This window comes from Cavia porcellus, unplaced genomic scaffold (assembly GCF_034190915.1).
Source record: "Cavia porcellus strain 051 isolate PalLab524CR breed Dunkin Hartley unplaced genomic scaffold, mCavPor4.1 scaffold_19, whole genome shotgun sequence".
Taxonomy (NCBI): domain Eukaryota; kingdom Metazoa; phylum Chordata; class Mammalia; order Rodentia; family Caviidae; genus Cavia; species Cavia porcellus.
The window spans coordinates 68,488,149-68,560,237 of NW_026947502.1; positions in this window are offsets into that span (position 1 = coordinate 68,488,149).

Below are 72,089 nucleotides of genomic sequence, written 5' to 3' on the forward strand. Positions count from 1 at the left end.
TTGGACGGCCTGAATTAGTATAGACAGTGAGTGGCAATGTACGAAGGAGAAAAGAAACACTGGTTTGTCACCATGGGGAAGTCGGAAACATGCAGTGGCAATGTAGGATAGGTTTCTGAAAAAAATTGCGTGGTAGTGCCCATTGTAAGGGTTTCTTACAGGCCATACTCTAGCAGGAGGGAGAAAAACATCACGGGATTGTGTGAATCAGAAAGCCTGAATTAGGATAGGCCGTTAGTGGGAATGTAGGATGGAGAAAAGCACCACGTGGTGGTCAGCATGAGGAGGTCAGGAAACATGCAGTGGCCAGGAAGGATAAGTTTCTGAAAAACATCACAGGATGGTGTGCATTGTAAGGGTTTCTAACAGAACATTCACTAGTAGGAGTGAGAAAAACATCACGGGGTGGTGTGATTCGGAGGGCCTGAATTAGAATAGGCAGTGAGTGGCAATGTAGGATGGAGAAAAGCACCATGGGGTGTCAGCATGGGTTGACAAGAAACATGCAGTGCCAATGTAGGATAGGTTTGTGAAAAACATCGCAGGGAGGTGCGCATTGTAAGGATTTCTAACAGGCCATTCCTTAGTAGGAGTGGGAAAAATATCACGGGTTGGTGTGAATCGGAGAGCATGAATTATAATAGGCAGTGAGTGGCAATGTAGAATGGACTAAAGCACAAAGGGGTGGTCAGCATGGGGAGGTCAGGAAACATGCAGTGGCAATGTAGGATATGTTTCTGAAAACCATCGCGGGGTAGTGTGCATTGTAAGGGTTTCTAAAAGGCCATTCACTAGTCGGAGTGAGAAAAACATCACTGGGTGGTGTGAATCGGACGGCCTGAATTAGGATAGGCAGTGAGTGGCAATGTAGGGTGGAGAAAAGCACCATGGGGTGGTCAGCATTTGGAGGTCAGGAAATATGCAGTGTCATTGTAGGATAGGTTTCTCATAAACATCACGTGGTGGCACGCATTGTAAGGGTTTCTAACAGGCCATTCACAAGTAGGAGTGAGAAAGCATCACGGGGTGGTGTGAATCAGAGGACCTGAATTAGGATCGGCAGTGAGTGGCAATGTAGGATGGAAAACAGCACCACGGTGTGGTCAGCATGGTGAAGTCAGGAAATATGCAGTGGCAATACAGGAAAGGTTTCTGAAATACATCAGGGAGTGGGGCGCATTGTAACGTTTTTCTAACAGGCCTTTCACTAGTGGGAGTGAGAAAAACATCACGGGGTGGTGTGAATCAGAGGGCCTGAATTAGGATAGGCAGTGAGTGGCAATGTAGGATGTAGAAAAGCACCAAGGTGTGGTCAGCATGGGGAGTTCAGGAAACATGCAGTGACAATGTAACATAGGTTTCTGAGAAACATCGCAGGGTGCTGCGCATTGTAACGGGTTCTAACAGACCATTCACTAGTAGGAGTGAGAAAAACATCACCGGGTGCTGTGAATCGGAAGGCCTGAATTAGGTTAGGCAACGAGTGGCAATGCAGGATGGAGAAAAGCACCACGGGGTGGTCAGCATGGCTAGTTCAGGAAACATGCAGTGGCAAGGTAGGATAGGATTCTGAAAAACCTCACGGGGTGGTGCGCATTGGAAAGGTTTCTAACAGGCAATTCAATAGTAGGAGTGAGAAAATCATCACAGGGTGGTGTTAATCATAGGGCCTGAATGAGGATAGGCGGTGAGAGGCAATGTAGGATGGAGAAAAGCACCACGGGGTGGTGAGCATGGGGAGGTCAGGAAAAATGCAATTGCAATGTAGGATAGGTTTCTGAAAAACATCGCGGGGTGGTGCGCATTGTAAGTGTTTCCAACAGGCCATTCTCTAGAGTGAGTGAGAAAAACACCATGGGGTGGTGTGAACCAGAGGGCCTGAATGAGGATAGGCAGTGAGTGGCAATGTAGGATGGAGAAAAGCACCATGGGGAGTCAGCATGGCGATGCCAAGAAACATGCAGTGCCAATGTAGGATAGGTTTGTGAAAAACATCGCAGGGTGGTGCGCATTTAATGATTTCTAACAGGCCATTCCCTAGTAGGAGTGAGAAAAATACCACAGGGTGGTATTAATCGGAGAGCCTGAATTAGGATAGGCAGTGAGTGGCAATGTAGGATGGACTAAAGCACAACAGGGTGGTCAGCATGGGGAGGTCAGGAAACATGCAGTGGCAATGTAGGATATGTTTCTGAAAACCATCGTGGGGTGTTGTGCATTGTAAGGGTTTCTAAAAGGCCATTCACTAGTAGGAGTGAGGAAAACATCACCAGGTGGTGTGAATCAGATGGCCTGAATTAGGATAGGCAGTGAGTGGCAATGTAAGAAGGAGAAAAGGAACACTGGTTTGTCACGATGGGGAGGTCGGAAACATGCAGTGGCAATATAGGATAGGTTTATGAAAAATATCGCGGGGTGGTGCGTACTGTAAGGATTTCTAACAGGCCATTCAATAGTAGGAGTGAAAAAATCATCACGGGGTTTTGTGAATCGTAGGGCCTGAATGAGGATAGGCAGTGAGAGGCAATGTAGGACTGAGAAAAGCACCACGGGGTGGTCAGCAGGGGGAGGTCAGGAAACATGCAGTGGCAATGTAGGATAGGTTTCTGAAAAACATCGTGGGGTGGTGCACATTGGAAAGTTTTCTAACAGGCCATTCAATAGTAGAAGTGAGAAAAACATCACTGGGTGATGTGAATCTTAGGGCCTGAATTAGCATAGGCAGTGAGGGGCTATTTAGAATGGAGAAAAGCACCACGGGGCGGTCAGCATGGGGACGTCAGGAAACATGCAGTGGCAATGTAGGATAGGTTACTGAAAAACATCACGGGGTCGTGCGTATTGTAAGGTTTTGTAACAGCCCCTTCACTAGTAGGAGTGAGAAAAACAACACGGGGTGGTGTGAATCAGAGGGCCTGAATTAGGGTAGGCAGTGGGTGGCAATGTAGGATGCAGAAAAGCACCACGGGGTGGACACCGTGGTCAGATCAAGCAACATGCATTGGCAATGTCGTTTAAGTTCCTGAAAAACATCGCGGTGTGGTGCGCATTGTAGTTTTCTAACAGGCCATTCACTAGTAGGAGTGATAAAAACATCACGGGGTCCTGTGAATTGGAGGGCCTGAATTAGGATAGGCAGTTAGTGGCAATGTAGTGTGGAGAAAATCACCATGGGGTGGTCAGCATTTGGAAGTCGGGAAATATGCAGTGGCATTGTAGGATAGGTTTCTCATGAATATCAAGGGGTGGTATGCATTGTAAGGTTTTCTAACAGGCCATTCACTAGTAGGAGGGAGGAAAACATCACGGGGTGGTGTGAATCAGAGAACCTGAATGAGAATAGGCAGTGAGTGGCAATGTAGGATGGAGAAAAGCACCACGGTGTGGTCAGCATGGTGAGGTCAGAAAATATGCAGTGGCAATACAGGATAGGTTTCTGAAAAACATCACGGGGTGGGGCGCATTGTAACGGTTTTCTAACAGGCCATTCACAAGTAGGAGTGAGAAAAACATCACGGGGTGGTGTGAATCGGAGGGCCTGATTTCGGTTAGGCAGTGAGTGGCAATGTAGGATGGAGAAAAGCACCAAGGTTTTGTCAGAATGTGGAGGTCACGAAACATGCAGTGGCAATGATGGATAGGTTTCTGAAAAACATTGCAGGGTGGTGCGCATTTTAAGCATTTCTAACAGGCCATTAACTAGTAGGAGCGAGAAAAACGTCACGGGGTTGTGTGAATCGGAGGGCCTGAATTAGGATAGGCAGTGAGTGGCAATGTAGGATGGAGAAAAGCACCACGGGGTGGTCAGCATTGGGAGGTCAGGAAACATGCAGTGGCAATGTAGGATAGGTTTCTGAAAAAGATCACGGGGTGGTGCGCATTGTATGGGTGTGTAACCTTACATACACCAGTATGAGTGAGAAAAACATCATGGGGTGGTGTGTCGCAGGGTCAGAATTAGGATAGGCAGTGAGTGGCAATGTAGGATGGAGTAAAGCACCACGGGGTGGTCAGCATTGTGAGGTCAGGAAACATGCAGTGGCAATGTAGGGTATGTCTCTGAAAAACATCGCGCGATGGTGCGCATTGTATGGATGTGTAACATTACATTCACTAGTAGGAGTGAGAAAAACATCACGGGGTGGTGTGAATCGTTGTGTCTGAATTAGGATAGGCAGTGAGTGGCAATGTAGGATGGAAAAAAGCACCACGGTGTTGTCAGCATGGGGAGGTCAGGAAACATGCAGTGGCAATGTAGGATAGGTTTCTGAAAAACATCGCGTGGTGTTGCGCATTGTATTGGTGTGTAACATTACATTCACTAGTAGGAGTGAGAAAAAATCACGGCGTGTTGTGAATCTGAGGGTCTGAATTAGGGTAGGCAGTGAGTGGCAATGTAGGATGGAGAAAACAACACGGGGTGGTCAGCATGGGGAGGTCAGGAAACATGCAGTGGCAATGTAGGATAGGTTTCTGAAAAACATCACGGGGTGGTGCGCATTGGAAGGGTTTCTAACAGGCCATTCACTAGTAGAAGTGAGAAAAACATCACTGGGTGATGTGAATCTTAGGGCCTGAATTAGTATAGGCAGTGAGGGGCTATTTAGAATGGAGAAAAGCACCACGGGGCGGTCAGCATGGGGATGTCAGGTAACATGCAGTGGCAATGTAGGATAGGTTACTGAAAAACATCACGGGGTCGTGCGTATTGTAAGGTTTTCTAACAGCCCCTTCACTAGTAGGAGTGAGGAAAACAACACGGGGTGGTGTGAATCAGAGGGCCTGAATTAGTGTAGGCAGTGGGTGGCAATGTAGGATGCAGAAAAGCACCACGGGGTGGACAGCATGGTGAGATCAAGCAACATGCATTGGCAATGTCGTTTACGTTCCTGAAAAACATCGCTGTGTGGTGCGCATTGTACAGTTTTCTAACAGGCCATTCACTAGTAGGAGTGATAAAAACATCACGGGGTCCTGTGAATCGGAGGGCCTGAATTAGGAGAGGCAGTTAGTGGCAATGTAGTGTGGAGAAAATCAACATGGGGTGCTCAGCATTTGGAAGTCGGGAAATATGCAGTGGCATTGTAGGATTGGTTTCTCATGAACATCAAGGGGTGGTACGCCTTGTAAGGGTTTCTAACAGGCCATTCACTAGTAGGAGTGAAGAAAACATCACGAGGTGGTGTGAATCAGTGAAGCTGAATTAGGATAGGCAGTGAGTGGTAATGTAGGATGGAGAAAAGCACCACGATGTGGTCAGCATGGTGAGGTCAGAAAATATGCAGTGGCAATACAGGATAGGTTTCTGAAAAACATCACGGTGTGGGGCGCATTGTAACGGTTTTCTAACAGGCCATTCACAAGTAGGAGTGAGAAAAACATCACGGGGTGGTGTGAATCGGAGGGCCCGATTTAGGTTTGGCAGTGAGTGGCAATGTAGGATGGAGAAAAGCACCAAGGGGTTGTCAGCATGTGGAGGTCACGAAACATGCAGTGGCAATGATGGATAGGTTTCTGAAAAACATGGCAGGGTGGTGCGCATTTTAAGCGTTTCTAACAGGCCATTCACTAGTAGGAGCGAGAAAAACGTCACGGGGTTGTGTGAATCGGAGGGCCTGAATTAGGATAGGCAGTGAGTGGCAATGTAGGATGGAGAAAAGCACCACGGGGTGGTCAGCATGGGTAGTTCAGGAAACATGCAGTGGCAATGTAGGATAGGTTTCTGAAAAACATCACGGGGTGGTGCGCATTGTATGGGTGTGTAACCTTACATTCACTAGTATGAGTGAGAAAAACATCACGGGGTGGTGTGTCGCAGGGTCAGAATTAGGATTGGCAGTGAGTTGCAATGTAAGATGGAGTAAATCACCACGGGGTGGTCAGCATTGGGAGGTCAGGAAACATGCAGTGGCAATGTAGTATAGGTCTCTGAAAAACATCGCGCGATGGTGCGCATTGTATGGGTGTGTAACATTACATTCACTAATAGGAGTGAGAAAAACATCACGGGGTGCTGTGAATCATTGTGTCTCAATTAGGATAGGCAGTGAGTGGCAATGTAGGATGGAGAAAAGCAACACGGAGTGGTCAGCATGGGGAGTTCAGGAAACATGCAGTGGCAATGTAGGATAGGTTTCTGAAAAACATCGCAGGGTGGTGCGCATTGTATGGGTGTGTAACATTACATTCACTAGTAGGAGTGAGAAAAACATCACGGGGTGGTGTGAAATGGAGGATGTGAATAAGAATAGGCAGTGAGTGGCAATGTAGGATGGAGAAAAGCAGCACGGTGTTGTCAGTATGGGGAGGTCAGGAAACATGCAGTGGCAATGTGGGATAGGTTTCTGAAAAATATCGCGGGGTGGTGCGCACTGTAAGGATTTCTAACAGGCCATTCAATAGTAGGAGTGAGAAAATCATCACGGGGTTTTGTGAATCGTAGGGCCTGAATGAGGATAGGCAGTGAGAGGCAATGTAGGACTGAGAAAAGCACCACGGGGTGGTCAGCAGGGGGAGGTCAGGAAACATGCAGTGGCAATGTAGGATAGGTTTCTGAAAAACATCGTGGGGTGGTGCGCATTGGAAAGTTTTCTAACAGGCCATTCAATAGTAGAAGTGAGAAAAACATCACTGGGTGATGTGAATCTTAGGGCCTGAATTAGCATAGGCAGTGAGGGGCTATTTAGAATGGAGAAAAGCACCACGGGTCGGTCAGCATGGGGACGTCAGGAAACATGCAGTGGCAATGTAGGATAGGTTACTGAAAAACATCACGGGGTCGTGCGTATTGTAAGGTTTTGTAACAGCCCCTTCACTAGTAGGAGTGAGAAAAACAACACGGGGTGGTGTGAATCAGAGGGCCTGAATTAGGGTAGGCAGTGGGTGGCAATGTAGGATGCAGAAAAGCACCACGGGGTGGACACCGTGGTCAGATCAAGCAACATGCATTGGCAATGTCGTTTAAGTTCCTGAAAAACATCGCGGTGTGGTGCGCATTGTAGTTTTCTAACAGGCCATTCACTAGTAGGAGTGATAAAAACATCACGGGGTCCTGTGAATTGGAGGGCCTGAATTAGGATAGGCAGTTAGTGGCAATGTAGTGTGGAGAAAATCACCATGGGGTGGTCAGCATTTGGAAGTCGGGAAATATGCAGTGGCATTGTAGGATAGGTTTCTCATGAATATCAAGGGGTGGTATGCATTGTAAGGTTTTCTAACAGGCCATTCACTAGTAGGAGTGAGGAAAACATCACGGGGTGGTGTGAATCAGAGAACCTGAATGAGAATAGGCAGTGAGTGGCAATGTAGGATGGAGAAAAGCACCACGGTGTGGTCAGCATGGTGAGGTCAGAAAATATGCAGTGGCAATACAGGATAGGTTTCTGAAAAACATCACGGGGTGGGGCGCATTGTAACGGTTTTCTAACAGGCCATTCACAAGTAGGAGTGAGAAAAACATCACGGGGTGGTGTGAATCGGAGGGCCTGATTTCGGTTAGGCAGTGAGTGGCAATGTAGGATGGAGAAAAGCACCAAGGTTTTGTCAGCATGTGGAGGTCACGAAACATGCAGTGGCAATGATGGATAGGTTTCTGAAAAACATTGCAGGGTGGTGCGCATTTTAAGCATTTCTAACAGGCCATTAACTAGTAGGAGCGAGAAAAACGTCACGGGGTTGTGTGAATCGGAGGGCCTGAATTAGGATAGGCAGTGAGTGGCAATGTAGGATGGAGAAAAGCACCACGGGGTGGTCAGCATGGGGAGGTCAGGAAACATGCAGTGGCAATGTAGGATAGGTTTCTGAAAAAGATCACGGGGTGGTGCGCATTGTATGGGTGTGTAACCTTACATACACCAGTATGAGTGATAAAAACATCATGGGGTGGTGTGTCGCAGGGTCAGAATTAGGATAGGCAGTGAGTGGCAATGTAGGATGGAGTAAAGCACCACGGGGTTGTCAGCACTGTGAGGTCAGGAAACATGCAGTGGCAATGTAGGGTATGTTTCTGAAAAACATCGCGCGATGGTGCGCATTGTATGGATGTGTAACATTACATTCACTAGTAGGAGTGAGAAAAACATCACGGGGTGGTGTGAATCGTTGTGTCTGAATTAGGATAGGCAGTGAGTGGCAATGTAGGATGGAGAAAAGCAACACGGGGTGGTCAGCACGGGAAGTTCAGGAAACATGCAGTGGAAATGTAGGATAGGTTTCTGAAAAACATCGCAGGGTGGTGCGCATTGTATGGGTGTGTAACATTACATTCACTAGTAGGAGTGAGAAAAACATCACGGGGTGGTGTGAATCGGAGGATCTGAATAAGAATAGGCAGTGAGTGGCAATGTAGGATGGAGAAACGCACCACGGTGTTGTCAGCATGGGGAGGTCAGGAAACATGCAGTGGCAATGTAGGATAGGTTTCTGAAAAACATCGCGTGGTGTTGCGCATTGTATTGGTGTGTAACATTACATTCACTAGTAGGAGTGAGAAAAAATCACGGCGTGGTGTGAATCTGAGGGTCTGAATTAGGGTAGGCAGTGAGTGGCAATGTAGGATGGAGAAAACAACACGGGGTGGTCAGCATGGGGAGGTCAGGAAACATGCAGTGGCAATGTAGGATAGGTTTCTGAAAAACATCACGGGGTGGTGCGCATTGGAAGGGTTTCTAACAGGCCATTCACTAGTAGAAGTGAGAAAAACATCACTGGGTGATGTGAATCTTAGGGCCTGAATTAGTATAGGCAGTGAGGGGCTATTTAGAATGGAGAAAAGCACCACGGGGCGGTCAGCATGGGGATGTCAGGTAACATGCAGTGGCAATGTAGGATAGGTTACTGAAAAACATCACGGGGTCGTGCGTATTGTAAGGTTTTCTAACAGCCCCTTCACTAGTAGGAGTGAGAAAAACAACACGGGGTAGTGTGAATCAGAGGGCCTGAATTAGTGTAGGCAGTGGGTGGCAATGTAGGATGCAGAAAAGCACCACGGGGTGGACAGCATGATGAGATCAAGCAACATGCATTGGCAATGTCGTTTACGTTCCTGAAAAACATCGCTGTGTGGTGCGCATTGTACAGTTTTCTAACAGGCCATTCACTAGTAGGAGTGATAAAAACATCACGGGGTCCTGTGAATCGGAGGGCCTGAATTAGGAGAGGCAGTTAGTGGCAATGTAGTGTGGAGAAAATCAACATGGGGTGCTCAGCATTTGGAAGTCGGGAAATATGCAGTGGCATTGTAGGATTGGTTTCTCATGAACATCAAGGGGTGGTACGCCTTGTAAGGTTTCTAACAGGCCATTCACTAGTAGGAGTGAAGAAAACATCACGGGGTGGTGTGAATCAGAGAAGCTGAATTAGGATAGGCAGTGAGTGGCAATGTAGGATGGAGAAAAGCACCACGATGTGGTCAGCATGGTGAGGTCAGAAAATATGCAGTGGCAATACAGGATAGGTTTCTGAAAAACATCACGGGGTGGGGCGCATTGTAACGGTTTTCTAACAGGCCATTCACAAGTAGGAGTGAGAAAAACATCACGGGGTGGTGTGAATCGGAGGGCCCGATTTAGGTTTGGCAGTGAGTGGCAATGTAGGATGGAGAAAAGCACCAAGGGGTTGTCAGCATGTGGAGGTCACGAAACATGCAGTGGCAATGATGGATAGGTTTCTGAAAAACATGGCAGGGTGGTGCGCATTTTAAGCGTTTCTAACAGGCCATTCACTAGTAGGAGCGAGAAAAACGTCACGGGGTTGTGTGAATCGGAGGGCCTGAATTAGGATAGGCAGTGAGTGGCAATGTAGGATGGAGAAAAGCACCACGGGGTGGTCAGCATGGGTAGTTCAGGAAACATGCAGTGGCAATGTAGGATAGGTTTCTGAAAAACATCACGGGGTGGTGCGCATTGTATGGGTGTGTAACCTTACATTCACTAGTATGAGTGAGAAAAACATCACGGGGTGGTGTGTCGCAGGGTCAGAATTAAGATAGGCAGTGAGTTGCAATGTAAGATGGAGTAAAGCACCACGGGGTGGTCAGCATTGGGAGGTCAGGAAACATGCAGTGGCAATGTAGTATAGGTCTCTGAAAAACATCGCGCGATGGTGCGCATTGTATGGGTGTGTAACATTACATTCACTAATAGGAGTGAGAAAAACATCACGGGGTGCTGTGAATCATTGTGTCTCAATTAGGATAGGAAGTGAGTGGCAATGTAGGATGGAGAAAAGCAACACGGAGTGGTCAGCATGGGGAGTTCAGGAAACATGCAGTGGCAATGTAGGATAGGTTTCTGAAAAACATCGCAGGGTGGTGCGCATTGTATGGGTGTGTAACATTACATTCACTAGTAGGAGTGAGAAAAACATCACGGGGTGGTGTGAAATGGAGGATGTGAATAAGAATAGGCAGTGAGTGGCAATGTAGGATGGAGAAAAGCAGCATGGTGTTGTCAGTATGGGGAGGTCAGGAAACATGCAGTGGCAATGTGGGATAGGTTTCTGAAAAATATCGCGGGGTGGTGCGCACTGTAAGGATTTCTAACAGGCCATTCAATAGTAGGAGTGAGAAAATCATCACGGGGTTTTGTGAATCGTAGGGCCTGAATGAGGATAGGCAGTGAGTGGCAATGTAGGATGGAGAAAAGCAACACGGAGTGGTCAGCATGGGGAGTTCAGGAAACATGCAGTGGCAATGTAGGATAGGTTTCTGAAAAACATCGCAGGGTGGTGCGCATTGTATGGGTGTGTAACATTACATTCACTAGTAGGAGTGAGAAAAACATCACGGGGTGGTGTGAAATGGAGGATGTGAATAAGAATAGGCAGTGAGTGGCAATGTAGGATGGAGAAAAGCACCACGGGGTGGTCAGCATGGGTAGTTCAGGAAACATACAGTGGCAATGTAGGATAGGTTTCTGAAAAACATCGCGTGGTGTTGCGCATTGTATTGGTGTGTAACATTACATTCACTAGTAGGAGTGAGAAAAACATCAGGGGGTAGTGTCAATCGGAGGGTCTGAATTAGGATAGGCAGTGAGTGGCAATGTAGGATGGAGAAAATTACCACAGGGTATTCAGAATGGGGAGGAGGGGAAACATGCAGTGGCAATGTAGGATAGGGTTTCTGAAAAACATCGCAAAGTGGTGCGCATTGTATGTGTGTGTACCATTACATTCACTAGTAGGAGTGAGAAAAACATCACAGGGTGGTATGAATCGGAAGGTCTGAATTAAGATAGGCAGTGAGTGGTAATGTAGGATGGAGAAAAGCACCACGGGGTGGTCAGCATGGGAAGGTCAGGAAACATGCAGTGGCAATTTGGGATAGGTTTCTGAAAAACATCGCGGTATGGTGCGCATTGTATGGGTGTGTAACATTACATTCACTAGTAGGAGTGAGAAAAAAATCACAGGGTGGTGTGAATCGCAGTGTCTCAATTAGTATAGGTAGTGAATGGCAATGTAGGATGGAGAAAAGCATCACGGGGTGGTCAGCATGGGAGGTCAGGAAACATGCAGTGGCAATGTAGGATAGGTTTCTGAAAAACATCGCAGGGTTGTGCGAATTGTAAGGGTTTCTAATGGGCCATTATCTAGTAGGAGAGAGAAAAACATCACGGGGTGTTGTGAATAGGAGGGTCACAATTAGGATAGGCTGTGAGTGGCAATGTAGGATGGAGAAAAGCACCACGGGTGGTCAGCATGGGTGGTTCCGGAAACATGCAGTCGCAATATAGGATACGTTTCTCAAAAACATCGCGGGGTGGTGCGCATAGTGTGGGTGTGTAACATTACATTCAGTAGTAGGAGTGAGAAAAACATCACGGGGTGGTGAGACTCATAGGATCTGCATTAGGATAGGCAGTGAGTGGCAATGTAGGATGGAGTAAAGCACCACGGGGTGGTCAACATGGGGAAGTCTGGAAACATGCATAGGCAATGTAGGATAGGTTTCTGAAAATCATCGTTGGGTGGTGCGCATTGCATGGTTTTCTAACAGACCATTCACTAGTAGGAGTGAAAAAACATCACGGGGTGGTGTGAATCTGAGGGTCTGAATAAGGATAGGCAGTGAGTGGCAATGTAGGATGGAGAAAACACCAACGGTGGTCAGCATGAGGTGGTCAGCAAACATGCAGTGGAAATGTAGGATAGGTTTCTGAAAAACATCTCGGAGTGGTGCGCATTGTATGTGTTTCTAACATTACATTCACTAGTAGGAGTGAGAAAAACATCACGGGGTGGTGTGAATCATAGGATCTGAATTAGGATAAACAGTGAGTGGCAATGTAGCATGGAGAAAAGCAGCACGGGTTGGTCAGCATGGGGAGGTCAAGAAACATGCAGTGGCGATGTAGGATAGGTTTCTGAAAAACATCGCGGGGTATTGCGCATTGTATTGGTGTGTAACATTACATTCACTAGTAGGAGTGAGAAAAACATCACGGGGTAGTGTGAATCGGAGGGTCTGAATTAGGATAGGCATTGGTTGGCAATGTAGGATGGATAAAATTACCACAGGGTATTCAGAATGGGGAGGAGAGGAAACATGCAGTGGCAATGTAGGATAGGGTTTCTGAAAAACATCGCAATGTGGTGCGCATTGTATGGCTGTGTACCATTACATTCACTAGTAGGAGTGAGAAAAACATCACGGGGTGGTGTGAATCTGAAGGTCTGAATTAAGATAGGCAGTGAGTGGTAATGTAGGATGGAGAAAAGCACCCCGGGTTGGTCAGCATGCGGAGGTCAGGAAACATGCAGTGGCAATGTAGAATAGGTTTCTGAAAACATCGTGCGGTGGTGCGCATTGTATGGGTGCGTAACATTACATTCACTAGTAGGAACGAGAAAAATATCACGGGGTGGTGTGAATCGGAAGGTCTGAATTAAGATAGGCAGTGAGTGGCAATATAGGATGGTGAAAAGCACCACGGGGTCTTCAGCAGGGGAAGGTCAGGAAACATGCAGTGGCAATTTGGGATAGATTTCTGAAAAACATCGCGGTGTGGTGCGCATTGTACGGGTGTGTAACATTACATTCACTAGTAGGAGTGAGAAAAAAATCACAGGGTGTTGTGAATCGGAGTGTCTCAATTAGTATAGGTGGTGAATGGCAATGTAGGATGGAGAAAAGCATCACGGGGTGGTCAGTATGGGGAGGTCAGGAAACATACAGTGGCAATGTAGGATAGGTTTCTGAAAAACATCACGGGGTGGTGCGCATTGTATGGGTGGGTAACCTTATATTCACTAGTAGGAGTGAGAAAAACATCATGGGGTGGTGTGAATCGGAGGGTCAGAATTAGGATAGGCAGTGAGTGGCAATGTAGGTTGCAGAACAGCTCCACGGGGTGGTCAGCATGTGGAGGTCATTAAACATGCAGTGGCAATGTATGATAGGTTTCTGAAAAATATCGCAGGGTAGTGCGTATTGTAAGCGTTTCTAATGGGCCATTCTCTAGCAGGAGTGAGAAAAACATCACGGGGTGGTGTGAATCGGAGGGTCTGAATAAATATAGGCAGTGCGTGGCAAGGTAGGATGTAGAAAAGCACCACGGCGTGGTCACCATGGGGAGATCAGGAAACATGCAGTGGCAATGTATGATAGGTTTCTGAAAAACATCGCGGGGTGTTGCGCATTGTATGTGTGTGTAACATAACATTCACTAGTAGGAATGAGAAAAACATCACGGGGTAGTGTGAATCATAGGATCTGAATTAGGATATGCAGTGAGTGGCAAGGTAGGATGGAGCAAAGCACCACGGGGTGGTCAGCATGGGGAGGTCAGGAAACATGCAGTGGCAATGTAGGATAGGTTTTTGAAAAATATTGCAGAGTGGTGCGTATTGTATGGGTGTGTAACATTACATTCACTAGTAGGAGTGAGAAAAACATCACGGGGTATTGTGAATCATAGGATCTGAATTAGGATATGCAGTGAGTGGCAATGTATGATGGAGAAAAGCACCACGGCGTGGTCAGCATGGGGAGTTCAGGAAACATGCAGTGGCAATGTAGGATAGGTTTATGAAAAACATCGCATGGTAGTGCGCATTGTATGGGTGTGTAACATTACATTCACTACTAGGAGTGAGAAAAACATCACTGGGTGGTGTGAATCGGGGGGTCTGAATTAGGAGAGGCAGTGAGTCGCAATGTAGGATGGAGAAAAGCACCACGGCGTGGTCAGCATGGAGAGATCAGGAAACATGCAGTGGCAATTTAGGATAGGTTTCTGAAAAACATCGCGGGGTGGTGCTCATTGTATGGGAGTGTAACATTACATTCACTAGTAGGAGTGAGAAAAACAACACGGGGTGGCATGAATCATAGGATCTGAATTAGAATAGGCAATGAGTGGCAATGTAGGATGGAGAAAAGCACCACGGGGAGGTCAGCATGGTGAGGTCAGAAAATATGCAGTGGCAATACAGGATAGGTTTCTGAAAAACATCACGGGGTGGGGCGCATTGTAACGGTTTTCTAACAGGCCATTCACAAGTAGGAGTGAGAAAAACATCACGGGGTGGTGTGAATCGGAGGGCCTGATTTCGGTTAGGCAGTGAGTGGCAATGTAGGATGGAGAAAAGCACCAAGGTTTTGTCAGCATGTGGAGGTCACGAAACATGCAGTGGCAATGATGGATAGGTTTCTGAAAAACATTGCAGGGTGGTGCGCATTTTAAGCATTTCTAACAGGCCATTAACTAGTAGGAGCGAGAAAAACGTCACGGGGTTGTGTGAATCGGAGGGCCTGAATTAGGATAGGCAGTGAGTGGCAATGTAGGATGGAGAAAAGCACCACGGGGTGGTCAGCATGGGGAGGTCAGGAAACATGCAGTGGCAATGTAGGATAGGTTTCTGAAAAAGATCACGGGGTGGTGCGCATTGTATGGGTGTGTAACCTTACATACACCAGTATGAGTGATAAAAACATCATGGGGTGGTGTGTCGCAGGGTCAGAATTAGGATAGGCAGTGAGTGGCAATGTAGGATGGAGTAAAGCACCACGGGGTTGTCAGCACTGTGAGGTCAGGAAACATGCAGTGGCAATGTAGGGTATGTTTCTGAAAAACATCGCGCGATGGTGCGCATTGTATGGATGTGTAACATTACATTCACTAGTAGGAGTGAGAAAAACATCACGGGGTGGTGTGAATCGTTGTGTCTGAATTAGGATAGGCAGTGAGTGGCAATGTAGGATGGAGAAAAGCAACACGGGGTGGTCAGCACGGGAAGTTCAGGAAACATGCAGTGGAAATGTAGGATAGGTTTCTGAAAAACATCGCAGGGTGGTGCGCATTGTATGGGTGTGTAACATTACATTCACTAGTAGGAGTGAGAAAAACATCACGGGGTGGTGTGAATCGGAGGATCTGAATAAGAATAGGCAGTGAGTGGCAATGTAGGATGGAGAAACGCACCACGGTGTTGTCAGCATGGGGAGGTCAGGAAACATGCAGTGGCAATGTAGGATAGGTTTCTGAAAAACATCGCGTGGTGTTGCGCATTGTATTGGTGTGTAACATTACATTCACTAGTAGGAGTGAGAAAAAATCACGGCGTGGTGTGAATCTGAGGGTCTGAATTAGGGTAGGCAGTGAGTGGCAATGTAGGATGGAGAAAACAACACGGGGTGGTCAGCATGGGGAGGTCAGGAAACATGCAGTGGCAATGTAGGATAGGTTTCTGAAAAACATCACGGGGTGGTGCGCATTGGAAGGGTTTCTAACAGGCCATTCACTAGTAGAAGTGAGAAAAACATCACTGGGTGATGTGAATCTTAGGGCCTGAATTAGTATAGGCAGTGAGGGGCTATTTAGAATGGAGAAAAGCACCACGGGGCGGTCAGCATGGGGATGTCAGGTAACATGCAGTGGCAATGTAGGATAGGTTACTGAAAAACATCACGGGGTCGTGCGTATTGTAAGGTTTTCTAACAGCCCCTTCACTAGTAGGAGTGAGAAAAACAACACGGGGTAGTGTGAATCAGAGGGCCTGAATTAGTGTAGGCAGTGGGTGGCAATGTAGGATGCAGAAAAGCACCACGGGGTGGACAGCATGATGAGATCAAGCAACATGCATTGGCAATGTCGTTTACGTTCCTGAAAAACATCGCTGTGTGGTGCGCATTGTACAGTTTTCTAACAGGCCATTCACTAGTAGGAGTGATAAAAACATCACGGGGTCCTGTGAATCGGAGGGCCTGAATTAGGAGAGGCAGTTAGTGGCAATGTAGTGTGGAGAAAATCAACATGGGGTGCTCAGCATTTGGAAGTCGGGAAATATGCAGTGGCATTGTAGGATTGGTTTCTCATGAACATCAAGGGGTGGTACGCCTTGTAAGGTTTCTAACAGGCCATTCACTAGTAGGAGTGAAGAAAACATCACGGGGTGGTGTGAATCAGAGAAGCTGAATTAGGATAGGCAGTGAGTGGCAATGTAGGATGGAGAAAAGCACCACGATGTGGTCAGCATGGTGAGGTCAGAAAATATGCAGTGGCAATACAGGATAGGTTTCTGAAAAACATCACGGGGTGGGGCGCATTGTAACGGTTTTCTAACAGGCCATTCACAAGTAGGAGTGAGAAAAACATCACGGGGTGGTGTGAATCGGAGGGCCCGATTTAGGTTTGGCAGTGAGTGGCAATGTAGGATGGAGAAAAGCACCAAGGGGTTGTCAGCATGTGGAGGTCACGAAACATGCAGTGGCAATGATGGATAGGTTTCTGAAAAACATGGCAGGGTGGTGCGCATTTTAAGCGTTTCTAACAGGCCATTCACTAGTAGGAGCGAGAAAAACGTCACGGGGTTGTGTGAATCGGAGGGCCTGAATTAGGATAGGCAGTGAGTGGCAATGTAGGATGGAGAAAAGCACCACGGGGTGGTCAGCATGGGTAGTTCAGGAAACATGCAGTGGCAATGTAGGATAGGTTTCTGAAAAACATCACGGGGTGGTGCGCATTGTATGGGTGTGTAACCTTACATTCACTAGTATGAGTGAGAAAAACATCACGGGGTGGTGTGTCGCAGGGTCAGAATTAAGATAGGCAGTGAGTTGCAATGTAAGATGGAGTAAAGCACCACGGGGTGGTCAGCATTGGGAGGTCAGGAAACATGCAGTGGCAATGTAGTATAGGTCTCTGAAAAACATCGCGCGATGGTGCGCATTGTATGGGTGTGTAACATTACATTCACTAATAGGAGTGAGAAAAACATCACGGGGTGCTGTGAATCATTGTGTCTCAATTAGGATAGGAAGTGAGTGGCAATGTAGGATGGAGAAAAGCAACACGGAGTGGTCAGCATGGGGAGTTCAGGAAACATGCAGTGGCAATGTAGGATAGGTTTCTGAAAAACATCGCAGGGTGGTGCGCATTGTATGGGTGTGTAACATTACATTCACTAGTAGGAGTGAGAAAAACATCACGGGGTGGTGTGAAATGGAGGATGTGAATAAGAATAGGCAGTGAGTGGCAATGTAGGATGGAGAAAAGCAGCATGGTGTTGTCAGTATGGGGAGGTCAGGAAACATGCAGTGGCAATGTGGGATAGGTTTCTGAAAAATATCGCGGGGTGGTGCGCACTGTAAGGATTTCTAACAGGCCATTCAATAGTAGGAGTGAGAAAATCATCACGGGGTTTTGTGAATCGTAGGGCCTGAATGAGGATAGGCAGTGAGTGGCAATGTAGGATGGAGAAAAGCAACACGGAGTGGTCAGCATGGGGAGTTCAGGAAACATGCAGTGGCAATGTAGGATAGGTTTCTGAAAAACATCGCAGGGTGGTGCGCATTGTATGGGTGTGTAACATTACATTCACTAGTAGGAGTGAGAAAAACATCACGGGGTGGTGTGAAATGGAGGATGTGAATAAGAATAGGCAGTGAGTGGCAATGTAGGATGGAGAAAAGCACCACGGGGTGGTCAGCATGGGTAGTTCAGGAAACATACAGTGGCAATGTAGGATAGGTTTCTGAAAAACATCGCGTGGTGTTGCGCATTGTATTGGTGTGTAACATTACATTCACTAGTAGGAGTGAGAAAAACATCAGGGGGTAGTGTCAATCGGAGGGTCTGAATTAGGATAGGCAGTGAGTGGCAATGTAGGATGGAGAAAATTACCACAGGGTATTCAGAATGGGGAGGAGGGGAAACATGCAGTGGCAATGTAGGATAGGGTTTCTGAAAAACATCGCAAAGTGGTGCGCATTGTATGTGTGTGTACCATTACATTCACTAGTAGGAGTGAGAAAAACATCACAGGGTGGTATGAATCGGAAGGTCTGAATTAAGATAGGCAGTGAGTGGTAATGTAGGATGGAGAAAAGCACCACGGGGTGGTCAGCATGGGAAGGTCAGGAAACATGCAGTGGCAATTTGGGATAGGTTTCTGAAAAACATCGCGGTATGGTGCACATTGTATGGGTGTGTAACATTACATTCACTAGTAGGAGTGAGAAAAAAATCACAGGGTGGTGTGAATCGCAGTGTCTCAATTAGTATAGGTAGTGAATGGCAATGTAGGATGGAGAAAAGCATCACGGGGTGGTCAGCATGGGAGGTCAGGAAACATGCAGTGGCAATGTAGGATAGGTTTCTGAAAAACATCGCAGGGTTGTGCGAATTGTAAGGGTTTCTAATGGGCCATTATCTAGTAGGAGAGAGAAAAACATCACGGGGTGTTGTGAATAGGAGGGTCACAATTAGGATAGGCTGTGAGTGGCAATGTAGGATGGAGAAAAGCACCACGGGTGGTCAGCATGGGTGGTTCCGGAAACATGCAGTCGCAATATAGGATACGTTTCTGAAAAACATCGCGGGGTGGTGCGCATAGTGTGGGTGTGTAACATTACATTCAGTAGTAGGAGTGAGAAAAACATCACGGGGTGGTGAGACTCATAGGATCTGCATTAGGATAGGCAGTGAGTGGCAATGTAGGATGGAGTAAAGCACCACGGGGTGGTCAACATGGGGAAGTCTGGAAACATGCATAGGCAATGTAGGATAGGTTTCTGAAAATCATCGTTGGGTGGTGCGCATTGCATGGTTTTCTAACAGACCATTCACTAGTAGGAGTGAGAAAAACATCACGGGGTAGTGTGAATCGGAGGGTCTGAATTAGGATAGGCATTGGTTGGCAATGTAGGATGGATAAAATTACCACAGGGTATTCAGAATGGGGAGGAGAGGAAACATGCAGTGGCAATGTAGGATAGGGTTTCTGAAAAACATCGCAATGTGGTGCGCATTGTATGGCTGTGTACCATTACATTCACTAGTAGGAGTGAGAAAAACATCACGGGGTGGTGTGAATCTGAAGGTCTGAATTAAGATAGGCAGTGAGTGGTAATGTAGGATGGAGAAAAGCACCCTGGGTTGGTCAGCATGCGGAGGTCAGGAAACATGCAGTGGCAATGTAGAATAGGTTTCTGAAAACATCGTGCGGTGGTGCGCATTGTATGGGTGCGTAACATTACATTCACTAGTAGGAACGAGAAAAATATCACGGGGTGGTGTGAATCGGAAGGTCTGAATTAAGATAGGCAGTGAGTGGCAATATAGGATGGTGAAAAGCACCACGGGGTGGTCAGCAGGGGAAGGTCAGGAAACATGCAGTGGCAATTTGGGATAGATTTCTGAAAAACATCGCGGTGTGGTGCGCATTGTACGGGTGTGTAACATTACATTCACTAGTAGGAGTGAGAAAAAAATCACAGGGTGTTGTGAATCGGAGTGTCTCAATTAGTATAGGTGGTGAATGGCAATGTAGGATGGAGAAAAGCATCACGGGGTGGTCAGTATGGGGAGGTCAGGAAACATACAGTGGCAATGTAGGATAGGTTTCTGAAAAACATCACGGGGTGGTGCGCATTGTATGGGTGGGTAACCTTATATTCACTAGTAGGAGTGAGAAAAACATCATGGGGTGGTGTGAATCGGAGGGTCAGAATTAGGATAGGCAGTGAGTGGCAATGTAGGTTGCAGAACAGCTCCACGGGGTGGTCAGCATGTGGAGGTCATTAAACATGCAGTGGCAATGTATGATAGGTTTCTGAAAAATATCGCAGGGTAGTGCGTATTGTAAGCGTTTCTAATGGGCCATTCTCTAGCAGGAGTGAGAAAAACATCACGGGGTGGTGTGAATCGGAGGGTCTGAATAAATATAGGCAGTGCGTGGCAAGGTAGGATGTAGAAAAGCACCACGGCGTGGTCACCATGGGGAGATCAGGAAACATGCAGTGGCAATGTATGATAGGTTTCTGAAAAACATCGCGGGGTGTTGCGCATTGTATGTGTGTGTAACATAACATTCACTAGTAGGAATGAGAAAAACATCACGGGGTAGTGTGAATCATAGGATCTGAATTAGGATATGCAGTGAGTGGCAAGGTAGGATGGAGCAAAGCACCACGGGGTGGTCAGCATGGGGAGGTCAGGAAACATGCAGTGGCAATGTAGGATAGGTTTTTGAAAAATATTGCAGAGTGGTGCGTATTGTATGGGTGTGTAACATTACATTCACTAGTAGGAGTGAGAAAAACATCACGGGGTATTGTGAATCATAGGATCTGAATTAGGATATGCAGTGAGTGGCAATGTATGATGGAGAAAAGCACCACGGCGTGGTCAGCATGGGGAGTTCAGGAAACATGCAGTGGCAATGTAGGATAGGTTTATGAAAAACATCGCATGGTAGTGCGCATTGTATGGGTGTGTAACATTACATTCACTACTAGGAGTGAGAAAAACATCACTGGGTGGTGTGAATCGGGGGGTCTGAATTAGGAGAGGCAGTGAGTCGCAATGTAGGATGGAGAAAAGCACCACGGCGTGGTCAGCATGGAGAGATCAGGAAACATGCAGTGGCAATTTAGGATAGGTTTCTGAAAAACATCGCGGGGTGGTGCTCATTGTATGGGAGTGTAACATTACATTCACTAGTAGGAGTGAGAAAAACAACACGGGGTGGCATGAATCATAGGATCTGAATTAGAATAGGCAATGAGTGGCAATGTAGGATGGAGAAAAGCACCACGGGGAGGTCAGCATGGGGAGGTCAGGAAACATGCAGTGGCAATGTAGGATAGGTTTCTGAAAAACATCGCGGGGTGGTGCGCATTGTATTGTTGTGTAACATTACATTCACTAGTAGGAGTGAGAAAAACATCACGGGGTGGTGGGAATCATCGAATGTGATTTGGGATAGGCAGTGAGTGGCAATGTAGGATGGAGAAATGCACCACGGGGTGGTCTGCATGGGGAGGTCAGGAAACATGCAGTGGCAATGTAAGATCGGTTTCTGAAAATCATCGTCGGGTGGTGCACATTGTATGGGTGTGTAACATTACTTTCCGTAGTAGGAGTGAGAAAAACATCATGGGGTGGTGGGAATCAGAGTGTCTGATTTAGGATAGGCAGTGAGAGGCAATGTAGGATGGAGAAAAGCACCACAGGGTGGTCAGCATGGGGAGGTCAGGACACATGCATTGGCAATGTAGGGTATTTTTCTGAAAAACATCGTGGCGTGGTGCGCATTGTAAGTGTTTCTAACATTACATTCACTAGTAGGACTTTGAAAAACATCACGGGTGGTGTGAATCATAGGATCTGAATAAGGATAGGCAGTGAGTTGCAATGTAGGTTGGAGAAAAGAACCACGATGTGGTCAGCATGGGGAGGGCAGGAAACATGCAGTGGAAATGTAGGATAGTTTTCTGAAAAACATCGCGGTGTGGTGCGCATTGTAAGGGTTTCTAACAGGCCATTAACTAGCAGGAGTGAGAAAACATCATGGGGTGGTATGAATCGGAGGGTCTGAATAAGTATAGGCAGAGAGTGGCCATGTAGGATGGAGAAAAGCACTACAGGGTGGTCAGCATGGGGAGGTCAGGAAACATGCAGTGGCAATGTAGGATAGGTTTCTGAAAAGCATTGCGTGGTAGTGCGAATTGTAAGGGTTTCTAACAGGCCATTCACTAGTAGGAGTGAGGAATACATCACGGGGTGGTGTGAATCGGAGGGTCTGAATAAGGATAGGCAGTGAGGGGCAATGTAGGATGGAGAAATTCACCACGGGGTGGTCAGCATGGGGAGGTCAGCAAACATGCAGTGGCAATGTAGGATAGCTTTCGGAAAAACATCGCGGAGTGGTGCACATTGTATGGGTGTGTAACATTACATTCACTAGTAGGAGTGATAAAAACAACACGAGGTGGTGTGAATCTGAGGGTCTGAATTAGGATAGGCAGTGAGTGGCAATGTAGGATGGAGAAAAGCACCACGGGGTTGTCAGCATGGGGAGGTCAGGAAACATGCAGTGGAAATGTAGGATATGTTTCTGTAAAACTTCACGGGGTGGTGCGCATTGTATGGGTGTGTAACATTACATTCACTAGTAGGAGTGATAAAAACATCACAGGGTGGTGTGATTCGCAGGTTCTGAATTAGAATAGGCAGTGAGTGGCAACGTAGGATTGAGAAAAGCACCACAGGGTTGTCAGCAGGGGAGGTCAGGAAACATGCATTGGCAATGCAGGATAGGTTTCTGAAAAAGATCGCGGGGTGGTGTGCATTGTATGGGTTTCTAACAGGCCATTCAATAGTAGGAGTGAGAAAAACATCACGGGATGCTGTGAATCGGAGGGCCTCAATAAGGGTATTCAGTCAGTAGCAATGTAGGATGGAGAAAAGCACCACGGGGTGGCCAGGAGGGGGAGGTCAGGAAACATGCTGTGGCAATGTAGGATTGGTTTCTGAAAAACATCACGGGGTTGTGCGAATTGTAAGGGTTTCTAACTGGCCATTCACTAGTCGAATGAGAAAAACATCACGGGGTGGTGTGAATCGGAGGGTTTGAATAAGTATAGGCAGTGAGTGGCAAGGTAGGATGTAGAAAACCACCACGGCGTGGTCACCATGTGGAGATCAGGAAACATGCAGTGGCAATGTATGATAGGTTTCTGAAAAACATCGCGGGGTGTTGCGCATTGTATGTGTGTGTAACATTACATTCACTAGTAGGAGCGAGAAAAACATCATGGGATGCTGTGAATCGGAGGGTCTGAATTAGGATAGGCAGTGAGTGGCAATGTAGGATGGAGAAAAGCACCATGGGGTGGTCAGCATAGGGAGGTCAGGAAACATGCAGTGGCAATGTAGGATAGGTTTTTGAAAAACATCGCGGGGTGGTGAGCATTGTATGGGTGTGTAATAGTGCATTCACTAGTAGGAGTGAGAAAAACATCAGGTGGTGGTGTTAATCATTGGGTCTGAATTAGGATAGGCAGTGAGTGGCAATGTAGGATGGAGAAAAGCTCCACGGGGTGGTCAGCATGGGGAGTTCAGGAAACATGCAGTGGCAATGTAGGATAGGTTTCTGAAAAACATCGCGGGGTGCTGCACATTGTATGGGTGTGTAACATAACATTCACTGGTAGGAATGAGAAAAACATCATGGGGAGCTGTGAATCGGAGGGTCTGAATAAGAATAGGCAGTGAGTGGCAATATAGGATTTAGTAAAGCACCAAAGGGTGGTCAGCATGGGGAGGTCAGGAAACATGCAGTGGCAATGTAGGATAGGTTTCTGAAAAACATTGCGGGGTTCTACGTATTGTAAGGGTTTCCAACAGGCAATTCACTAGTAGGATTGAGAAAAACATCCCGGGGTGGTGTGAATCAGAGGGTCTAGATAAGTATAGGCAGGGAGTGGCAAGGTAGAATGGAGAAAAGAACCACGGCGTGGTCACCATGGGGAGGTCAGGAAACATCCAGTGGCAATGTAGGATAGGTTTCTGAAAAACATTGCAGTGTGGTGCGTATTGTATGGGTGTGTAACATTACATTCACTAGTAGGAGTGAGAAAAATATCACGGAGTGTTGTGAATCGGAGGGTCTGAATTAAGATAGGTATTGAGTAGCAATGTAGGGTGGAGAAAAGCACGACGGGGTGGTCAGCACTGGGAGGTAAGAAAACATGCAGTAGCAATGTAGGATAGGTTTCTGAAAAACATCGCGTGATGGTGCGCATTGTATTGTTGTTTAACATTACATTCACTAGTAGAAGTGAGAAAAACATCACGGGGTGGTGTGAATCATTGGGTCTGAATTAGGATAGGCAGTGAGTGGCAATGTAGGATGGAGAAAAACACCACGGGGTGGTCAGCATGGGGAGGTCAGGAAACATGCCGTGGCAATGTAGGATAACTTTCTGAAAAACATCGCGGGGTAGTGCGCATTGTATGGGTGTGTAACAATACATTCACTAGGAGGAGTGAGAAAAACGTCAGGTGGTAGTGTGAATCATTGGGTCTGAATTAGGATAGGCAGTGAATGGCAATGTAGGATGGAGAAAGGCACCACCGGGTGGTCAGTATGTGGAGGTCAGGAAACATGCAGTGGCAATGTAGGAGAGGTTTCTGAAAAACATCGCGGGGTGGTGCGCATTGTATGGGTGTGTAACATTACATTCACTAGTAGGAGTGAGAAAAACATCACTGGGTGGTGTGAATCGGGGGGTCTGAATTAGGAGAGGCCGTGAGTCCCAATGTAGGATGGAGAAAAGCACCACGGCGTGGTCAGCATGGAGAGGTCAGGAAACATGCAGTGGCAATTTGGGATAGGTTTCTGAAAAACATCACGGGGTGGTGCTCATTGTATGGGAGTGTAACATTACATTCACTAGTAGGAGTGAGAAAAACAACACGGGGTGGTGTGAATCGGAGGGTCAGAATTAGGATAGGCAGTGAGTGGCAATGTAGGATGCAGAAAAGCACCACGGGGTGGTCAGCATGTGGAGGTCAGGAAACATGCAGTGGCAATGTGTGATAGGTTTCTGAAAAACATCGCAGGGTTGTGCGAATTGTAAGGGTTTCTAATGGGCCATTATCTAGTAGGAGAGAGAAAAACATCACGGGGTGTTGTGAATAGGAGGGTCACAATTAGGATAGGCTGTGAGTGGCAATGTAGGATGGAGAAAAGCACCACGGGTGGTCAGCATGGGTGGTTCCGGAAACATGCAGTCGCAATATAGGATACGTTTCTGAAAAACATCGCGGTGTGGTGCGCATAGTGTGGGTGTGTAACATTACATTCAGTAGTAGGAGTGAGAAAAACATCACGGGGTGGTGAGAATCATAGGATCTGCATTAGGATAGGCAGTGAGTGGCAATGTAGGATGGAGTAAAGCACCACGGGGTGGTCAACATGGGGAAGTCTGGAAACATGCATAGGCAATGTAGGATAGGTTTCTGAAAATCATCGTTGGGTGGTGCGCATTGCATGGTTTTCTAACAGACCATTCACTAGTAGGAGTGAAAAAACATCACGGGGTGGTGTGAATCTGAGGGTCTGAATAAGGATAGGCAGTGAGTGGCAATGTAGGATGGAGAAAACACCAACGGTGGTCAGCATGAGGTGGTCAGCAAACATGCAGTGGAAATGTAGGATAGGTTTCTGAAAAACATCTCGGAGTGGTGCGCATTGTATGTGTTTCTAACATTACATTCACTAGTAGGAGTGAGAAAAACATCACGGGGTGGTGTGAATCATAGGATCTGAATTAGGATAAACAGTGAGTGGCAATGTAGCATGGAGAAAAGCAGCACGGGTTGGTCAGCATGGGGAGGTCAAGAAACATGCAGTGGCGATGTAGGATAGGTTTCTGAAAAACATCGCGGGGTGTTGCGCATTGTATTGGTGTGTAACATTACATTCACTAGTAGGAGTGAGAAAATCATCACGGGGTAGTGTGAATCGGAGGGTCTGAATTAGGATAGGCATTGGTTGGCAATGTAGGATGGTTAAAATTACCACAGGGTATTCAGAATGGGGAGGAGAGGAAACATGCAGTGGCAATGTAGGATAGGGTTTCTGAAAAACATCGCAATGTGGTGCGCATTGTATGGCTGTGTACCATTACATTCACAAGTAGGAGTGAGAAAAACATCACAGGGTGGTGTGAATCAGAAGGTCTGAATTAAGATAGGCAGTGAGTGGTAATGTAGGATGGAGAAAAGCACCCCGGGTTGGTCAGCATGCGGAGGTCAGGAAACATGCAGTGGCAATGTAGGATAGGTTTCTGAAAACATCGTGCGGTGGTGCGCATTGTATGGGTGCGTAACATTACATTCACTAGTAGGAACGAGAAAAATATCATGGGGTGGTGTGAATCGGAAGGTCTGAATTAAGATAGGCAGTGAGTGGCAATATAGGATGGTGAAAAGCACCACGGGGTGGTCAGCAGGGGAAGGTCAGGAAACATGCAGTGGCAATTTGGGATAGATTTCTGAAAAACATCGCGGTGTGGTGCGCATTGTATGGGTGTGTAACATTACATTCACTAGTAGGAGTGAGAAAAAAATTACAGGGTGTTGTGAATCGGAGTGTCTCAAGTAGTATAGGTGGTGAATGGCAATGTAGGATGGAGAAAAGCATCACGGGGTGGTCAGCATGGGGAGGTCAGGAAACATACAGTGGCAATGTAGGATAGGTTTCTGAAAAACATCACGGGGTGGTGCGCATTGTATGGGTGGGTAACCTTACATTCACTAGTAGGAGTGAGAAAAACATCATGGGGTGGTGTGAATCGGAGGGTCAGAATTAGGATAGGCAGTGAGTGGCAATGTAGGTTGCAGAACAGCTCCACGGGGTGGTCAGCATGTGGAAGTCATTAAACATGCAGTGGCAATGTATGATAGGTTTCTGAAAAATATCGCAGGGTAGTGCGTATTGTAAGCGTTTCTAATGGGCCATTCTCTAGCAGGAGTGAGAAAAACATCACGGGGTGGTGTGAATCGGAGGGTCTGAATAAATATAGGCAGTGCGTGGCAAGGTAGGATGTAGAAAAGCACCACGGCGTGGTCACCATGGGGAGATCAGGAAACATGCAGTGGCAATGTATGATAGGTTTCTGAAAAACATCGCGGGGTGTTGCGCATTGTATGTGTGTGTAACATAACATTCACTAGTAGGAATGAGAAAAACATCACGGGGTAGTGTGAATCATAGGATCTGAATTAGGATATGCAGTGAGTGGCAAGGTAGGATGGAGAAAAGCACCACGGGGTGGTCAGCATGGGGAGGTCAGGAAACATGCAGTGGCAATGTAGGATAGGTTTTTGAAAAATATTGCAGAGTGGTGCGTATTGTATGGGTGTGTAACATTACATTCACTAGTAGGAGTGAGAAAAACATCACGGGGTATTGTGAATCATAGGATCTGAATTAGGATATGCAGTGAGTGGCAATGTATGATGGAGAAAAGCACCACGGCGTGGTCAGCATGGGGAGTTCAGGAAACATGCAGTGGCAATGTAGGATAGGTTTATGAAAAACATCGCATGGTAGTGCGCATTGTATGGGTGTGTAACATTACATTCACTACTAGGAGTGAGAAAAACATCACTGGGTGGTGTGAATCGGGGGGTCTGAATTAGGAGAGGCAGTGAGTCGCAATGTAGGATGGAGAAAAGCACCACGGCGTGGTCAGCATGGAGAGATCAGGAAACATGCAGTGGCAATTTAGGATAGGTTTCTGAAAAACATCGCGGGGTGGTGCTCATTGTATGGGAGTGTAACATTACATTCACTAGTAGGAGTGAGAAAAACAACACGGGGTGGCATGAATCATAGGATCTGAATTAGAATAGGCAATGAGTGGCAATGTAGGATGGAGAAAAGCACCACGGGGAGGTCAGCATGGGGAGGTCAGGAAACATGCAGTGGCAATGTAGGATAGGTTTCTGAAAAACATCGCGGGGTGGTGCGCATTGTATTGTTGTGTAACATTACATTCACTAGTAGGAGTGAGAAAAACATCACGGGGTGGTGGGAATCATCGAATGTGATTTGGGATAGGCAGTGAGTGGCAATGTAGGATGGAGAAATGCACCACGGGGTGGTCTGCATGGGGAGGTCAGGAAACATGCATTGGCAATGTAAGATCGGTTTCTGAAAATCATCGTCGGGTGGTGCACATTGTATGGGTGTGTAACATTACTTTCCGTAGTAGGAGTGAGAAAAACATCATGGGGTGGTGGGAATCAGAGTGTCTGATTTAGGATAGGCAGTGAGAGGCAATGTAGGATGGAGAAAAGCACCACAGGGTGGTCAGCATGGGGAGGTCAGGACACATGCATTGGCAATGTAGGGTAGGTTTCTGAAAAACATCGTGGCGTGGTGCGCATTGTAAGTGTTTCTAACATTACATTCACTAGTAGGACTTTGAAAAACATCACGGGTGGTGTGAATCATAGGATCTGAATAAGGATAGGCAGTGAGTTGCAATGTAGGTTGGAGAAAAGAACCACGATGTGGTCAGCATGGGGAGGGCAGGAAACATGCAGTGGAAATGTAGGATAGTTTTCTGAAAAACATCGCGGTGTGGTGCGCATTGTAAGGGTATCTAACAGGCCATTAACTAGCAGGAGTGAGAAAACATCATGGGGTGGTATGAATCAGAGGGTCTGAATAAGTATAGGCAGAGAGTGGCCATGTAGGATGGAGAAAAGCACTACAGGGTGGTCAGCATGGGGAGGTCAGGAAACATGCAGTGGCAATGTAGGATAGGTTTCTGAAAAGCATCGCGTGGTAGTGCGAATTGTAAGGGTTTCTAACAGGCCATTCACTAGTAGGAGTGAGGAATACATCACGGGGTGGTGTGAATCGGAGGGTCTGAATAAGGATAGGCAGTGAGGGGCAATGTAGGATGGAGAAATTCACCACGGGGTGGTCAGCATGGGGAGGTCAGCAAACATGCAGTGGCAATGTAGGATAGCTTTCGGAAAAACATCGCGGAGTGGTGCACATTGTATGGGTGTGTAACATTACATTCACTAGTAGGAGTGATAAAAACAACACGAGGTGGTGTGAATCTGAGGGTCTGAATTAGGATAGGCAGTGAGTGGCAATGTAGGATGGAGAAAAGCACCACGGGGTTGTCAGCATGGGGAGGTCAGGAAACATGCAGTGGAAATGTAGGATATGTTTCTGTAAAACTTCACGGGGTGGTGCGCATTGTATGGGTGTGTAACATTACATTCACTAGTAGGAGTGATAAAAACATCACAGGGTGGTGTGATTCGCAGGTTCTGAATTAGAATAGGCAGTGAGTGGCAACGTAGGATGGAGAAAAGCACCACAGGGTTGTCAGCAGGGGAGGTCAGGAAACATGCATTGGCAATGCAGGATAGGTTTCTGAAAAAGATCGCGGGGTGGTGTGCATTGTATGGGTTTCTAACAGGCCATTCAATAGTAGGAGTGAGAAAAACATCACGGGATGCTGTGAATCGGAGGGCCTCAATAAGGGTATTCAGTCAGTAGCAATGTAGGATGGAGAAAAGCACCACGGGGTGGCCAGGAGGGGGAGGTCAGGAAACATGCTGTGGCAATGTAGGATTGGTTTCTGAAAAACATCACGGAGTTGTGCGAATTGTAAGGGTTTCTAACTGGCCATTCACTAGTCGAATGAGAAAAACATCACGGGGTGGTGTGAATCGGAGGGTTTGAATAAGTATAGGCAGTGAGTGGCAAGGTAGGATGTAGAAAACCACCACGGCGTGGTCACCATGTGGAGATCAGGAAACATGCAGTGGCAATGTATGATAGGTTTCTGAAAAACATCGCGGGGTGTTGCGCATTGTATGTGTGTGTAACATTACATTCACTAGTAGGAGCGAGAAAAACATCATGGGATGCTGTGAATCGGAGGGTCTGAATTAGGATAGGCAGTGAGTGGCAATGTAGGATGGAGAAAAGCACCATGGGGTGGTCAGCATAGGGAGGTCAGGAAACATGCAGTGGCAATGTAGGATAGGTTTTTGAAAAACATCGCGGGGTGGTGAGCATTGTATGGGTGTGTAATAGTGCATTCATTAGTAGGAGTGAGAAAAACATCAGGTGGTGGTGTTAATCATTGGGTCTGAATTAGGATAGGCAGTGAGTGGCAATGTAGGATGGAGAAAAGCTCCACGGGGTGGTCAGCATGGGGAGTTCAGGAAACATGCAGTGGCAATGTAGGATAGGTTTCTGAAAAACATCGCGGGGTGCTGCGCATTGTATGGGTGTGTAACATAACATTCACAAGTAGGAAAGAGAAAAACATCATGGGGAGCTGTGAATCGAAGGGTCTGAATAAGGATAGGCAGTGAGTGGCAATGTAGGATGGAGTAAAGCACCAAGGGGTGGTCAGCATGGGGAGGTCAGGAAACATGCATTGGCAATGTAAGATCGGTTTCTGAAAATCATCGTCGGGTGGTGCACATTGTATGGGTGTGTAACATTACTTTCCGTAGTAGGAGTGAGAAAAACATCATGGGGTGGTGGGAATCAGAGTGTCTGATTTAGGATAGGCAGTGAGAGGCAATGTAGGATGGAGAAAAGCACCACAGGGTGGTCAGCATGGGGAGGTCAGGACACATGCATTGGCAATGTAGGGTAGGTTTCTGAAAAACATCGTGGCGTGGTGCGCATTGTAAGTGTTTCTAACATTACATTCACTAGTAGGACTTTGAAAAACATCACGGGTGGTGTGAATCATAGGATCTGAATAAGGATAGGCAGTGAGTTGCAATGTAGGTTGGAGAAAAGAACCACGATGTGGTCAGCATGGGGAGGGCAGGAAACATGCAGTGGAAATGTAGGATAGTTTTCTGAAAAACATCGCGGTGTGGTGCGCATTGTAAGGGTATCTAACAGGCCATTAACTAGCAGGAGTGAGAAAACATCATGGGGTGGTATGAATCAGAGGGTCTGAATAAGTATAGGCAGAGAGTGGCCATGTAGGATGGAGAAAAGCACTACAGGGTGGTCAGCATGGGGAGGTCAGGAAACATGCAGTGGCAATGTAGGATAGGTTTCTGAAAAGCATCGCGTGGTAGTGCGAATTGTAAGGGTTTCTAACAGGCCATTCACTAGTAGGAGTGAGGAATACATCACGGGGTGGTGTGAATCGGAGGGTCTGAATAAGGATAGGCAGTGAGGGGCAATGTAGGATGGAGAAATTCACCACGGGGTGGTCAGCATGGGGAGGTCAGCAAACATGCAGTGGCAATGTAGGATAGCTTTCGGAAAAACATCGCGGAGTGGTGCACATTGTATGGGTGTGTAACATTACATTCACTAGTAGGAGTGATAAAAACAACACGAGGTGGTGTGAATCTGAGGGTCTGAATTAGGATAGGCAGTGAGTGGCAATGTAGGATGGAGAAAAGCACCACGGGGTTGTCAGCATGGGGAGGTCAGGAAACATGCAGTGGAAATGTAGGATATGTTTCTGTAAAACTTCACGGGGTGGTGCGCATTGTATGGGTGTGTAACATTACATTCACTAGTAGGAGTGATAAAAACATCACAGGGTGGTGTGATTCGCAGGTTCTGAATTAGAATAGGCAGTGAGTGGCAACGTAGGATGGAGAAAAGCACCACAGGGTTGTCAGCAGGGGAGGTCAGGAAACATGCATTGGCAATGCAGGATAGGTTTCTGAAAAAGATCGCGGGGTGGTGTGCATTGTATGGGTTTCTAACAGGCCATTCAATAGTAGGAGTGAGAAAAACATCACGGGATGCTGTGAATCGGAGGGCCTCAATAAGGGTATTCAGTCAGTAGCAATGTAGGATGGAGAAAAGCACCACGGGGTGGCCAGGAAGGGGAGGTCAGGAAACATGCTGTGGCAATGTAGGATTGGTTTCTGAAAAACATCACGGGGTTGTGCGAATTGTAAGGGTTTCTAACTGGCCATTCACTAGTCGAATGAGAAAAACATCACGGGGTGGTGTGAATCGGAGGGTTTGAATAAGTATAGGCAGTGAGTGGCAAGGTAGGATGTAGAAAACCACCACGGCGTGGTCACCATGTGGAGATCAGGAAACATGCAGTGGCAATGTATGATAGGTTTCTGAAAAACATCGCGGGGTGTTGCGCATTGTATGTGTGTGTAACATTACATTCACTAGTAGGAGCGAGAAAAACATCATGGGATGCTGTGAATCGGAGGGTCTGAATTAGGATAGGCAGTGAGTGGCAATGTAGGATGGAGAAAAGCACCATGGGGTGGTCAGCATAGGGAGGTCAGGAAACATGCAGTGGCAATGTAGGATAGGTTTTTGAAAAACATCGCGGGGTGGTGAGCATTGTATGGGTGTGTAATAGTGCATTCATTAGTAGGAGTGAGAAAAACATCAGGTGGTGGTGTTAATCATTGGGTCTGAATTAGGATAGGCAGTGAGTGGCAATGTAGGATGGAGAAAAGCTCCACGGGGTGGTCAGCATGGGGAGTTCAGGAAACATGCAGTGGCAATGTAGGATAGGTTTCTGAAAAACATCGCGGGGTGCTGCGCATTGTATGGGTGTGTAACATAACATTCACAAGTAGGAAAGAGAAAAACATCATGGGGAGCTGTGAATCGAAGGGTCTGAATAAGGATAGGCAGTGAGTGGCAATGTAGGATGGAGTAAAGCACCAAGGGGTGGTCAGCATGGGGAGGTCAGGAAACATGCATTGGCAATGTAAGATCGGTTTCTGAAAATCATCGTCGGGTGGTGCACATTGTATGGGTGTGTAACATTACTTTCCGTAATAGGAGTGAGAAAAACATCATGGGGTGGTGGGAATCAGAGTGTCTGATTTAGGATAGGCAGTGAGAGGCAATGTAGGATGGAGAAAAGCACCACAGGGTGGTCAGCATGGGGAGGTCAGGACACATGCATTGGCAATGTAGGGTAGGTTTCTGAAAAACATCGTGGCGTGGTGCGCATTGTAAGTGTTTCTAACATTACATTCACTAGTAGGACTTTGAAAAACATCACGGGTGGTGTGAATCATAGGATCTGAATAAGGATAGGCAGTGAGTTGCAATGTAGGTTGGAGAAAAGAACCACGATGTGGTCAGCATGGGGAGGGCAGGAAACATGCAGTGGAAATGTAGGATAGTTTTCTGAAAAACATCGCGGTGTGGTGCGCATTGTAAGGGTATCTAACAGGCCATTAACTAGCAGGAGTGAGAAAACATCATGGGGTGGTATGAATCAGAGGGTCTGAATAAGTATAGGCAGAGAGTGGCCATGTAGGATGGAGAAAAGCACTACAGGGTGGTCAGCATGGGGAGGTCAGGAAACATGCAGTGGCAATGTAGGATAGGTTTCTGAAAAGCATCGCGTGGTAGTGCGAATTGTAAGGGTTTCTAACAGGCCATTCACTAGTAGGAGTGAGGAATACATCACGGGGTGGTGTGAATCGGAGGGTCTGAATAAGGATAGGCAGTGAGGGGCAATGTAGGATGGAGAAATTCACCACGGGGTGGTCAGCATGGGGAGGTCAGCAAACATGCAGTGGCAATGTAGGATAGCTTTCGGAAAAACATCGCGGAGTGGTGCACATTGTATGGGTGTGTAACATTACATTCACTAGTAGGAGTGATAAAAACAACACGAGGTGGTGTGAATCTGAGGGTCTGAATTAGGATAGGCAGTGAGTGGCAATGTAGGATGGAGAAAAGCACCACGGGGTTGTCAGCATGGGGAGGTCAGGAAACATGCAGTGGAAATGTAGGATATGTTTCTGTAAAACTTCACGGGGTGGTGCGCATTGTATGGGTGTGTAACATTACATTCACTAGTAGGAGTGATAAAAACATCACAGGGTGGTGTGATTCGCAGGTTCTGAATTAGAATAGGCAGTGAGTGGCAACGTAGGATGGAGAAAAGCACCACAGGGTTGTCAGCAGGGGAGGTCAGGAAACATGCATTGGCAATGCAGGATAGGTTTCTGAAAAAGATCGCGGGGTGGTGTGCATTGTATGGGTTTCTAACAGGCCATTCAATAGTAGGAGTGAGAAAAACATCACGGGATGCTGTGAATCGGAGGGCCTCAATAAGGGTATTCAGTCAGTAGCAATGTAGGATGGAGAAAAGCACCACGGGGTGGCCAGGAGGGGGAGGTCAGGAAACATGCTGTGGCAATGTAGGATTGGTTTCTGAAAAACATCACGGGGTTGTGCGAATTGTAAGGGTTTCTAACTGGCCATTCACTAGTCGAATGAGAAAAACATCACGGGGTGGTGTGAATCGGAGGGTTTGAATAAGTATAGGCAGTGAGTGGCAAGGTAGGATGTAGAAAACCACCACGGCGTGGTCACCATGTGGAGATCAGGAAACATGCAGTGGCAATGTATGATAGGTTTCTGAAAAACATCGCGGGGTGTTGCGCATTGTATGTGTGTGTAACATTACATTCACTAGTAGGAGCGAGAAAAACATCATGGGATGCTGTGAATCGGAGGGTCTGAATTAGGATAGGCAGTGAGTGGCAATGTAGGATGGAGAAAAGCACCATGGGGTGGTCAGCTTAGGGAGGTCAGGAAACATGCAGTGGCAATGTAGGATAGGTTTTTGAAAAACATCGCGGGGTGGTGAGCATTGTATGGGTGTGTAATAGTGCATTCATTAGTAGGAGTGAGAAAAACATCAGGTGGTGGTGTTAATCATTGGGTCTGAATTAGGATAGGCAGTGAGTGGCAATGTAGGATGGAGAAAAGCTCCACGGGGTGGTCAGCATGGGGAGTTCAGGAAACATGCAGTGGCAATGTAGGATAGGTTTCTGAAAATAATCGCGGGGTGCTGCACATTGTATGGGTGTGTAACATAACATTCACTGGTAGGAATGAGAAAAACATCATGGGGAGCTGTGAATCGGAGGGTCTGAATAAGAATAGGCAGTGAGTGGCAATATAGGATTTAGTAAAGCACCAAAGGGTGGTCAGCATGGGGAGGTCAGGAAACATGCAGTGGCAATGTAGGATAGGTTTCTGAAAAACATTGCGGGGTTCTACGTATTGTAAGGGTTTCCAACAGGCAATTCACTAGTAGGATTGAGAAAAACATCCCGGGGTGGTGTGAATCAGAGGGTCTAGATAAGTATAGGCAGGGAGTGGCAAGGTAGAATGGAGAAAAGAACCACGGCGTGGTCACCATGGGGAGGTCAGGAAACATCCAGTGGCAATGTAGGATAGGTTTCTGAAAAACATTGCAGTGTGGTGCGTATTGTATGGGTGTGTAACATTACATTCACTAGTAGGAGTGAGAAAAATATCACGGAGTGTTGTGAATCGGAGGGTCTGAATTAAGATAGGTATTGAGTAGCAATGTAGGGTGGAGAAAAGCACGACGGGGTGGTCAGCACTGGGAGGTAAGAAAACATGCAGTGGCAATGTAGGATAGGTTTCTGAAAAACATCGCGTGATGGTGCGCATTGTATTGTTGTTTAACATTACATTCACTAGTAGAATTGAGAAAAACATCACGGGGTGGTGTGAATCATTGGGTCTGAATTAGGATAGGCAGTGAGTGGCAATGTAGGATGGAGAAAAACACCACGGGGTGGTCAGCATGGGGAGGTCAGGAAACATGCCGTGGCAATGTAGGATAAGTTTCTGAAAAACATCGCGGGGTAGTGCGCATTGTATGGGTGTGTAACAATACATTCACTAGTAGGAGTGAGAAAAACGTCAGGTGGTAGTGTGAATCATTGGGTCTGAATTAGGATAGGCAGTGAATGGCAATGTAGGATGGAGAAAGGCACCACCGGGTGGTCAGTATGTGGAGGTCAGGAAACATGCAGTGGCAATGTAGGAGAGGTTTCTGAAAAACATCGCGGGGTGGTGCGCATTGTATGGGTGTGTAACATTACATTCACTAGTAGGAGTGAGAAAAACATCACTGCGTGGTGTGAATCGGGGGGTCTGAATTAGGAGAGGCCGTGAGTCGCAATGTAGGATGGAGAAAAGCACCACGGCGTGGTCAGCATGGAGAGGTCAGGAAACATGCAGTGGCAATTTAGGATAGGTTTCTGAAAAACATCACGGGGTGGTGCTCATTGTATGGGAGTGTAACATTACATTCACTAGTAGGAGTGAGAAAAACAACACGGGGTGGCATGAATCATAGGATCTGAATTAGAATAGGCAATGAGTGGCAATGTAGGATGGAGAAAAGCACCACGGGGAGGTCAGCATGGGGAGGTCAGGAAACATGCAGTGGCAATGTAGGATAGGTTTCTGAAAAACATTGCGGGGTTCTACGTATTGTAAGGGTTTCCAACAGGCAATTCACTAGTAGGATTGAGAAAAACATCCCGGGGTGGTGTGAATCAGAGGGTCTAGATAAGTATAGGCAGGGAGTGGCAAGGTAGAATGGAGAAAAGAACCACGGCGTGGTCACCATGGGGAGGTCAGGAAACATCCAGTGGCAATGTAGGATAGGTTTCTGAAAAACATTGCAGTGTGGTGCGTATTGTATGGGTGTGTAACATTACATTCACTAGTAGGAGTGAGAAAAATATCACGGAGTGTTGTGAATCGGAGGGTCTGAATTAAGATAGGTATTGAGTAGCAATGTAGGGTGGAGAAAAGCACGACGGGGTGGTCAGCACTGGGAGGTAAGAAAACATGCAGTGGCAATGTAGGATAGGTTTCTGAAAAACATCGCGTGATGGTGGTCATTGTATTGTTGTTTAACATTACATTCACTAGTAGAAGTGAGAAAAAAATCACGGGGTGGTGTGAATCATTGGGTCTGAATTAGGATAGGCAGTGAGTGGCAATGTAGGATGGAGAAAAACACCACGGGGTGGTCAGCATGGGGAGGTCAGGAAACATGCCGTGGCAATGTAGGATAAGTTTCTGAAAAACATCGCGGGGTAGTGCGCATTGTATGGGTGTGTAACAATACATTCACTAGTAGGAGTGAGAAAAACGTCAGGTGGTAGTGTGAATCATTGGGTCTGAATTAAGATAGGCAGTGAATGGCAATGTAGGATGGAGAAAGGCACCACAGGGTGGTCAGTATGTGGAGGTCAGGAAACATGCAGTGGCAATGTAGGAGAGGTTTCTGAAAAACATCGCAGGGTGGTGCGCATTGTATGGGTGTGTAACATTACATTCACTAGTAGGAGTGAGAAAAATATCACAGGGTGGTGTGAATCGGAGGGTTTGAATAAGGATAGGCAGTGACAGGCAATGTAGGATGGAGAAAAGTACCATGGGATGGTCAGCATGGGGAGGTCAGGAAACATGCAGTGGCAATGTAGGATAGGTTTCTGAAAAACATCGCGGGGTGTTGTCCATTTTATTGGTGTGTAACATTACATTCACTAGTAGGAGTGAGAATAACATCATGGGGTGGTGTGAATCACGGGATCAGAATTAGGATAGGCAGTGAGTGGCAATGTAGGATGGAGAAAAGCACCACGGGGTGGTCAGCATGGGGAGGTCATGAAACATGCAGTGGCAATGTAGGATAGGTTTCTGAAAAACATCGCAGGGTAGTGCGCATTGTATGGGTGTGTGACACTACATTCACTAGTAGGAGTGAGAAAAACATCATGGGATGGTGTGAATCGGAGGGTCTGAATTAGGATAGGCAGTGAGTGGCAATGTAGGATGGAGAAAAGCATTACGGGGTGGTCAGCATGGGGAGGTCAGGAAACATGCAGTGGCAATGTAGGATAGGTTTCTGAAAAACATCGCGGGGTGGTGCGCATTGCATTGTTGTGTAACATTACATTCACTAGTAGAAGTGAGAAAAACATCACGGGGTGGTGTGAATCGTTGGGTCTGAATTAGGATAGGCAGTGAGTGGCAATGTAGATTGGAGAAAAGCACCATTGGGTGGTCAGCATGGGGAGGTCAGGAAACTTGCAGTGGCAATGGAGGTTAGGTTTCTGAAAAACATCGCGTGATGGTGCGTATTGTATTGTTGTGTAACATTACATTCACTAGTAGAAGTGAGAAAAACATCACGGGGTGTTGTGAATCTTTGGGTCTGAATTAGGATAGGCAGTGAGTGGCAATATAGGATGGAGAAAAGCACAACGGGGTGGTCAGCATGTGGAGGTCAGGAAACATGCAGTGGCAATGTACGATAGGTTTCTGAAAAACATCGCGGTGTAACATTTCGTTCACTAGTAGGAGTGAGAAAAACATAACGGGGTGGTGTTAATCGGAGGGTCTGAATTAGGATAGGCAGTGAGTGGCAATGTAGGATGGAGAAAAGCACCACGGGGTTGTCAACATGGGTAGGTCAGAAAACATGCAGTGGCAATGTAGGATAGGTTTCTGAAAATCATCGCGGGGTGGTGCGCATTGTATTGTTGTGTAACATTACATTCACTAGTAGAAGTAAGAAAAACATCACGCGGTGGTGTGAATCGTTGGGTCTGAATTAGGATAGGCAGTGAGTGGCAATGTAGATTGGAGAAAAGCACCATTGGGTGGTCAGCATGGGGAGGTCAGGAAACTTGCAGTGGCAATGTAGGTTAGGTTTCTGAAAAACATGGCGTGTTGGTGCGTATTGTATTGTTGTGTAACATTACTTTCACTAGTAGAAGTGAGAAAAACATCACGGGGTGGTGTGAATCTGAGGGTCTGAATTAGGATAGGCAGTGAGTGGCAATGTAGGATGGAGAAAAGCACCACGGGGTTGTCAGCATGGGGAGGTCAGGAAACATGCAGTGGAAATGTAGGATATGTTTCTGTAAAACTTCACGGGGTGGTGCGCATTGTATGGGTGTGTAACATTACATTCAATAGTAGGAGTGATAAAAACATCACGGGGTGGTGTGAATCGCAGGTTCTGAATTAGAATAGGCAGTGGGTGGCAACGTAGGATGGAGAAAAGCACCACAGGGCGGTCAGCAGGGGAGGTCCGGAAACATGCATTGGCAATGTAGGATAGGTTTCTGAAAAAGATCGCGGGGTGGTGCGCATTGTATGGGTTTCTAACAGGCCATTCACTAGTAGGAGTGAGAAAAACATCACGGGGTGCTGTGAATCGGAGGGCCTCAATAAGGGTAATCAGTCAGTAGCAATGTAGGATGGAGAAAAGCACCACGGGGTGGCCAGCAGGGGGAGGTCAGGAAACATGCTGTGGCAATGTAGGATTGGTTTCTGAAAGACATCACGGGGTTTTGCGAATTTTAAGTGTTTCTAACTGGCCATTCACTAGTCGAATGAGAAAAACATCATGGGGTGGTGAGAATCGGAGGGTTTGAATAAGTATAGGCAGTGAGTGGCAAGGTAGGATGTAGAAAACCACCACGGCGTGGTCACCATGTGGAGATCAGGAAACATGCAGTGGCAATGTATGATAGGTTTCTGAAAAACATCGCGGGGTGTTGCGCATTGTATGTGTGTGTAACATTACATTCACTAGTAGGAGCGAGAAAAACATCATGGGATGGTGTGAATCGGAGGGTCTGAATTAGGATAGGCAGTGAGTGGCAATGTAGGATGGAGAAAAGCACCATGGGGTGGTCAGCATGGGGAGGTCAGGAAACATGCAGTGGCAATGTAGGATAGGTTTTTGAAAAACATCGCGGGGTGGTGAGCATTGTATGGGTGTGTAATAGTGCATTCATCAGTAGGAGTGAGAAAAACATCAGGTGGTGGTGTGAATCATTGGGTCTGAATTAGGATAGGCAGTGAGTGGCAATGTAGGATGGAGAAAAGCTCCACGGGGTGGTCAGCAGGGGAGTTCAGGAAACATGCAGTGGCAATGTAGGATAGGTTTTTGAAAAATATCGTGGGGTGCTGCACATTGTATGGGTGTGTAACATAACATTCACTGTTAGGAATGAGAAAAACATCATGGGGAGCTGTGAATCGGAGTGTCTGAATAAGAATAGGCAGTGAGTGGCAATATAGGATTTAGTAAAGCACCAAAGGGTGGTCTGCATGGGGAGGTCAGGAAACATGCAGTGGCAATGTAGGATAGGTTTCTGAAAAACATTGCGGGGTTCAGCGCATTGTAAGGGTTTCCAACAGGCAATTCACTAGTAGGATTGAGAAAAACATCACGGGGTGGTGTGAATCAGAGGGTCTAGATAAGTATAGGCAGTGAGTGGCAAGGTAGGATGGAGAAAAGCACCACGGCGTGGTCACCATGTGGAGATCAGGAAACATGCCGTGGCAATGTAGGATAAGTTTCTGAAAAACATCGCGGGGTAGTGCGCATTGTATGGGTGTGTAACAATACATTCACTAGTAGGAGTGAGAAAAACGTCAGGAGGTAGTGTGAATCATTGGGTCTGAATTAGGATAGGCAGTGAATGGCAATGTAGGATGGAGAAAGGCACCACCGGGTGGTCAGTATGTGGAGGTCAGGAAACATGCAGTGGCAATGTAGGAGAGGTTTCTGAAAAACATCGCGGGGTGGTGCGCATTGTATGGGTGTGTAACATTACATTCACTAGTAGGAGTGAGAAAAATATCACAGGGTGGTGTGAATCGGAGGGTTTGAATAAGGATAGGCAGTGAGAGGCAATGTAGGATGGAGAAAAGTACCATGGGATGGTCAGCATGGGAAGGTCAGGAAACATGCAGTGGCAATGTAGGATAGGTTTCTGAAAAACATCGCGGGGTGTTGTCCATTTTATTGGTGTGTAACATTACATTCACTAGTAGGAGTGAGAATAACATCATGGGGTGGTGTGAATCACAGGATCAGAATTAGGATAGGCAGTGAGTGGCAATGTAGGATGGAGAAAAGCACCACGGGGTGGTCAGCATGGGGAGGTCATGAAACATGCAGTGGCAATGTAGGATAGGTTTCTGAAAAACATCGCGGGGTAGTGCGCATTGTATGGGTGTGTGACATTACATTCACTAGTAGGAGTGAGAAAAAAGACATGGGATGGTGTGAATCGGAGGGTCTGAATTAGGATAGGCAGTGAGTGGTAATGTAGGATGGAGAAAAGCATTACGGGGTGGTCAGCATCAGGAGGTCAGGAAACATGCAGTGGCAATGTAGGACAGGTTTCTGAAAAACATCGCGGGGTGGTGCGCATTGTATTGTTGTGTAACATTACATTCACTAGTAGAAGTGAGAAAAACATCACGGGGTGGTGTGAATCGTTGGGTCTGAATTAGGATAGGCAGTAAGTGGCAATGTAGATTGGAGAAAAGCACCCTGGGTGGTCAGCATGGGGAGGTCAGGAAACTTGCAGTGGCAATGTAGGTTAGGTTTCTGAAAAACATCGCGTGATGCTGCGTATTGTATTGTTGTGTAACATTACATTCACTAGTAGAAGTGAGAAAAACATCACGGGGTGTTGTGAATCGTTGTGTCTGAATTAGGATAGGCAGTGAGTGGCAATGTAGGATGGAGAAAAGCAGAACGGGGTGGTCAGCATGTGGAGGTCAGGAAACATGCAGTGGCAATGTAGGATAGGTTTCTGAAAATCATCGCGGTGTAACATTTCATTCACTAGTAAGAGTGAGAAAAACATAACGGGGTGGTGTGAATCGGAGGGTCTGAATTAGGATAGGCAGTGTGTGGCAATTTAGGATGGAGAAAAGCACCACGGGGTTGTCAACATGGGTAGGTCAGAAAACATGCAGTGGCAATGTAGGATAGGTTTCTGAAAATCATCGCGGGGTGGTGCGCATTGTATGGGTGTGTAACAGTGCATTCATTAGTAGGAGTGAGAGAAACATCAGGTGGTGGTGTGAATGATTGGGACTGAATTGGTATAGGCAGTGAGTGGCAATGTAGGATGGACAAAAGCACCACGGGGTGGTCAGCATGGGGAGTTCAGGAAACATGCAGTGGCAATGTAGGATAGGTTTCTGAAAAACATCGCGGGGTGCTGCGCATTGTATGGGTGTGTAACATAACATTCACAAGTAGGAAAGAGAAAAACATCATGGGGAGCTGTGAATCGGAGAGTCTGAATAAGGATAGGCAGTGAGTGGCAATGTAGGATGGAGTAAAGCACCAAGGGGTGGTCAGCATGGGGAGGTCAGGAAACATGCAGTGGCAATGTAGGATAGGTTTCTGAAAAACATCGCGGGGTTGTGCGCTTTGTAAGTGTTTCTAACTGGCAATTCACTAGTAGGATTGAGAAAAACATCACGGGGTGGTGTGAATCAGAGGGTCTGGATAAGTATAGGCAGTGAGTGGCACGGTAGGATGGAGAAAAGCAGCACGGCGTGGTCAGCATGGGGAGGTCAGGAAACATGCAGTGGCAATGTAGGATAGGTTTCTGAAAAACATCGTGGCGTGGTGCGCATTGTATGGGTGTGTAACATTACATGCACTAGTAGGAATGAGAAAAACATCACGGGGTGGTGGGAATCATCGAATCTGAATTGGGATAGGCAGTGCGTGGCAATGTAGGATGGAGAAATGCACCACGGGGTGGTCCGCATGGGGAGGACAGGAAACATGCAATGGCAATGTAGGATCGGTTCCTGAAAAACATCGCCGGGTGGTGCGCATTGTATGGGTGTGTAACATTACTTTCAGTAGTAGGAGTGAGAAAAACATCATGGCGTTGTGGGAATCGGAGGGTCTGATTGAGGATAGGCAGTGAGAGGCAATGTAGGATTGAGTAAATCACCACAGGGTGGTCATCATGGGGAGGTAAGGACACATGCCGTGGCAATGTAGGGTAGGTTTCTGAAAAACATCGCAGGGTGGTGTGCATTGTATGGGTTTCTAACATTACATTCACTAGTAGGACTTTGAAAAACATCACGGGGTGGTGTGAATCATAGGATCTGAATTATGATAGGCAGTGAGTTGCAATCTAGGTTTGAGAAAAGAACCACGATGTTCAGCATGGGGAGGGCAGGAAACATGCAGTGGAAATGTAGGATAGTTTTCTGAAAAACATCGCGGTGCGGTGCGCAATGTAAGGGTTTCTAACAGGCCATTCACTAGCAGGAGTGAGAAAAACATCACGGGGTGCTGTGAATTGGAGTGTCTAAATAAGTATAGGCAGAGAGTGGCCATGTAGGATGTAGAAAAGCACCACGGCGTGGTCACCATGGGGAGATCAGGAAACATGCAGTGGCAATGTATGATAGGTTTCTGAAAAACATCGCGGGGTGTTGCGCATTGTATGTGTGTGTAACATTACATTCACTAGTAGGAGCGAGAAAAACATCATGGGATGGTGTGAATCGGAGGGTCTGAATTAGGATAGGCAGTGAGTGGCAATGTAGGATGGAGAAAAGCACCACGGGGTGGTCAGCATGGGGAGTTCAGGAAACATGCAGTGGCAATGTAGGATAGGTTTTTGAAAAACATCGCGGGGTGGTGAGCATTGTATGGGTGTGTAATAGTGCATTCATTAGTAGGAGTGAGAAAAACATCAGGTGGTGGTGTGAATCATTTGGTCTGAATTAGGATAGGCAGTGAGTGGCAATGTAGGATGGAGAAAAGCTCCACGGGGTGGTCAGCATGGGGAGTTCAGGAAACATGCAGTGGCAATGTAGGATAGGTTTCTGAAAAACATCGCGGGGTGCTGCACATTGTATGGGTGTGTAACATAACATTCACTGGTCGGAATGAGAAAAACATCATGGGGAGCTGTGAATCGGAGGGTCTGAATAAGAATAGGCAGTGAGTGGCAATATAGGATTTAGTAAAGCACCAAAGGGTGGTCAGCATGGGGAGGTCAGGAAACATGCAGTGGCAATGTAGGATAGGTTTCTGAAAAACATTGCGGGGTTCTGCGCATTGTAAGGGTTTCCAACAGGCAATTCACTAGTAGGATTGAGAAAAACATCATGGGGTGGTGTGATTCGGAGGGTCTAGATAAGTATAGGCAGTGAGTGGCAAGGTAGGATGGAGAAAAGCACCACGGTGTGGTCACCATGGGGAGGTCAGGAAACATCCAGTGGCAATGTAGGATAGGTTTCTGAAAAACATTGCAGTGTGGTGCGTATTGTATGGGTGTGTAACATTACATTCACTAGTAGGAGAGAGAAAAATATCACGGAGTGTTGTGAATCGGAGGGTCTGAATTAAGATAGGTATTGAGTAGCAATGTAGGGTGGAGAAAAGCATGACGGGGTGGTCAGCACTGGGAGGTAAGAAAACATGCAGTGGCAATGTATGATAGGTTTCTGAAAAACATCGCGTGATGGTGCGCATTGTATTGTTGTTTAACATGACATTCACTAGTAGAAGTGAGAAAAAAATCACGGGGTGGTGTGAATCATTGGGTCTGAATTAGGATAGGCAGTGAGTGGCAATGTAGGATGGAGAAAAACACCACGGGGTGGTCAGCATGGGGAGGTCAGGAAACATGCCGTGGCAATGTAGGATAGGTTTCTGAAAAACATCGCGGGGTAGTGCGCATTGTATGGGTGTGTAACAATACATTCACTAGTAGGAGTGAGAAAAACGTCAGGTGGTAGTGTGAATCATTGGGTATGAATTAGGATAGGCAGTGAATGGCAATGTAGGATGGAGAAAGGCACCACCGGGTGGTCAGTATGTGGAGGTCAGGAAACATGCAGTGGCAATGTAGGAGAGGTTTCTGAAAAACATCGCGGGGTGGTGCGCATTGTATGGGTGTGTAACATTACATTCACTAGTAGGAGTGAGAAAAATATCACAGGGTGGTGTGAATCGGAGGGTTTGAATAAGGATAGGCAGTGAGAGGCAATGTAGGATGGAGAAAAGTACCATGGGATGGTCAGCATGGGGAGGTCAGGAAACATGCAGTGGCAATGTAGGATAGGTTTCTGAAAAACATCGCGGGGTGTTGTCCATTTTATTGGTGTGTAACATTACATTCACTAGTAGGAGTGAGAATAACATCATGGGGTGGTGTGAATCACAGGATCAGAATTAGGATAGGCAGTGAGTGGCAATGTAGGATGGAGAAAAGCACCACGGGGGGGTCAGCATGGGGAGGTCATGAAACATGCAGTGGCAATGTAGGATAGGTTTCTGAAAAACATCACGGGGTGGTGCGCATCGTATGGGTGTGTAATAATACATTCACTATTAGGAGTGAGAAAAACATCACGGGGTGGTGTGAAACGGTGGGTCTGAATTAGGATAGGCAGTGAGTGGCAATGTAGGATGGAGAAAAGCACCACGGGGTGCTCAGCATGGGGAGTTCAGGAAACATGCTGTGGCAATGTAGGATAGGTTTCTGAAAAACATCGCCGGGTGCTGCGCATTGTATGGGTGTGTAACATAACATTCACAAGTAGGAAAGAGAAAAACATCATGGGGAGCTGTGAATCGGAGGGTCTGAATAAGGATAGGCAGTGAGTGGCAATCTAGGATGGAGTAAAGCACCAAGGGGTGGTCAGCATGGGGAGGTCAGGAAACATGCAGTGGCAATGTAGGATAGGTTTCTGAAAAACATCGCGGGGTTGTGCGCTTTGTAAGGGTTTCTAACTGGCAATTCACTAGTAGGATTGAGAAAAACATCACGGGGTGGTGTGAATCAGAGGGTCTGGATAAGTATAGGCAGTGAGTGGCACGGTAGGATGGAGAAAAGCAGCACGTCGTGGTCAGCATGGGGAGGTCAGGAAACATGCAGTGGCAATGTAGGATAGGTTTCTGAAAAACATCGTGGCGTGGTGCGCATTGTATGGGTGTGTAACATTACATGCACTAGTAGGAATGAGAAAAACATCACGGGGTGGTGGGAATCATCGAATCTGAATTGGGATAGGCAGTGCGTGGCAATGTAGGATGGAGAAATGCACCACGGGGTGGTCCGCATGGGGAGGACAGGAAACATGCAATGGCAATGTAGGATCGGTTCCTGAAAAACATCGCCGGGTGGTGCGCATTGTATGGGTGTGTAACATTACTTTCAGTAGTAGGAGTGAGAAAAACATCATGGCGTTGTGGGAATCGGAGGGTCTGATTGAGGATAGGCAGTGAGAGGCAATGTAGGATTGAGTAAAGCACCACAGGGTGGTCATCATGGGGAGGTAAGGACACATGCCGTGGCAATGTAGGGTAGGTTTCTGAAAAGCATCGCGGGGTGGTGTGCATTGTATGGGTTTCTAACATTACATTCACTAGTAGGACTTTGAAAAACATCATGGGGTTTTGTGAATCATAGGATCTGAATTATGATAGGCAGTGAGTTGCAATCTAGGTTTGAGAAAAGAACCACGATGTTCAGCATGGGGAGGGCAGGAAACATGCAGTGGAAATGTAGGATAGTTTTCTGAAAAACATCGCGGTGCGGTGCGCAATGTAAGGGTTTCTAACAGGCCATTCACTAGCAGGAGTGAGAAAAACATCACGGGGTGCTGTGAATTGGAGTGTCTAAATAAGTATAGGCAGAGAGTGGCCATGTAGGATGTAGAAAAGCACCACGGCGTGGTCACCATGGGGAGATCAGGAAACATGCAGTGGCAATGTATGATAGGTTTCTGAAAAACATCGCGGGGTGTTGCGCATTGTATGTGTGTGTAACATTACATTCACTAGTAGGAGCGAGAAAAACATCATGGGATGGTGTGAATCGGAGGGTCTGAATTAGGATAGGCAGTGAGTGGCAATGTAGGATGGAGAAAAGCACCACGGGGTGGTCAGCATGGGGAGGTCAGGAAACATGCAGTGGCAATGTAGGATAGGTTTTTGAAAAACGTCGCGGGGTGGTGAGCATTGTATGGGTGTGTAATAGTGCATTCATTAGTAGGAGTGAGAAAAACATCAGGTGGTGGTGTGAATCATTTGGTCTGAATTAGGATAGGCAGTGAGTGGCAATGTAGGATGGAGAAAAGTACCATGGGATGGTCAGCATGGGGAGGTCAGGAAACATGCAGTGGCAATGTAGGATAGGTTTCTGAAAAACATCGCGGGGTGTTGTCCATTTTATTGGTGTGTAACATTACATTCACTAGTAGGAGTGAGAATAACATCATGGGGTGGTGTGAATCACAGGATCAGAATTAGGATAGGCAGTGAGTGGCAATGTAGGATGGAGAAAAGCACCACGGGGTGGTCAGCATGGGGAGGTCATGAAACATGCAGTGGCAATGTAGGAGAGGTTTCTGAAAAACATCGCGGGGTAGTGCGCTTTGTATGGGTGTGTGACATTACATTCACTGGTAGGAGTGAGAAAAACATCATGGGATGGTGTGAATCGGAGGGTCTGAATTAGGATAGGCAGTGAGTGGCAATGTAGGATGGAGAAAAGCATTACGGGGTGGTCAGCATGAGGAGGTCAGGAAACATGCAGTGGCAATGTAGGACAGGTTTCTGAAAAACATCGCGGGGAGGTGCGCATTGTATTGTTGTGTAACATTACATTCACTAGTAGAAGTGAGAAAAACATCACGGGGTGGTGTGAATCGTTGGTTCTGAATTAGGATAGGCAGTGAGTGGCAATGTAGATTGGAGAAAAGCACCACTGGGTGGTCAGCATGGGGAGGTCAGGAAACTTGCAGTGGCAATGTAGGTTAGGTTTCTGAAAAACATCGCGTGATGCTGCGTATTGTATTGTTGTGTAACATTACATTCACTAGTAGAAGTGAGAAAAACATCACGGGGTGTTGTGAATCGTTGGGTCTGAATTAGGATAGGCAGTGAGTGGCAATGTAGGATGGAGAAAAGCAGAACGGGGTGGTCAGCATGTGGAGGTCAGGAAACATGCAGTGGCAATGTAGGATAGGTTTCTGAAAATCATCGCGGTGTAACATTTCATTCACTAGTAAGAGTGAGAAAAACATAACGGGGTGGTGTGAATCGGAGGGTCTGAATTAGGATAGGCAGTGAGTGGCAATGTAGGATGGAGAAAAGCACCACGGGGTTGTCAACATGGGTAGGTCAGAAAACATGCAGTGGCAATGTAGGATAGGTTTCTGAAAATCATCGCGGGGTGGTGCGCATTGTATTGGTGTGTAACAGTGCATTCATTAGTAGGAGTGAGAGAAACATCAGGTGGTGGTGTGAATGATTGGGACTGAATTGGGATAGGCAGTGAGTGGCAATGTAGGATGGAGAAAAGCACCACGGGGTGGTCAGCATGGGGAGTTCAGGAAACATGCAGTGGCAATGTAGGATAGGTTTCTGAAAAACATCGCGGGGTGCTGCGCATTGTATGGGTGTGTAACAAAACATTCACAAGTAGGAAAGAGAAAAACATCATGGGGAGCTGTGAATCGGAGGGTCTGAATAAGGATAGGCAGTGAGTGGCAATGTAGGATGGAGTAAAGCACCAAGGGGTGGTCAGCATGGGGAGGTCAGGAAACATGCAGTGGCAATGTAGGATAGGTTTCTGAAAAACCTCGTGGCGTGGTGCGCATTGTATGGGTGTGTAACATTACATGCACTAGTAGGAATGAGAAAAACATCACGGGGTGGTGGGAATCATCGAATCTGAATTGGGATAGGCAGTGCGTGGCAATGTAGGATGGAGAAATGCACCACGGGGTGGTCCGCATGGGGAGGACAGGAAACATGCAATGGCAATGTAGGATCGGTTCCTGAAAAACATCGCCGGGTGGTGCGCATTGTATGGGTGTGTAACATTACTTTCAGTAGTAGGAGTGAGAAAAACATCATGGCGTTGTGGGAATCGGAGGGTCTGATTGAGGATAGGCAGTGAGAGGCAATGTAGGATTGAGTAAAGCACCACAGGGTGGTCATCATGGGGAGGTAAGGACACATGCCGTGGCAATGTAGGGTAGGTTTCTGAAAAACATCGCGGGGTGGTGTGCATTGTATGGGTTTCTAACATTACATTCACTAGTAGGACTTTGAAAAACATCACGGGGTGGTGTGAATCATAGGATCTGAATTATGATAGGCAGTGAGTTGCAATCTAGGTTTGAGAAAAGAACCACGATGTTCAGCATGGGGAGGGCAGGAAACATGCAGTGGAAATGTAGGATAGTTTTCTGAAAAACATCGCGGTGCGGTGCGCAATGTAAGGGTTTCTAACAGGCCATTCACTAGCAGGAGTGAGAAAAACATCACGGGGTGGTGTGAATCAGAGGGTCTAGATAAGTATAGGCAGTGAGTGGCAAGGTAGGATGGAGAAAAGCACCACGGCGTGGTCACCATGTGGAGATCAGGAAACATGCCGTGGCAATGTAGGATAAGTTTCTGAAAAACATCGCGGGGTAGTGCGCATTGTATGGGTGTGTAACAATACATTCACTAGTAGGAGTGAGAAAAACGTCAGGAGGTAGTGTGAATCATTGGGTCTGAATTAGGATAGGCAGTGAATGGCAATGTAGGATGGAGAAAGGCACCACCGGGTGGTCAGTATGTGGAGGTCAGGAAACATGCAGTGGCAATGTAGGAGAGGTTTCTGAAAAACATCGCGGGGTGGTGCGCATTGTATGGGTGTGTAACATTACATTCACTAGTAGGAGTGAGAAAAATATCACAGGGTGGTGTGAATTGGAGGGTTTGAATAAGGATAGGCAGTGAGAGGCAATGTAGGATGGAGAAAAGTACCATGGGATGGTCAGCATGGGGAGGTCAGGAAACATGCAGTGGCAATGTAGGATAGGTTTCTGAAAAACATCGCGGGGTGTTGTCCATTTTATTGGTGTGTAACATTACATTCACTAGTAGGAGTGAGAATAACATCATGGGGTGGTGTGAATCACAGGATCAGAATTAGGATAGGCAGTGAGTGGCAATGTAGGATGGAGAAAAGCACCACGGGGTGGTCAGCATGGGGAGGTCATGAAACATGCAGTGGCAATGTAGGATAGGTTTCTGAAAAACATCGCGGGGTAGTGCGCATTGTATGGGTGTGTGACATTACATTCACTAGTAGGAGTGAGAAAAAAGACATGGGATGGTGTGAATCGGAGGGTCTGAATTAGGATAGGCAGTGAGTGGTAATGTAGGATGGAGAAAAGCATTACGGGGTGGTCAGCATCAGGAGGTCAGGAAACATGCAGTGGCAATGTAGGACAGGTTTCTGAAAAACATCGCGGGGTGGTGCGCATTGTATTGTTGTGTAACATTACATTCACTAGTAGAAGTGAGAAAAACATCACGGGGTGGTGTGAATCGTTGGGTCTGAATTAGGATAGGCAGTAAGTGGCAATGTAGATTGGAGAAAATTACCCTGGGTGGTCAGCATGGGGAGGTCAGGAAACTTGCAGTGGCAATGTAGGTTAGGTTTCTGAAAAACATCGCGTGATGCTGCGTATTGTATTGTTGTGTAACATTACATTCACTAGTAGAAGTGAGAAAAACATCACGGGGTGTTGTGAATCGTTGTGTCTGAATTAGGATAGGCAGTGAGTGGCAATGTAGGATGGAGAAAAGCAGAACGGGGTGGTCAGCATGTGGAGGTCAGGAAACATGCAGTGGCAATGTAGGATAGGTTTCTGAAAATCATCGCGGTGTAACATTTCATTCACTAGTAAGAGTGAGAAAAACATAACGGGGTGGTGTGAATCGGAGGGTCTGAATTAGGTTAGGCAGTGTGTGGCAATTTAGGATGGAGAAAAGCACCACGGGGTTGTCAACATGGGTAGGTCAGAAAACATGCAGTGGCAATGTAGGATAGGTTTCTGAAAATCATCGCGGGGTGGTGCGCATTGTATGGGTGTGTAACAGTGCATTCATTAGTAGGAGTGAGAGAAACATCAGGTGGTGGTGTGAATGATTGGGACTGAATTGGTTTAGGCAGTGAGTGGCAATGTAGGATGGACAAAAGCACCACGGGGTGGTCAGCATGGGGAGTTCAGGAAACATGCAGTGGCAATGTAGGATAGGTTTCTGAAAAACATCGCGGGGTGCTGCGCATTGTATGGGTGTGTAACATAACATTCACAAGTAGGAAAGAGAAAAACATCATGGGGAGCTGTGAATCGGAGAGTCTGAATAAGGATAGGCAGTGAGTGGCAATGTAGGATGGAGTAAAGCACCAAGGGGTGGTCAGCATGGGGAGGTCAGGAAACATGCAGTGGCAATGTAGGATAGGTTTCTGAAAAACATCGCGGGGTTGTGCGCTTTGTAAGGGTTTCTAACTGGCAATTCACTAGTAGGATTGAGAAAAACATCACGGGGTGGTGTGAATCAGAGGGTCTGGATAAGTATAGGCAGTGAGTGGCACGGTAGGATGGAGAAAAGCAGCACGGCGTGGTCAGCATGGGGAGGTCAGGAAACATGCAGTGGCAATGTAGGATAGGATTCTGAAAAACATCGTGGCGTGGTGCGCATTGTATGGGTGTGTAACATTACATGCACTAGTAGGAATGAGAAAAACATCACGGGGTGGTGGGAATCATCGAATCTGAATTGGGATAGGCAGTGCGTGGCAATGTAGGATGGAGAAATGCACCACGGGGTGGTCCGCATGGGGAGGACAGGAAACATGCAATGGCAATGTAGGATCGGTTCCTGAAAAACATCGCCGGGTGGTGCGCATTGTATGGGTGTGTAACATTACTTTCAGTAGTAGGAGTGAGAAAAACATCATGGCGTTGTGGGAATCGGAGGGTCTGATTGAGGATAGGCAGTGAGAGGCAATGTAGGATTGAGTAAATCACCACAGGGTGGTCATCATGGGGAGGTAAGGACACATGCCGTGGCAATGTAGGGTAGGTTTCTGAAAAACATCGCAGGGTGGTGTGCATTGTATGGGTTTCTAACATTACATTCACTAGTAGGACTTTGAAAAACATCACGGGGTGGTGTGAATCATAGGATCTGAATTATGATAGGCAGTGAGTTGCAATCTAGGTTTGAGAAAAGAATCACGATGTTCAGCATGGGGAGGGCAGGAAACATGCAGTGGAAATGTAGGATAGTTTTCTGAAAAACATCGCGGTGCGGTGCGCAATGTAAGGGTTTCTAACAGGCCATTCACTAGCAGGAGTGAGAAAAACATCACGGGGTGCTGTGAATTGGAGTGTCTAAATAAGTATAGGCAGAGAGTGGCCATGTAGGATGTAGAAAAGCACCACGGCGTGGTCACCATGGGGAGATCAGGAAACATGCAGTGGCAATGTATGATAGGTTTCTGAAAAACATCGCGGGGTGTTGCGCATTGTATGTGTGTGTAACATTACATTCACTAGTAGGAGCGAGAAAAACATCATGGGATGGTGTGAATCAGAGGGTCTGAATTAGGATAGGCAGTGCGTGGCAATGTAGGATGGAGAAATGCACCACGGGGTGGTCCGCATGGGGAGGACAGGAAACATGCAATGGCAATGTAGGATCGGTTCCTGAAAAACATCGCCGGGTGGTGCGCATTGTATGGGTGTGTAACATTACTTTCAGTAGTAGGAGTGAGAAAAACATCATGGCGTTGTGGAATCGGAGGGTCTGATTGAGGATAGGCAGTGAGAGGCAATGTAGGATTGAGTAAATCACCACAGGGTGGTCATCATGGGGAGGTAAGGACACATGCCGTGGCAATGTAGGGTAGGTTTCTGAAAAACATCGCAGGGTGGTGTGCATTGTATGGGTTTCTAACATTACATTCACTAGTAGGACTTTGAAAAACATCACGGGGTGGTGTGAATCATAGGATCTGAATTATGATAGGCAGTGAGTTGCAATCTAGGTTTGAGAAAAGAACCACGATGTTCAGCATGGGGAGGGCAGGAAACATGCAGTGGAAATGTAGGATAGTTTTCTGAAAAACATCGCGGTGCGGTGCGCAATGTAAGGGTTTCTAACAGGCCATTCACTAGCAGGAGTGAGAAAAACATCACGGGGTGCTGTGAATTGGAGTGTCTAAATAAGTATAGGCAGAGAGTGGCCATGTAGGATGTAGAAAAGCACCACGGCGTGGTCACCATGGGGAGATCAGGAAACATGCAGTGGCAATGTATGATAGGTTTCTGAAAAACATCGCGGGGTGTTGCGCATTGTATGTGTGTGTAACATTACATTCACTAGTAGGAGCGAGAAAAACATCATGGGATGGTGTGAATCGGAGGGTCTGAATTAGGATAGGCAGTGAGTGGCAATGTAGGATGGAGAAAAGCACCACGGGGTGGTCAGCATGGGGAGGTCAGGAAACATGCAGTGGCAATGTAGGATAGGTTTTTGAAAAACATCGCGGGGTGGTGAGCATTGTATGGGTGTGTAATAGTGCATTCATTAGTAGGAGTGAGAAAAACATCAGGTGGTGGTGTGAATCATTTGGTCTGAATTAGGATAGGCAGTGAGTGGCAATGTAGGATGGAGAAAAGCTCCACGGGGTGGTCAGCATGGGGAGTTCAGGAAACATGCAGTGGCAATGTAGGATAGGTTTCTGAAAAACATCGCGGGGTGCTGCACATTGTATGGGTGTGTAACATAACATTCACTGGTCGGAATGAGAAAAACATCATGGGGAGCTGTGAATCGGAGGGTCTGAATAAGAATAGGCAGTGAGTGGCAATATAGGATTTAGTAAAGCACCAAAGGGTGGTCAGCATGGGGAGGTCAGGAAACATGCAGTGGCAATGTAGGATAGGTTTCTGAAAAACATTGCGGGGTTCTGCGCATTGTAAGGGTTTCCAACAGGCAATTCACTAGTAGGATTGAGAAAAACATCATGGGGTGGTGTGATTCGGAGGGTCTAGATAAGTATAGGCAGTGAGTGGCAAGGTAGGATGGAGAAAAGCACCACGGTGTGGTCACCATGGGGAGGTCAGGAAACATCCAGTGGCAATGTAGGATAGGTTTCTGAAAAACATTGCAGTGTGGTGCGTATTGTATGGGTGTGTAACATTACATTCACTAGTAGGAGAGAGAAAAATATCACGGAGTGTTGTGAATCGGAGGGTCTGAATTAAGATAGGTATTGAGTAGCAATGTAGGGTGGAGAAAAGCACGACGGGGTGGTCAGCACTGGGAGGTAAGAAAACATGCAGTGGCAATGTAGGATAGGTTTCTGAAAAACATCGCGTGATGGTGCGCATTGTATTGTTGTTTAACATTACATTCACTAGTAGAAGTGAGAAAAAAATCACGGGGTGGTGTGAATCATTGGGTCTGAATTAGGATAGGCAGTGAGTGGCAATGTAGGATGGAGAAAAACACCACGGGGTGGTCAGCATGGGGAGGTCAGGAAACATGCCGTGGCAATGTAGGATAGGTTTCTGAAAAACATCGCGGGGTAGTGCGCATTGTATGGGTGTGTAACAATACATTCACTAGTAGGAGTGAGAAAAACGTCAGGTGGTAGTGTGAATCATTGGGTATGAATTAGGATAGGCAGTGAATGGCAATGTAGGATGGAGAAAGGCACCACCGGGTGGTCAGTATGTGGAGGTCAGGAAACATGCAGTGGCAATGTAGGAGAGGTTTCTGAAAAACATCGCGGGGTGGTGCGCATTGTATGGGTGTGTAACATTACATTCACTAGTAGGAGTGAGAAAAATATCACAGGGTGGTGTGAATCGGAGGGTTTGAATAAGGATAGGCAGTGAGAGGCAATGTAGGATGGAGAAAAGTACCATGGGATGGTCAGCATGGGGAGGTCAGGAAACATGCAGTGGCAATGTAGGATAGGTTTCTGAAAAACATCGCGAGGTGTTGTCCATTTTATTGGTGTGTAACATTACATTCACTAGTAGGAGTGAGAATAACATCATGGGGTGGTGTGAATCACAGGATCAGAATTGGGATAGGCAGTGAGTGGCAATGTAGGATGGAGAAAAGCACCACGGGGTGGTCAGCATGGGGAGGTCATGAAACATGCAGTGGCAATGTAGGATAGGTTTCTGAAAAACATCACGGGGTGGTGCGCATCGTATGGGTGTGTAACAATACATTCACTATTAGGAGTGAGAAACACATCACGGGGTGGTGTGAAACGGTGGGTCTGAATTAGGATAGGCAGTGAGTGGCAATGTAGGATGGAGAAAAGCACCACGGGGTGCTCAGCATGGGGAGTTCAGGAAACATGCTGTGGCAATGTAGGATAGGTTTCTGAAAAACATCGCGGGGTGCTGCGCATTGTATGGGTGTGTAACATAACATTCACAAGTAGGAAAGAGAAAAACATCATGGGGAGCTGTGAATCGGAGGGTCTGAATAAGGATAGGCAGTGAGTGGCAATGTAGGATGGAGTAAAGCACCAAGGGGTGGTCAGCATGGGGAGGTCAGGAAACATGCAGTGGCAATGTAGGATAGGTTTCTGAAAAACATCGCGGGGTTGTGCGCTTTGTAAGGGTTTCTAACTGGCAATTCACTAGTAGGATTGAGAAAAACATCACGGGGTGGTGTGAATCAGAGGGTCTGGATAAGTATAGGCAGTGAGTGGCACGGTAGGATGGAGAAAAGCAGCACGTCGTGGTCAGCATGGGGAGGTCAGGAAACATGCAGTGGCAATGTAGGATAGGTTTCTGAAAAACATCGTGGCGTGGTGCGCATTGTATGGGTGTGTAACATTACATGCACTAGTAGGAATGAGAAAAACATCACGGGGTGGTGGGAATCATCGAATCTGAATTGGGATAGGCAGTGCGTGGCAATGTAGGATGGACAAATGCACCACGGGGTGGTCCGCATGGGGAGGACAGGAAACATGCAATGGCAATGTAGGATCGGTTCCTGAAAAACATCGCCGGGTGGTGCACATTGTATGGGTGTGTAACATTACTTTCAGTAGTAGGAGTGAGAAAAACATCATGGCGTTGTGGGAATCGGAGGGTCTGATTGAGGATAGGCAGTGAGAGGCAATTTAGGATTGAGTAAAGCACCACAGGGTGGTCATCATGGGGAGGTAAGGACACATGCCGTGGCAATGTAGGGTAGGTTTCTGAAAAGCATCGCGGGGTGGTGTGCATTGTATGGGTTTCTAACATTACATTCACTAGTAGGACTTTGAAAAACATCATGGGGTGGTGTGAATCATAGGATCTGAATTATGATAGGCAGTGAGTTGCAATCTAGGTTTGAGAAAAGAACCACGATGTTCAGCATGGGGAGGGCAGGAAACATGCAGTGGAAATGTAGGATAGTTTTCTGAAAAACATCGCGGTGCGGTGCGCAATGTAAGGGTTTCTAACAGGCCATTCACTAGCAGGAGTGAGAAAAACATCACGGGGTGCTGTGAATTGGAGTGTCTAAATAAGTATAGGCAGAGAGTGGCCATGTAGGATGTAGAAAAGCACCACGGCGTGGTCACCATGGGGAGATCAGGAAACATGCAGTGGCAATGTATGATAGGTTTCTGAAAAACATCGCGGGGTGTTGCGCATTGTATGTGTGTGTAACATTACATTCACTAGTAGGAGCGAGAAAAACATCATGGGATGGTGTGAATCGGAGGGTCTGAATTAGGATAGGCAGTGAGTGGCAATGTAGGATGGAGAAAAGCACCACGGGGTGGTCAGCATGGGGAGGTCAGGAAACATGCAGTGGCAATGTAGGATAGGTTTTTGAAAAACGTCGCGGGGTGGTGAGCATTGTATGGGTGTGTAATAGTGCATTCATTAGTAGGAGTGAGAAAAACATCAGGTGGTGGTGTGAATCATTTGGTCTGAATTAGGATAGGCAGTGAGTGGCAATGTAGGATGGAGAAAAGTACCATGGGATGGTCAGCATGGGGAGGTCAGGAAACATGCAGTGGCAATGTAGGATAGGTTTCTGAAAAACATCGCGGGGTGTTGTCCATTTTATTGGTGTGTAACATTACATTCACTAGTAGGAGTGAGAATAACATCATGGGGTGGTGTGAATCACAGGATCAGAATTAGGATAGGCAGTGAGTGGCAATGTAGGATGGAGAAAAGCACCACGGGGTGGTCAGCATGGGGAGGTCATGAAACATGCAGTGGCAATGTAGGAGAGGTTTCTGAAAAACATCGCGGGGTAGTGCGCTTTGTATGGGTGTGTGACATTACATTCACTAGTAGGAGTGAGAAAAACATCATGGGATGGTGTGAATCGGAGGGTCTGAATTAGGATAGGCAGTGAGTGGCAATGTAGGATGGAGAAAAGCATTACGGGGTGGTCAGCATGAGGAGGTCAGGAAACATGCAGTGGCAATGTAGGACAGGTTTCTGAAAAACATCGCGGGGAGGTGCGCATTGTATTGTTGTGTAACATTACATTCACTAGTAGAAGTGAGAAAAACATCACGGGGTGTTGTGAATCGTTGGGTCTGAATTAGGATAGGCAGTGAGTGGCAATGTAGGATGGAGAAAAGCAGAACGGGGTGGTCAGCATGTGGAGGTCAGGAAACATGCAGTGGCAATGTAGGATAGGTTTCTGAAAATCATCGCGGTGTAACATTTCATTCACTAGTAAGAGTGAGAAAAACATAACGGGGTGATGTGAATCGGAGGGTCTGAATTAGGATAGGCAGTGAGTGGCAATGTAGGATGGAGAAAAGCACCACGGGGTTGTCAACATGGGTAGGTCAGAAAACATGCAGTGGCAATGTAGGATAGGTTTCTGAAAATCATCGCGGGGTGGTGCGCATTGTATTGGTGTGTAACAGTGCATTCATTAGTAGGAGTGAGAGAAACATCAGGTGGTGGTGTGAATGATTGGGACTGAATTGGGATAGGCAGTGAGTGGCAATGTAGGATGGAGAAATGCACCACGGGGTGGTCCGCATGGGGAGGACAGGAAACATGCAATGGCAATGTAGGATCGGTTCCTGAAAAACATCGCCGGGTGGTGCGCATTGTATGGGTGTGTAACATTACTTTCAGTAGTAGGAGTGAGAAAAACATCATGGCGTTGTGGGAATCGGAGGGTCTGATTGAGGATAGGCAGTGAGAGGCAATGTAGGATTGAGTAAAGCACCACAGGGTGGTCATCATGGGGAGGTAAGGACACATGCCGTGGCAATGTAGGGTAGGTTTCTGAAAAACATCGCGGGGTGGTGTGCATTGTATGGGTTTCTAACATTACATTCACTAGTAGGACTTTGAAAAACATCACGGGGTGGTGTGAATCATAGGATCTGAATTATGATAGGCAGTGAGTTGCAATCTAGGTTTGAGAAAAGAACCACGATGTTCAGCATGGGGAGGGCAGGAAACATGCAGTGGAAATGTAGGATAGTTTTCTGAAAAACATCGCGGTGCCGTGCGCAATGTAAGGGTTTCTAACAGGCCATTCACTAGCAGGAGTGAGAAAAACATCACGGGGTGCTGTGAATTGGAGTGTCTAAATAAGTATAGGCAGAGAGTGGCCATGTAGGATGTAGAAAAGCACCACGGCGTGGTCACCATGGGGATATCAGGAAACATGCAGTGGCAATGTATGATAGGTTTCTGAAAAACATCGCGGGGTGTTGCGCATTGTATGTGTGTGTAACATTACATTCACTAGTAGGAGCGAGAAAAACATCATGGGATGGTGTGAATCGGAGGGTCTGAATTAGGATAGGAAGTGAGTGGCAATGTAGGATGGAGAAAAGCAGCACGGGGTGGTCAGCATGGGGAGTTCAGGAAACATGCAGTGGCAATGTAGGATAGGTTTTTGAAAAACATCGCGGGGTGGTGAGCATTGTATGGGTGTGTAATAGTGCATTCATTAGTAGGAGTGAGAAAAACATCAGGTGGTGGTGTGAATCATTTGGTCTAAATTAGGATAGGCAGTGAGTGGCAATGTAGGATGGAGAAAAGCTCCACGGGGTGGTCAGAATGAGGAGTTCAGGAAACATGCAGTGGCAATGTAGGATAGGTTTCTGAAAAACATCGCGGGGTGCTGCACATTGTATGGGTGTGTAACATAACATTCACTGGTAGGAATGAGAAAAACATCATGGGGAGCTGTGAATCGGAGGGTCTGAATAAGAATAGGCAGTGAGTGGCAATATAGGATTTAGTAAAGCACCAAAGGGTGGTCAGCATGGGGAGGTCAGGAAACATGCAGTGGCAATGTAGGATAGGTTTCTGAAAAACATTGCAGGGTTCTGCGCATTGTAAGGGTTTCCAACAGGCAATTCACTAGTAGGATTGAGAAAAACATCACGGGGTGGTGTGAATCGGAGTGTCTAGATAAGTATAGGCAGTGAGTGGCAAGGTAGGATGGAGAAAAGCACCACGGTGTGGTCACCATGGGGTGGTCAGGAAACCTCCAGTGGCAATGTAGGATAGGTTTCTGAAAAACATTGCAGTGTGGTGCGTATTGTATGGGTGTGTAACATTACATTCACTAGTAGGAGTGAGAAAAATATCACGGAGTGTTGTGAATCGGAGGGTCTGAATTAAGATAGGTATTGAGTAGCAATGTAGGGTGGAGAAAAGCACGACGGGGTGGTCAGCACTGGGAGGTAAGAAAACATGCAGTGGCAATGTAGGATAGGTTTCTGAAAAACATCGCGTGATGGTGCGCATTGTTTTGTTGTTTAACATTACATTCACTAGTAGAAGTGAGAAAAAAATCACAGGGTGGTGTGAATCATTGGGTCTGAATTAGGATAGGCAGTGAGTGGCAATGTAGGATGGAGAAAAACACCACGGGGTGGTCAGCATGGGGAGGTCAGGAAACATGCCGTGGCAATGTAGGATAGGTTTCTGAAAAACATCGCGGGGTAGTGCGCATTGTATGGGTGTGTAACAATACATTCACTAGTAGGAGTGAGAAAAACGTCAGGTGGTAGTGTGAATCATTGGGTCTGATTTAGGATAGGCAGTGAATGGCAATGTAGGATGGAGAAAGGTACCACCGGGTGGTCAGTATGTGGAGGTCAGGAAACATGCAGTGGCAATGTAGGAGAGGTTTCTGAAAAACATCGCGGGGTGGTGCGCATTGTATGGGTGTGTAACATTACATTCACTAGTAGGAGTGAGAAAAATATCACAGGGTGGTGTGAATCGGAGGGTTTGAATAAGGATAGGCAGTGACAGGCAATGTAGAATGGAGAAAAGTACCATGGGATGGTCAGCATGGGGAGGTCAGGAAACATGCAGTGGCAATGTAGGATAGGTTTCTGAAAAACATCGCGGGGTGTTGTCCATTTTATTGGTGTGTAACATTACATTCACTAGTAGGAGTGAGAATAACATCATGGGGTGGTGTGAATCACAGGATCAGAATTAGGATAGGCAGTGAGTGGCAATGTAGGATGGAGAAGAGCACCACGGGGTGGTCAGCATGGGGAGGTCATGAAACATGCAGTGGCAATGTAGGATAGGTTTCTGAAAAACATCGCGGGGTAGTGCGCATTGTATGGGTGTGTGACATTACATTCACTAGTAGGAGTGAGAAAAACATCATGGGATGGTGTGAATCGGAGGGTCTGAATTAGGATAGGCAGTGAGTGGCAATGTAGGATGGAGAAAAGCAGAACGGGGTGGTCAGCATGTGGAGGTCAGGAAACATGCAGTGGCAATGTAGGATAGGTTTCTGAAAATCATCGCGGTGTAACATTTCATTCACTAGTAAGAGTGAGAAAAACATAACGGGGTGGTGTGAATCAGAGGGTCTGAATTAGGATAGACAGTGAGTGGCAATGTAGGATGGAGAAAAGCACCACGGGGTTGTCAACATGGGTAGGTCAGAAAACATGCAGTGGCAATGTAGGATAGGTTTCTGAAAATCATCGCGGGGTGGTGCGCATTGTATGGGTGTGTAACAGTGCATTCATTAGTATGAGTGAGAGAAACATCAGGTGGTGGTGTGAATGATTGGGACTGAATTGGGATAGGCAGTGAGTGGCAATGTATGATGGAGAAAAGCACCACGGGGTGGTCAGCATGGGGAGTTCAGGAAACATGCAGTGGCAATGTAGGATAGATTTCCGAAAAACATCGCGGGGTGCTGCGCATTGTATGGGTGTGTAACATAACATTCACAAGTAGGAAAGAGTAAAACATCCTGGGGAGCTGTGAATCGGAGGGTCTGAATAAGGATAGGCAGTGAGTGGCAATGTAGGATGGAGTAAAGCACCAAGGGGTGGTCAGCATGGGGAGGTCAGGAAACATGCAGTGGCAATGTAGGATAGGTTTCTGAAAAACATCGCGGGGTAGTGCGCATTGTATGGGTGTGTGACATTACATTCACTAGTAGGAGTGAGCATAACATCATGGGGTGGTGTGAATCACAGGATCAGAATTAGGATAGGCTGTGAGTGGCAATGTAGGATGGAGAAAAGCACCACGGGGTGGTCAGCATGGGGAGGTCATGAAACATGCAGTGGCAATGTAGGATAGGTTTCTGAAAAACATCGCGGGGTAGTGCGCATTGTATGGGTGTGTGACATTACATTCACTAGTAGGAGTGAGAAAAACATCATGGGATGGTGTGAATCGGAGGGTCTGAATTAGGGTAGGCAGTGAGTGGCAATGTAGGATGGAGAAAAGCATTACGGGGTGGTCAGCATGAGGAGGTCAGGAAACATGCAGTGGCAATGTAGGACAGGTTTCTGAAAAACATCGCGGGGTGGTGCGCATTGTATTGTTGTGTAACATTACATTCACTAGTAGAAGTGAGAAAAACATCACGGGGTGGTGTGAATCATTGGGTCTGAATTAGGATAGGCAGTGAGTGGCAATGTAGATTGTAGAAAAGCTCCACTGGGTGGTCAGCATGGGGAGGTCAGGAAACTTGCAGTGGCAATGTAGGTTAGGTTTCTGAAAAACATCGCGTGATGCTGCGTATTGTATTGTTGTGTAACATTACATTCACTAGTAGAAGTGAGAAAAACATCACGGGGTGTTGTGAATCGTTGTGTCTGAATTAGGATAGGCAGTGAGTGGCAATGTAGGATGGAGAAAAGCAGAACGGGGTGGTCAGCGTGTGGAGGTCAGGAAACATGCAGTGGCAATGTAGGATAGGTTTCTGAAAATCATCGCGGTGTAACATTTCATTCACTAGTAAGAGTGAGAAAAACATAACGGGGTGGTGTTAATCGGAGGGTCTGAAAATGGATAGGCAGTGAGTGGCAATGTAGGATGGAGAAAAGCACCACGGGGTTGTCAACATGGGTAGGTCAGAAAACATGCAGTGGCGATGTAGGATAGGTTTCTGAAAATCATCGCGGGGTGGTGCACATTGTATGGGTGTGTAACAGTGCATTCATTAGTAGGAGTGAGAGAAACATCAGGGGGTGGTGTGAATGATTGGGACTGAATTGGGATAGGCAGTGAGTGGCAATGTAGGATGGAGAAAAGCAGCACGGGGTGGTCAGCATGGGGAGTTCAGGAAACATGCAGTGGCAATGTAGGATAGGTTTCTGAAAAACATCGCGGGGTGCTGCGCATTGTATGGGTGTGTAACATAACATTCACAAGTAGGAAATAGAAAAACATCATGGGGAGCTGTGAATCGGAGGGTCTGAATAAGGATAGGCAGTGAGTGGCAATGTAGGATGGAGTAAAGCACCAAGGGGTGGTCAGCATGGGGAGGTCATGAAACATGCAGTGGCAATGTAGGATAGGTTTCTGAAAAACATCGCGGGGTTGTGCGCTTTGTAAGGGTTTCTAACTGGCAATTCACTAGTAGGATTGACAAAAACATCACGGGGTGGTGTGAATCAGAGGGTCTGGATAAGTATAGGCAGTGAGTGGCACGGTAGGATGGAGAAAAGCAGCACGGCGTGGTCAGCATGGGGAGGTCAGGAAACATGCAGTGGCAATGTAGGATAGGTTTCTGAAAAACATCGCGGGGTAGTGCACTTTGTAAGGGTTTCTAACTGGCAATTCACTAGTAGGATTGAGAAAAACATCACGGGGTGGTGTGAATCAGAGGGTCTGGATAAGTATAGGCAGTGAGTGGCACGGTAGGATGGAGAAAAGCAGCACGGCGTGGTCAGCATGGGGAGGTCAGGAAACATGCAGTGGCAATGTAGGATAGGTTTCTGATAAACATCGCGGGGTTGTGCGCTTTGTAAGGGTTTCTAATTGGCAATTCACTAGTAGGATTGAGAAAAACATCACGGGGTGGTGTGAATCAGAGGGTCTGGATAAGTATAGGCAGTGAGTGGCACGGTAGGATGGAGAAAAGCAGCACGGCGTGGTCAGCATGGGGAGGTCATGAAACATGCAGTGGCAATGTAGGATAGGTTTCTGAAAAACATCACGGGGTGGTGTGCATCGTATGGGTGTGTAATAATACATTCACTATTAGGAGTGAGAAAAACATCACGGGGTGGTGTGAAACGGTGGGTCTGAATTAGGATAGGCAGTGAGTGGCAATGTAGGATGGAGAAAAGCACCACGGGGTGGTCAGCATGGGGAGTTCAGGAAACATGCAGTGGCAATGTAGGATAGGTTTCTGAAAAACATCGCGGGGTGCTGCACATTGTATGGGTGTGTAACATAACATTCACAAGTAGGAAAGAGAAAAACATCATGGGGTGGTGGGAATCAACGAATCTGAATTGGGATAGGCAGTGCGTGGCAATGTAGGATGGAGAAATGCACCACGGGGTGGTCCGCATGGGGAGGACAGGAAACATGCAATGGCAATGTAGAATCGGTTCCTGAAAAACATCGCCGGGTGGTGCGCATTGTATGGGTGTGTAACATTACTTTCAGTAGTAGGAGTGAGAAAAACATCATGGCGTTGTGGGAATCGGAGGGTCTGATTGAGGATAGGCAGTGAGAGGCAATGTAGGATTGAGTAAAGCACCACAGGGTGGTCATCATGGGGAGGTAAGGACACATGCCGTGGCAATGTAGGGTAGGTTTCTGAAAAACATCGCGGGGTGGTGTGCATTGTATGGGTTTCTAACATTACATTCACTAGTAGGACTTTGAAAAACATCACGGGGTGGTGTGAATCATAGGATCTGAATTATGATAGGCAGTGAGTTGCAATCTAGGTTTGAGAAAAGAACCACGATGTTCAGCATGGGGAGGGCAGGAAACATGCAGTGGAAATGTAGGATAGTTTTCTGAAAAACATCGCGGTGCGGTGCGCAATGTAAGGGTTTCTAACAGGCCATTCACTAGCAGGAGTGAGAAAAACATCACGGGGTGCTGTGAATTGGAGTGTCTAAATAAGTATAGGCAGAGAGTGGCCATGTAGGATGTAGAAAAGCACCACGGCGTGGTCACCATGGGGAGATCAGGAAACATGCAGTGGCAATGTATGATAGGTTTCTGAAAAACATCGCGGGGTGTTGCGCATTGTATGTGTGTGTAACATTACATTCACTAGTAGGAGCGAGAAAAACATCATGGGATGGTGTGAATCGGAGGGTCTGAATTAGGATAGGCAGTGAGTGGCAATGTAGGATGGAGAAAAGCACCACGGGGTGGTCAGCATGGGGAGGTCAGGAAACATGCAGTGGCAATGTAGGATAGGTTTTTGAAAAACATCGCGGGGTGGTGAGCATTGTATGGGTGTGTAATAGTGCTTTCATTAGTAGGAGTGAGAAAAACATCAGGTGGTGGTGTGAATCATTTGGTCTGAATTAGGATAGGCAGTGAGTGGCAATGGAGGATGGAGAAAAGCTCCATGGGGTGGTCAGCATGGGGAGTTCAGGAAACATGCAGTGGCAATGTAGGATATGTTTCTGAAAAACATCGCGGGGTGCTGCACATTGTATGGGTGTGTAACATAACATTCACTGGTCGGAATGAGAAAAACATCATGGGGAGCTGTGAATCGGAGGGTCTGAATAAGAATAGGCAGTGAGTGGCAATATAGGATTTAGTAAAGCACCAAAGGGTGGTCAGCATGGGGAGGTCAGGAAACATGCAGTGGCAATGTAGGATAGGTTTCTGAAAAACATTGCGGGGTTCTGCGCATTGTAAGGGTTTCCAACAGGCAATTCACTAGTAGGATTGAGAAAAACATCATGGGGTGGTGTGAATCGGAGGGTCTAGATAAGTATAGGCAGTGAGTGGCAAGGTAGGATGGAGAAAAGCACCACGGTGTGGTCACCATGGGGAGGTCAGGAAACATGCAGTGGCAATGTAGGATAGGTTTCTGAAAAACATCGCAGGGTGGTGTGCATTGTATGGGTTTCTAACATTACATTCACTAGTAGGACTTTGAAAAACATCACGGGGTGGTGTGAATCATAGGATCTGAATTATGATAGGCAGTGAGTTGCAATCTAGGTTTGAGAAAAGAACCACGATGTTCAGCATGGGGAGGGCAGGAAACATGCAGTGGAAATGTAGGATAGTTTTCTGAAAAACATCGCGGTGCGGTGCGCAATGTAAGGGTTTCTAACAGGCCATTCACTAGCAGGAGTGAGAAAAACATCACGGGGTGCTGTGAATTGGAGTGTCTAAATAAGTATAGGCAGAGAGTGGCCATGTAGGATGTAGAAAAGCACCACGGCGTGGTCACCATGGGGAGATCAGGAAACATGCAGTGGCAATGTATGATAGGTTTCTGAAAAACATCGCGGGGTGTTGCGCATTGTATGTGTGTGTAACATTACATTCACTAGTAGGAGCGAGAAAAACATCATGGGATGGTGTGAATCGGAGGGTCTGAATTAGGATAGGCAGTGAGTGGCAATGTAGGATGGAGAAAAGCACCACGGGGTGGTCAGCATGGGGAGGTCAGGAAACATGCAGTGGCAATGTAGGATAGGTTTTTGAAAAACATCGCGGGGTGGTGAGCATTGTATGGGTGTGTAATAGTGCATTCATTAGTAGGAGTGAGAAAAACATCAGGTGGTGGTGTGAATCATTTGGTCTGAATTAGGATAGGCAGTGAGTGGCAATGTAGGATGGAGAAAAGCTCCACGGGGTGGTCAGCATGGGGAGTTCAGGAAACATGCAGTGGCAATGTAGGATAGGTTTCTGAAAAACATCGCGGGGTGCTGCACATTGTATGGGTGTGTAACATAACATTCACTGGTCGGAATGAGAAAAACATCATGGGGAGCTGTGAATCGGAGGGTCTGAATAAGAATAGGCAGTGAGTGGCAATATAGGATTTAGTAAAGCACCAAAGGGTGGTCAGCATGGGGAGGTCAGGAAACATGCAGTGGAAATGTAGGATAGGTTTCTGAAAAACATTGCAGGGTTCTGCGCATTGTAAGGGTTTCCAACAGGCAATTCACTAGTAGGATTGAGAAAAACATCATGGGGTGGTGTGAATCGGAGTGTCTAGATAAGTATAGGCAGTGAGTGGCAAGGTAGGATGGAGAAAAGCACCACGGGGTGGTCCGCATGGGGAGGTCAGGAAACATCCAGTGGCAATGAAGGATAGGTTTCTGAAAAACATCGCGGGGTAGTGCGCATTGTATGGGTGTGTAACAATACATTCACTAGTAGGAGTGAGAAAAACGTCAGGTGGTAGTGTGAATCATTGGGTCTGAATTAGGATAGGCAGTGAATGGCAATGTAGGATGGAGAAAGGCACCACCGGGTGGTCAGTATGTGGAGGTCAGGAAACATGCAGTGGCAATGTAGGAGAGGTTTCTGAAAAACATCGCGGGGTGGTGCGCATTGTATGGGTGTGTAACATTACATTCACTAGTAGGAGTGAGAAAAATATCACAGTGTGGTGTGAATCGGAGGGTTTGAATAAGGATAGGCAGTGAGAGGCAATGTAGGATGGAGAAAAGTACCATGGGATGGTCAGTATGGGGAGGTCAGGAAACATGCAGTGGCAATGTAGGATAGGTTTCTGAAAAACATCGCGGGGTGTTGTCCATTTTATTGGTGTGTAACATTACATTCACTAGTAGGAGTGAGAATAACATCATGGGGTGGTGTGAATCACAGGATCAGAATTAGGATAGGCAGTGAGTGGCAATGTAGGATGGAGAAAAGCACCACGGGGTGGTCAGCATGGGGAGGTCATGAAACATGCAGTGGCAATGTAGGATAGGTTTCTGAAAAACATCGCGGGGTAGTGCGCATTGTATGGGTGTGTGACATTACATTCACTAGTAGGAGTGAGAAAAACATCATGGGATGGTGTGAATCGGAGGGTCTGAATTAGGATAGGCAGTGAGTGGCAATGTAGGATGGAGAAAAGCAGAACGGGGTGGTCAGCATGTGGAGGTCAGGAAACATGCAGTGGCAATGTAGGATAGGTTTCTGAAAATCATCGCGGTGTAACATTTCATTCACTAGTAAGAGTGAGAAAAACATAACGGGGTGGTGTGAATCGGAGGGTCTGAATTAGGATAGGCAGTGAGTGGCAATGTAGGATGGAGAAAAGCACCACGGGGTTGTCAACATGGGTAGGTCAGAAAACATGCAGTGGCAATGTAGGATAGGTTTCTGAAAATCATCGCGGGGTGGTGCGCATTGTATGGGTGTGTAACAGTGCATTCATTAGTAGGAGTGAGAGAAACATCAGGTGGTGGTGTGAATGATTGGGACTGAATTGGGATAGGCAGTGAGTGGCAATGTAGGATGGAGAAAAGCACCACGGGGTGGTCAGCATGGGGAGTTCAGGAAACATGGAGTGGCAATGTAGGATAGGTTTCTGAAAAACATCGCGGGGTGCTGCGCATTGTATTGGTGTGTAACATAACATTCACAAGTAGGAAAGAGAAAAACATCATGGGGAGCTGTGAATCGGAGGGTCTGAATAAGGATAGGCAGTGAGTGGCAATGTAGGATGGAGTAAAGCACCAAGGGGTGGTCAGCATGGGGAGGTCAGGAAACATGCAGTGGCAATGTAGGACAGGTTTCTGAAAAACATCGCGGGGTGCTGCGCTTTGTAAGGGTTTCTAACTGGCAATTCACTAGTAGGATTGAGAAAAACATCACGGGGTGGTGTGAATCAGAGGGTCTGGATAAGTATAGGCAGTGAGTGGCACGGTAGGATGGAGAAAAGCAGCACGGCGTGGTCAGCATGGGGAGGTCAGGAAACATGCAGTGGCAATGTAGGATAGGTTTCTGAAAAACATCGCGGGGTTGTGCGCTTTGTAAGGGTTTCTAACTGGCAATTCACTAGTAGGATTGAGAAAAACATCACGGGGTGGTGTGAATCAGAGGGTCTGGATAAGTATAGGCAGTGAGTGGCACGGTAGGATGGAGAAAAGCAGCAAGGCGTGGTCAGCATGGGGAGGTCAGGAAACATGCAGTGGCAATGTAGGATAGGTTTCTGAAAATCATCGTGGCGTGGTGCGCATTGTATGGGTGTGTAACATTACATGCAGTAGTAGGAATGAGAAAAACATCACGGGGTGGTGGGATCATCGAATCTGAATTGGGATAGGCAGTGCGTGGCAATGTAGGATGGAGAAATGCACCACGGGGTGGTCCGCATGGGGAGGACAGGAAACATGCAATGGCAATGTAGGATAGGTTCCTGAAAAACATCGCCGGGTGGTGCGCATTGTATGGGTGTGTAACATTACTTTCAGTAGTAGGAGTGAGAAAAACATCATGGCGTTGTGGGAATCGGAGGGTCTGATTGAGGATAGGCAGTGAGAGGCAATGTAGGATTGAGTAAAGCACCACAGGGTGGTCATCATGGGGAGGTAAGGACACATGCCGTGGCAATGTAGGGTAGGTTTCTGAAAAACATCGCGGGGTGGTGTGCATTGTATGGGTTTCTAACATTACATTCACTAGTAGGACTTTGAAAAACATCACGGGGTGGTGTGAATCATAGGATCTGAATTATGATAGGCAGTGAGTTGCAATCTAGGTTTGAGAAAAGAACCACGATGTTCAGCATGGGGAGGGCAGGAAACATGCAGTGGAAATGTAGGATAGTTTTCTGAAAAACATCGCGGTGCGGTGCGCAATGTAAGGGTTTCTAACAGGCCATTCACTAGCAGGAGTGAGAAAAACATCACGGGGTGCTGTGAATTGGAGTGTCTAAATAAGTATAGGCAGAGAGTGGCCATGTAGGATGTAGAAAAGCACCACGGCGTGGTCACCATGGGGAGATCAGGAAACATGCAGTGGCAATGTATGATAGGTTTCTGAAAAACATCGCGGGGTGTTGCGCATTGTATGTGTGTGTAACATTACATTCACTAGTAGGAGCGAGAAAAACATCATGGGATGGTGTGAATCGGAGGGTCTGAATTAGGATAGGCAGTGAGTGGCAATGTAGGATGGAGAAAAGCACCACGGGGTGGTCAGCATGGGGAGGTCAGGAAACATGCAGTGGCAATGTAGGATAGGTTTTTGAAAAACATCGCGGGGTGGTGAGCATTGTATGGGTGTGTAATAGTGCATTCATTAGTAGGAGTGAGAAAAACATCAGGTGGTGGTGTGAATCATTTGGTCTGAATTAGGATAGGCAGTGAGTGGCAATGTAGGATGGAGAAAAGCTCCACGGGGTGGTCAGCATGGGGAGTTCAGGAAACATGCAGTGGCAATGTAGGATAGGTTTCTGAAAAACATCGCGGGGTGCTGCACATTGTATGGGTGTGTAACATAACATTCACTGGTCGGAATGAGAAAAACATCATGGGGAGCTGTGAATCGGAGGGTCTGAATAAGAATAGGCAGTGAGTGGCAATATAGGATTTAGTAAAGCACCAAAGGGTGGTCAGCATGGGGAGGTCAGGAAACATGCAGTGGCAATGTAGGATAGGTTTCTGAAAAACATTGCGGGGTTCTGCGCATTGTAAGGGTTTCCAACAGGCAATTCACTAGTAGGATTGAGAAAAACATCATGGGGTGGTGTGAAATGGAGGGTCTAGATAAGTATAGGCAGTGAGTGGCAAGGTAGGATGGAGAAAAGCACCACGGTGTGGTCACCATGGGGAGGTCAGGAAACATGCAGTGGCAATGTAGGATAGGTTTCTGAAAAACATCGCAGGGTGGTGTGCATTGTATGGGTTTCTAACATTACATTCACTAGTAGGACTTTGAAAAACATCACGGGGTGGTGTGAATCATAGGATCTGAATTATGATAGGCAGTGAGTTGCAATCTAGGTTTGAGAAAAGAACCACGATGTTCAGCATGGGGAGGGCAGGAAACATGCAGTGGAAATGTAGGATAGTTTTCTGAAAAACATCGCGGTGCGGTGCGCAATGTAAGGGTTTCTAACAGGCCATTCACTAGCAGGAGTGAGAAAAACATCACGGGGTGCTGTGAATTGGAGTGTCTAAATAAGTATAGGCAGAGAGTGGCCATGTAGGATGTAGAAAAGCACCACGGCGTGGTCACCATGGGGAGATCAGGAAACATGCAGTGGCAATGTATGATAGGTTTCTGAAAAACATCGCGGGGTGTTGCGCATTGTATGTGTGTGTAACATTACATTCACTAGTAGGAGCGAGAAAAACATCATGGGATGGTGTGAATCGGAGGGTCTGAATTAGGATAGGCAGTGAGTGGCAATGTAGGATGGAGAAAAGCACCACGGGGTGGTCAGCATGGGGAGGTCAGGAAACATGCAGTGGCAATGTAGGATAGGTTTTTGAAAAACATCGCGGGGTGGTGAGCATTGTATGGGTGTGTAATAGTGCATTCATTAGTAGGAGTGAGAAAAACATCAGGTGGTGGTGTGAATCATTTGGTCTGAATTAGGATAGGCAGTGAGTGGCAATGTAGGATGGAGAAAAGCAGAACGGGGTGGTCAGCGTGTGGAGGTCAGGAAACATGCAGTGGCAATGTAGGATAGGTTTCTGAAAATCATCGCGGTGTAACATTTCATTCACTAGTAAGAGTGAGAAAAACATAACGGGGTGGTGTTAATCGGAGGGTCTGAAAATGGATAGGCAGTGAGTGGCAATGTAGGATGGAGAAAAGCACCACGGGGTTGTCAACATGGGTAGGTCAGAAAACATGCAGTGGCGATGTAGGATAGGTTTCTGAAAATCATCGCGGGGTGGTGCACATTGTATGGGTGTGTAACAGTGCATTCATTAGTAGGAGTGAGAGAAACATCAGGGGGTGGTGTGAATGATTGGGACTGAATTGGGATAGGCAGTGAGTGGCAATGTAGGATGGAGAAAAGCAGCACGGGGTGGTCAGCATGGGGAGTTCAGGAAACATGCAGTGGCAATGTAGGATAGGTTTCTGAAAAACATCGCGGGGTGCTGCGCATTGTATGGGTGTGTAACATAACATTCACAAGTAGGAAATAGAAAAACATCATGGGGAGCTGTGAATCGGAGGGTCTGAATAAGGATAGGCAGTGAGGGGCAATGTAGGATGGAGTAAAGCACCAAGGGGTGGTCAGCATGGGGAGGTCATGAAACATGCAGTGGCAATGTAGGATAGGTTTCTGAAAAACATCGCGGGGTTGTGCGCTTTGTAAGGGTTTCTAACTGGCAATTCACTAGTAGGATTGACAAAAACATCACGGGGTGGTGTGAATCAGAGGGTCTGGATAAGTATAGGCAGTGAGTGGCACGGTAGGATGGAGAAAAGCAGCACGGCGTGGTCAGCATGGGGAGGTCAGGAAACATGCAGTGGCAATGTAGGATAGGTTTCTGAAAAACATCGCGGGGTAGTGCACTTTGTAAGGGTTTCTAACTGGCAATTCACTAGTAGGATTGAGAAAAACATCACGGGGTGGTGTGAATCAGAGGGTCTGGATAAGTATAGGCAGTGAGTGGCACGGTAGGATGGAGAAAAGCAGCACGGCGTGGTCAGCATGGGGAGGTCAGGAAACATGCAGTGGCAATGTAGGATAGGTTTCTGATAAACATCGCGGGGTTGTGCGCTTTGTAAGGGTTTCTAATTGGCAATTCACTAGTAGGATTGAGAAAAACATCACGGGGTGGTGTGAATCAGAGGGTCTGGATAAGTATAGGCAGTGAGTGGCACGGTAGGATGGAGAAAAGCAGCACGGCGTGGTCAGCATGGGGAGGTCATGAAACATGCAGTGGCAATGTAGGATAGGTTTCTGAAAAACATCACGGGGTGGTGTGCATCGTATGGGTGTGTAATAATACATTCACTATTAGGAGTGAGAAAAACATCACGGGGTGGTGTGAAACGGTGGGTCTGAATTAGGATAGGCAGTGAGTGGCAATGTAGGATGGAGAAAAGCACCACGGGGTGGTCAGCATGGGGAGTTCAGGAAACATGCAGTGGCAATGTAGGATAGGTTTCTGAAAAACATCGCGGGGTGCTGCACATTGTATGGGTGTGTAACATAACATTCACAAGTAGGAAAGAGAAAAACATCATGGGGTGGTGGGAATCAACGAATCTGAATTGGGATAGGCAGTGCGTGGCAATGTAGGATGGAGAAATGCACCACGGGGTGGTCCGCATGGGGAGGACAGGAAACATGCAATGGCAATGTAGAATCGGTTCCTGAAAAACATCGCCGGGTGGTGCGCATTGTATGGGTGTGTAACATTACTTTCAGTAGTAGGAGTGAGAAAAACATCATGGCGTTGTGGGAATCGGAGGGTCTGATTGAGGATAGGCAGTGAGAGGCAATGTAGGATTGAGTAAAGCACCACAGGGTGGTCATCATGGGGAGGTAAGGACACATGCCGTGGCAATGTAGGGTAGGTTTCTGAAAAACATCGCGGGGTGGTGTGCATTGTATGGGTTTCTAACATTACATTCACTAGTAGGACTTTGAAAAA